At 46.6% G+C, this 72,089-nt stretch overlaps 3 protein-coding genes across 3 annotated transcripts in view; 2 read left to right on the top strand and 1 right to left on the bottom strand.

Annotated features, from left to right (window-relative positions):
- The window catches only part of LOC119173378 (26S proteasome non-ATPase regulatory subunit 6), a 36,912-nt gene extending 24,482 nt beyond the window's left edge, over positions 1-12,430 (bottom strand). Inside the window, exons 1-2 of the mRNA XM_037424220.2 lie at positions 12,187-12,430; positions 11,297-11,502 (exon numbers count right to left, since the gene is read on the bottom strand). Coding sequence (XP_037280117.2) covers positions 11,297-11,502; positions 12,187-12,328 — 348 coding nt within the window. The 5' untranslated portion in view covers positions 12,329-12,430. The remainder of the gene's footprint in view (positions 1-11,296; positions 11,503-12,186) is intronic.
- Positions 12,431-22,202: 9,772 nt separating this feature from the next.
- On the top strand, positions 22,203-57,362 carry LOC119173377 (uncharacterized). Its single transcript, XM_075883100.1, has 8 exons — positions 22,203-22,631; positions 25,990-26,078; positions 27,703-27,934; positions 30,259-30,378; positions 31,682-31,770; positions 33,400-33,616; positions 35,254-35,296; positions 57,273-57,362. Exons 1-7 carry the CDS (start codon positions 22,440-22,442, stop codon positions 35,263-35,265), a joined length of 951 nt encoding a protein of 316 aa, XP_075739215.1. The 5' UTR covers positions 22,203-22,439; the 3' UTR covers positions 35,266-35,296; positions 57,273-57,362.
- Positions 57,363-63,963: 6,601 nt separating this feature from the next.
- The window catches only part of LOC119187527 (protein Skeletor, isoforms B/C), a 45,045-nt gene continuing 36,919 nt past the window's right edge, over positions 63,964-72,089 (top strand). Inside the window, exon 1 of the mRNA XM_075883101.1 lies at positions 63,964-64,121. Coding sequence (XP_075739216.1) covers positions 64,022-64,121 — 100 coding nt within the window. The 5' untranslated portion in view covers positions 63,964-64,021. The remainder of the gene's footprint in view (positions 64,122-72,089) is intronic.

The following is a 72,089-nucleotide window of genomic DNA, read 5'->3' as shown; positions in this document are numbered from 1 at the left end:
AATCTTTTATTCCTCCAACATGTGTTAGACTGTTTGACTTGAGCCCCACCGCGGTGGTCTAGTGGCTAAGGTACTCGGCTGCTGACCCGCAGGTCGCGGGTTCAAATCCCGGCTGCGGCGGCTGCATTTCCGATGGAGGCGGAAATGTTGTAGGCCCGTGTGCTCAGATTTGGGTGCACGTTAAAGAACCCCAGGTGGTCTAAATTTCTGGAGCCCTGCACTACGGCGTCTCTCATAATCATATGGTGGTTTTGGGACGTTAAACCCGACAAATCAATCATCAATCACTGTTTGACTTGACATTTATATTGCCACGTTGTATTTCTCAAGTTTTGTTATCGCCCCAAAACACTACACAATGCTCAGTGCAAACCGCGCCTGCAGTTTTCGAGAAGCTTCCGGACTTTAGTAGATCATTTCGATAAGATCACGCCCACTCTGCGAGCTGTACAGATTATTCTGGAACCTACGCCACCGCCAGCGATAACGCTAGAACATTCGATGGCAAGAGCATAAATGCCGACGCACTTCGCCGCTTGTGAGTAGTTGATCGACGGCCGACGCTCCGTTCGCCGCTATCAAGTGTATGTATAGCGCCAGTCGAAGTATTGTAAATATGCCTACCCATGTTCACGATCTGTTGTAAATATATGTATTGTTAAGGCGTTTATTAGCCGGCAACGAGCGAGAATATCCAATGGCGACAGTCACAGCCAAGCACGGGCTCTCAGCGCGAGCGGCGTCCTTGTTGGGTAGCCCCACTAGGAGGTGCTCAAGAGTTCGACCCATTTCAGAGTTCGGAGGCTTCGCTACAATTACCCCGGGGTCGAAGAGGGAGCCGCCTGGCGACCTAACAGCTTGTTACTATGAGCGGGTCATAATAAGCCTTCAGGCGCTCCACGTTGACGATGTCTCGCCCACGGCGGCGCATGTCCGAAGATTGTTCAACGGGTTCGATCAGATGGTTGACGGGTGAGGTGCGCTCGATGACACGGTAGGGGCCTTCGTATTTGGGACATAGTTTGGAAGAGAGGCCAGCTACAGAGGTCGGGATCGAGAGCCATACAAGCGCACCGGGAAGGAACGTGGGCTCAGAAGTGATGGAGCCATCACGAATACTCTTCTGCTGCTCTTGCTCTTGCGTCGTAAAAGTCTTGGCAAGCTCGCGACACTCTTCAGCAAGCCTGGCTGTCTCGGAAATAGGTGTACACTCAGATGTATCCGGCGTGTACGGGAGTATCGTGTCCATGGTGTGCGACGGGTGCCTTCCGTACAGAAAGTAGAAAGGTGAAAAACCAGTCGTGCTCTGAGGGGCGGTGTTGTAGGCGTAGGTGACGAAGGGCAGTATATTATCCCAATTAGTGTGATTGGCAGCGACGTACATAGAAAGCATGTCGCCGAGGGTGCGGTTAAAACGTTCGGTGAGGCCATTCGTCTGTGGGTGGTAAGCAGTAGTTTTGCTGTGGACAGAATGGCACTCCGTCAGAATGGCTTCGACGACTTCCGACAAGAAGACACGGCCTCGATCGCAAAGAAGCTCTTGGGGTGGTCCGTGGCGCAGTATGAATCGATGCAGCAGGAAGGACGCAACATCGCGCGCAGTAGCCGCAGGGAGAGCGGCGGTTTCGGCGTATCGCGTTAAATGGTCAACGGCAACGATGGCCCAGCGGTTACCAGCCGATGTCAGAGGAAGTGGTCCATACAAATCGATACCTACGCGCCCAAAGGGACGGTCAGGGCAAGGTAACGGTTGCAGACCGGCGTGCGACATGTGGGCTGACGGTTTACGGCGTTGGCAAGTGAGGCAAGAGCGAACGAACTGCTGCACATAGCGGTACATCCCGCGCCAGAAGTAGCGTTGTCGAATGCGGTGGTAAGCTTTGGATACCCAAGAGTGCGAACATTGCGGATCAGAATGAAAAGATTCACATATCTCTGACCGCAGACTGCGGGGTATGACGAGTAACCACTGCTGGTCATTGGAGTCGTAATTGCGTCGGTGTAAGAGGCCGTCACGGATGGCGAAATGGTGAGCTCGACGACGCAAGGCACGCGTGGATGGTGTTGCGGACGGATCAGAAAGCAAGTCGATCAGCGGGGCGATCCAATTATCCTTTCGCTGTTCGATAGCAAGGATGTCAACATCGATGGCAGATACAGCAATTGAGGTTACTGAGCAGGGCACGCCGTCTTGAGGTAGAGGGGAGCGTGAGAGTGCATCAGCGTCAGCATGCTGGCGTCCGTTGCGGTACAGCACACGGATGTCGTAGTCTTGTAAGCGAAAAGCCCAACGGGCGAGACGGCCTGAGGGATCCTTCAATGATGAAAGCCAGCATAGTGCATGATGGTCGATGACGACATCGAATGGGCGACCATACAAATAAGGTCGAAACTTTGTAAGAGCCCAGACGATCGCTAGGCACTCTTTCTCCGTGACGGTGTAGTTTGTCTCGGCTCTCGTGAGCGTACGGCTTGCATATGCTACGACATATTCAGGGAATCCGGGTTTTCGCTGCGCCAGGACAGCGCCGAGGCCTACACCGCTGGCGTCCGTGTGCACCTCCGTTGGGGCTGTGGGGTCGTAGTGGCGTAGAATGGGATGCGACGTCAACAAATGACGGAGCTTCGCGAACGCGTCGTCGCACTCGGATGACCACGAATTGAGGGGCCCGTTACTTCCAAGGAGCTTCGTCAGCGGCGATATGATCGTGGCAAAGTTTCGTATGAAGCGTCGGAAGTATGAGCACAGGCCCACGAAACTACGCAGTTCTTTAACAGATGCAGGTTTGGGGAATTCGGCCAAGGCCTGAAGCTTGGCAGGATCGGGAAGAATGCAGTCTTTGGACACGACGTACCCCAGTATGGTGAGTTGCCGTGCTGCAAAGCGGCACTTTTTCAGATTTAGTTGCAAGCCGGCATTGCTCACACGTGAGAAAACTTCTTTCAGACGTTGGAGATGCGCGGAGAAATCCGGAGCAAAGACAATGACATCGTCGAGGTAACACAAGCACGTGTACCATTTCAAGTTGCGCAGAACGGTGTCCATCATGCGCTCAAAGGTCGCAGATGCATTACATAGACCAAACGGCATCACGTTGAACTCATACAAGCCGTCTGGCGTGACGAAGGCGGTCTTTGGTCGAGCGTCGTCAGCCATGGGTACTTGCCAGTAACCCGAGCGCAGATCGAGGGAAGAAAAAAAATCGGCTCCACGAAGGCTGTCAATCGCGTCATCGATGTGTGGCAGTGGATAAACATCCTTGCGAGTGATCTTATTGAGCCGTCTGTAGTCCACACAGAACCGCACAGAACCGTCTTTCTTCGCAACAAGAACAACAAGAGACACCCATGGACTGTCCGAGGGCCGAATAACGTCGCGTCGGAGCATATCGTCTACCTGATCATTAATTACTTGACGTTCAGCTGGCGACACGCGATATGGACGTTGCCGTAAAGGTGGATGGGTACCAGTGTCGATGCGATGCGTAACAACGGACGTGCGACCGAGAGAACTTCTACCGACATCGAAAGAAGAACGATAATCTTGCAACAGGTCCAGAAGTTGGGAACGCTGTACGGCCGTAAGGTTGTCAGCGATGGAGGGGCCAAATACATCAGCAGATGACGAATCAGAAGTGAAAACAGCATTGATGGTGCACGACCTGGGACCGCGCGTGTCATCGGGTACGTCCAGGACTTGTGCGTCGTCGACTGGTTCCACTCTGCCGAGACATTCCCCTCGAAGCAAGGTAACAGCGTACGGGGACGGTTTGGTTACAAAAATGGCAGCGTTGGCTTGGTTGACCTGCACGCTCGCGAAAGGTACTAGCAACCCTTTCCTGCTGCAAGCACGGTCAGATGGCGAAACAAGTGCAATGGTGTCGGAGAGACCAGCGCAGTAGACAGACACAGCCGTCGTCGAGTTTGGAGGCACTGTTGTATCGTCTTTCGTTAGAATCTTGCTCAGTGTCGAGGGACTGTCTTCTGGCGTCAAATGCGAGAAGGGTGAGAGCTCAATTTCGGCGGCGGCACAATGGATGACGGCGTCATGGCGGGAGAGAAAGTCCCATCCCAGGATGACGTCATGAGAGCATGCCGGAATGATGATGAACTGGGCGACATACAGAACGTCCTGGATGACAACGCGAGCTGTGCACCCTGCAGTAGGATGAATACGGTGCAAACTTGCAGTACGGAGGGATAACCCAGAAAGTGGCGTCGTCACTTTTCGAAGTAAGCGGCAGAGTTTTTCGTCCATAACTGATACGGCAGCTCCAGTGTCAATAAGAGCCGATGCACAAACACCGTCCACAAGCACGTCAATGACATTCAAGGGGCTGCTCTGAGGGTTTTCACATTGCGATAGCGTCGCAGTCCTTGCCTCGGGGACTGCGACGACTAATTTTCCCGCTCATGAGCAGCCGCACTTGGCCGCATGGGGGACAGGGAACGACGTCGTGGAGACGGCGATCTTCGAGATGGACCTGGGCGAGATCGAGGTGGCATAGACGGCGGTTCTTCGCGATAAGGACGGCTGAGTTGGCCAGCAACAGGTGAAGAAATCGGAGCCGGCTGTACGCGATGGCAATAACGGGCCACGTGACCGGCGTAACCACAGGCAAAGCAGATGGGCCGGTTGTCGGGTGTGCGCCATCTGTTCACCGGGGTAGGTCTCACCCATGTCGCAAGGGCCGATGGATGGAACGGTGGCTGCATGGTGGACTGAAGCAGAGGCTGAGGGGTTACGTCAACATACGTAGCGGGCATACCCGCTGCAAAGGACGGAGGTCGAGCGGCAGCTTCGGCGTAAGTCAGAGGGGCGGGTGCTGGAACGACTTGGGGCGGCCTGGCGACCACTTGCGCGTAACTCAGGGGCGCAGGAGCCGGAGGCTGTGGGGTGTGGTACGCAGGCATTACCTCCGCTATTTCCTGTTCAATCGCTCGACAGATGGGAGGGAGAAGGGTAGTAGGCGATTGTTGAATGGTCGGTTGGTGGGCAAAGGGCAGGAGCGAGAACTGACGCGCGATTTCCTCACGAATGAAGGACTTTAGGTCTGCCATCAACGCCACTTGGCCACAACTGGCCTCCAAGCCAGCAAGCGTTGCAGCTCGTGGTGGGGAGCGTCGGGTCATCGAACGCTTCCGGTGGAGCTCCTCGTGGCTCTGGCACAGTGTGATGACCTCAGCCACTGTGCCGGGGTTTTCGGCGAGCAGCATCGTGAAGGCATCATCGTCAATGCCTTTCTTGATGTTTCGGATCTTGTCAGACTCAGACATGGTGGGATTAAATTTGTTGCATAGGTCCTGGACGTCTTCAATATAGCTGGTGAATGACTCACCAGCCTCCTGAGCACGTTCACGCAAGCGCTGCTCGGCTTGCAGCTTGCGAACAACAGGGCGGCCAAAGACGTTGATAATTGCGGTCTTAAAATCGGACCAGGTGGCAAAATCGGACGCGTGGTTGTTGTACCACAAACTGGCAACACCCGTTAAGTAGAATACCAAGTTGGTCAGTTTGCCGTCCTCGTCCCATTTGTTGGGGACGCTCACGCGCTCGTAAATGGCGAGCCAGTCCTCCACGTCAGTGCCATCAGCGCCAGTGAAGATGGGTGGATCGCGGATTCGGGGGCACCGGGACAAGGGGGTGGCATTGGAGGCGGCGTTTGCTGAGAAGCGTCGTGGTACATAGTAGATGGCAGGGTACGTGATCGTAGCTCCAAAGGCATAGACGGGGATCGCAGCACTCTCCACCAAATTGTTAAGGCGTTTATTAGCCGGCAACGAGCGAGAATATCCAATGGCGACAGTCACAGCCAAGCACGGGCTCTTAGTGCGAGCGGCGTCCTTGTTGGGTAGCCCCACTAGGAGGTACTCAAGAGTTCGACCCATTTCAGGGTTCGGAGGCTTCGCTACAGTATATATGATTGTAAATACATATTTGTGTTTTTTATGAATGTATGCGTAGTTTAGCACAAACTTGTATATATATATATATATATATATATATATATATATATATATATATATAAATATATATATATATATATATATATATATTTATATATATATATATATATATATATATATATATATATATATATATATAATGAGGGAGACGGCGATGCTCGCATCGAACGCCTCATTCGAAGGTCGTAGGTTCGATTCCTGCTCATGGCTGGTTATTTTTTCATCCACTTTTCTTTCTTCTTTCTTCGTATTTACGTTCCATTGGTTCTAATAACTTCCCCTGTACATTCCTTGGCATTACTGTCTGTTAGATCGCATTATTATTGTGTTAAAACACGGAAAAACGAGCCCTTAGGTATACACTTCTTTCCCTTATATATATATATATATATATATATATATATATATATATATGTATGTGTGTGTGTGTGTGTGTGTGCCGCTATACTCGGCGACAGCTTTTCTTGACATTGGAGCGAAGGCTATGAGGCGGGGCCTCCGCACATTTGTGTTACTACGCAAGTTGTCCGGCAGCTTGCAGCCGATTTTGGTTCCAGTTTCGCTTTTCGTTTGCTCGCTGCGCTAGTGTGTTTATTATAGCAAAATTATAGCAAAATTATAGCAAAATGTTTATTATAGCACCCTCACATGCTCTTCGAGAGTAACCGAATTTGATGTGGAATTAGAACAACTTCGGGCTCTCCGACGGCGTGCGGAACGAAGGTACCGACGCACGAAAGCAATCGACAATTTACGAATCGCTAGACGTCTTCAGAAGAAGATACAACGCCGCATAGACAAGCTAGAGTCACAACGTTGGGCAGCCTTCTGCGCTTCGTTAGATCCTCGCAAGCCTTTATCACACTTGTGGAGGACAATAAGAGGGCTCCGGACATCTCCCATTCAGCGGTCTTCATTCAAGGCTCTAGCCCTCTCTCAACAGAGATCGGAGGTCGACGTGGCAGAAGAGTTCTGTGCCAAATTATCTGGTCAACTCGCAGATCCCAACATCTCCACGCTCTCACGTGGTGGCACGACATCACACGATCACCACATGGACCAATTTTTTTCTATTCATGAGCTTAAAGCAGCGCTGGCTTTGTGTAGACGGACATCAGCACCCGGGCCTGATGGAATATCATACAGAGCACTGTGTCACCTTGGTGAGTGTGCGAGGAGTGCCCTCCTCGAGATATACAACGACTCGTGGCGAGAGGGCACCCTCCCAGTTAACTGGAAGACCAGCCGTTTGGTTCCATTACTGAAGCCTGGCAAGTCACCATTGGTGCTCACATCATACCGCCCGATCGCACTGGCTAGTTGCTTGGGCAAAGTGATGGAGAGGATGGTACTTGGACGGCTAGAATGGTTCCTGGAGCATCACAACATCTACCCGGACGCTATGACGGGATTTCGCCGTGGCCGGTCATCAATTGATAGCGTCATAGACCTGGTCAGCTACGTGCAACACGAAAAAGGCCGTAAGCGTCTCTGCGCTTCTTTATTTCTTGATGTTAAAGGGGCGTACGATAACGTCACACATGAAGCTGTCCTCACCGCTCTCAAGGAGGTAGGAGTGGGTGGTCGGATGTTTCAGTGGCTACGCAGCTATCTCTCTGAGCGATCCTTTTTCGTGAGGACCGAGGATGGTGACACTTCGCTACATTACCGCCACCGTGGTGTTCCCCAGGGTGGCATACTTAGCCCTGTACTATTCAACCTGACGCTAATAGCTCTCAATGAGCATCTGCCAAGTACTGTCAGATTGTCAATGTACGCGGACGACATCTGCGTTTGGACGTCTGCAGTAACACGTCTACAGCTGCGAGCGCGAATTCAGAGAGCTGCCACTCAAGTTGCTATTTACCTCCGTCAACGAGATCTGGAAATTTCCTCTGAGAAATGTGCACTAGTGGCATTTACGCGCAAACCAATGCATAACTACAGCGTTCTGATAAACAGCGAAAGAATACGTCACCTCCGATCATACAAGTTCCTAGGTGTTATAATTGACAGAGACCTCTCATGGAGCTCACATGTATCATGCATGAAAAGGCGATTGACAGGCATCTGTCATTTGTTCAAGTTCTTCGCTGGAAAGAACTGGGGAATGTCCACAACTGCTATGTTGCGACTATACAGGTTTCTTTTCCTTGGATTCCTTCGGTACAGCCTACCTGTGTTAACCAACGTAAGTAAAACAAGCCTACGAATGCTTCAAAGTGTCCAGGCTGAAGCACTCCGGATATGTTTAGGCTTGCCCCAAAGTGCGTCAACAGCGGCAACTATCGCCATCACAAGGGACAACCTCATCAAAACCCACATTATTGTGGAAGGGCTGAGGACACATATACGACACCTAGCTCGAACCCCTCGACATCACCTAGCTTCTCTACCAGTGGTCCGACCATGCACATCTTACTGCAAAACAGTGACCGCACATGGTGAGTCGATCCCAACTTCGTTCTCTCCTGCCGCTAGACCTGTGACTCCGCCATGGTGCCTCGCTCAACCAATGATTATTATTAACATACCTGGCGTCGAGAAAAAGGCCAATTTGTCGTCACCGGCTCTAAAACAGCTCACACTACTTCTCTTGTATGAGAAACATCAAGACTCCACACATATCTACACTGACGGATCGGTTCAGCCGGACAGCTCTACAGGAGCAGTAGTGATACCAAGGTTGGCCACGACAATTAAATTCAAGACATCTCACGCAACAACATCAACGGCAGCAGAATTGGCAGCACTTCGTGCCGCGTTGCAATTTGTAGTTTATCAACCTACACGCAAGTGGACTATTTTCTGCGACTCGAAGGCGGCACTGCAGTCTCTACTATCAGCCTTACGCCGTGGACCACACGAGCAGCTGGTACTAGAGATAGCAGAGATTATACACCACCTGACTGAGAAAGTGCACCAAATTACATTGCAGCGGTTGCCCAGTCACTGCGGAATCATCGACAATGAACGGGCCGATCAAGCTGCCAAATCAGCCCACACAGAAGATCATAAACTGCGACTACCACTTTCTAGGACGGATGCTGCACGAGAGCTCCGCAGACTTGCTCGCCGGCAAACCACATCACAATGGAATCAGCCACACTTCAAGCATGCCCGACAGTACTCGCTTGACCCTACGCTAAGTCTTCAAGTCCCGTCGAGGCTCCGCCGAACAGACCAGACCCTGTTATGTAGGCTGTGGTTGGGCGTTGCATTTACCAACGCCTACGCTTTCCGCATTGGGATGGCCGACACCGCAGCCTGTGGCCACTGTGGCAAGGAGGAAACCATTGAACATGTTCTTTGTGAGTGCATAGCGTATAGTAGGCAGCGACTATGCCTTCGCAGGGAACTCAACAAATTAGATGATCAGCCTCTGTCGGAGCAGGAAATTCTGCAGTATCGTCAGGATGCGACTTCACAGAAGAGGACCCTGAAAGCGCTGCTGCACTTTTTGCGATTGACCGGCCTTGCTGAACGGTTGTAGCTGGGACGCCCTTCCTGTGTGTGTTTTCGTTTTTTTTTTTTATGAGTGCGCATGCGTTTTTTTCCCTCTATCTAACCCCTCTTTCTTGCCCCTACTTCCCCACCCCCAGCGCTGGGTAGCAAACCAGATGCCAATATCTGGTGAACCTCCCGGCCTTTCCTTTCTCACTCTCTCTCTCTCTTTCTCTATAGCAAAATGTATGCATGCAAAATGGGAACGTCAGAGTTAAACTTTGATGAGAGTGCATACATGCAGCTAGTTACTGTGCTGTTTATATACTGGTACACATAAAATTTTCCGTTGTTCAGAACGTTTTCCCAGCCTTATTCAGCCTTTATAACAGTGAAGTTTAGGTTCCGTGTTCAGCCCAGTATATACGGGTAAGCGCCACACGTGATCGAATGTTAACGTTTACGGTATTGAGCCCTGGTACAGGCGAAATGGAAGGCCGGTTGCGGCACGATCCGGCCACGGGCCTGTCTTATTTCAGTTTTGCTGTATTCGGTTTACGCCCTCAAAAGCTGTCAGCAATGATTGGCGCAGACTGTGCCTCAGTGTTCGAGAAGCCTCACAATTGTTGTAGATCGTTGTTAAGATTGCGCGCAAGACGCGAATAGTGAAGCTTATTTCAGAGCTTGCGTGGTCACCAGTGATAAGGCTGGAAAGTTCGATGCGTGATGTATAAAAGACGGCGCGTCCCAACGATGAGCAGCTTTTCCACGGCCGATGCGGTGCTCGCCGCTGCAAGAGCAAGCAGCAGACGCAGCCGGCGTGCGGAAAACGTGGTGCCGTCCAAGAAATAAAAAAGAAAAAAAAACTAGGGCGCACGATAACTTCTTTTCCATGAACAGCGTCCCATACTTGTTCTATCCTTATAATGAAGAAAGTTTTATTTATTCGGGCCAGGTAGCTATTAGAATCAGAAAATAAAATAGGTACTGTTTCCTGGCGCGCGCGCATGCAGGCGGTTCGGCTCTATAGCTTCCACAGTGCTGTCAAGAAAAGCTGTCGCCGAGTATAGTTTCCTCTATGGATAATGGAGTTTGTATGCCACATAGTGCACAAGAGGGGTGTCTAAACGAGCACTGTATGTATAAAATGATGTAAAGAGTTTTTTTTTTGAGTTTAAAGTTAATAAACTTCTCTTTGTATCAGTCCAAGACTGCTACTGTAATCAGAGTTTCCGTTTACTGGGCACAGGTTCGCCCAAATAAACAGTTAAATTCCAACACAAAGTCTCCTGTCTTCGGCCACATGACGACCCCGTGACAATATACTAAAAGCCATTGACAAACATTCCAATACTGAATGGCAAATGCGCTATTGGAGAACGTGGTCACCACTAAGATATTTGCTGGGAAAATTCAAATGAGCCCCAAACGCGACAAGCGACTGTAAAATTCTACAAGCGACTTGGTAAAAAGAGAAGCCCAAAAACCGCTTATTAAAAGTGGAACTGGCCACCCTGGTTGAAACCACAAAATGGGGTGTGGCAAGGGGGCTCTTCTTTTTTTCCAGGTGGGGGGGGGGGGGGGTTATAGTTACGGAACCAGGGGAGATTTTGGCGGCAGACGACGAACGTTAGTGGAACAAATGCGTAGAAGAGAGACCTTTCAGCGCGTCGTATAATTCGAGTGTCTCTCTTTTTTTTTCCGTTTCCTTCGCAGCTGATGCCGACGGTATGCTGTGAGCGATAAGTAAGAGCTACTTGGCGTCCTTTGGTCAGTGACCGATGCTGACTGGTTGAGTCACCTGTGTAAGTGTGTATACAGTCACAGCCGCCTCTTACGCTATTTTTTTCTTTTCTTTGACCGAGCTTATTGGCTTGCTTCGTACCTTGTCACCGATGCGGCTCAAGTACTCCGCCTTGCGCAGGTAGCCATCGCGAACCTCCGTCTCGCTCAAGTTCTTCTCGGCGTCCTCGATGGCCGCGTCGAGGCGCGCCAACTCGGCCACGTTGGCAGCCCTCATCTTGGCCGCCAACTCTTGATCGATGGCCCAGTTGAGATCAGCGCAAGTCTCCTCGTAGAAAGGTGCCATGTCTACAACAAAGCGTGCATCACAGAAAGCGAAGAAAGCAACAAATTGTTCAGCTTGAATACATGACTCAAATGTTTTGAGGTTATATTGAAAGAATGATGGTGCAATGTTTGCGCCATCAATTCAAGTTCAGCTATGCACCAACTAGCCCGATAGCAAACATTACGAAGCGACAAATCGTTTTCGACTTGAGTGCAAATGACGGTGCATCCAACTCTTCATTAAAAGAACAACAGTTATCGCCAAACATCAAACAATTGTGTATACGTTCTAAAAGACAGCGTCAAAACGTACTCAAGATAAAAATCGAGGCAACAAAAACACCCAATAGCGATTGAAGAGGCACCTGTGGCGGAAAAAAAAAAGAAGGCACAAAAACTTTTCCGCGCAGTTTTTTTTTTTTTACAGTGAATGCTTACCAACCATCTCTTTTTTCTATTTTTTTAACCTTCGAAGTACACGAAAAGGTTATGTAGTACTCTTTCGTAGCGAGGCGTAACAGATTCAGTGTAACTGCATGTAATGAGCTCCTTGGCTTTTTTGTGCCCTAAAGTGTTAAAACACCATGCTACAACAGCTTAGCTGAATAATTATTCTTCTCACGCTAGCAATAGTCAAACAGAATAGCACGGTCACGCGGAGGCCGAAAGACGCCAAGGTTAGGCGGGCCTATGAAGTGTACTCACCATGATCGGTGATGGCGGTCATGAGATCCTGCTTGAGTTTGTCGTTGTGGGGCTCGTGTCGGGCTAGCAGGAACTTCATCTGTGCCAACTCAAGGTCGGGATTCTTCGCCAGGCTGTCTTCTTCCAAATTTTCTAGGGGCATGGTCAACAGGGGCCGACTCCTAGCGTGACGAATAAACAATGCACCTCGGGCGCTTCGGACTCCTCGTCGTTGTCTTCTTCTCACCCTGCTACACCCTGCTAAGGAAACATGATTATGATGATGATGATGATGATGATGATGATGATGATGACCTCTTATGGATGGCCCCACCCACAGAGGGGGATGGGCCAAGAACCGGGCGGCAGGATACTTAAATGAAACTAAAATGAAAATGAAGCCAATCTGAAAAAGTAGTTGAAAAATAATACTACCAAAAAAAACAAAAATGTTTGCTGAGCAAGTGGTCAAACCATTTCTTGTTTTTGATAGACATGACTGCCAAACGTCCGCGAGCCGGCTGCACGAGCCCAAGGAGGTATCAAAACGATCACGAGCAAGGAAGACTCAAGCCGGTAGGTGCGTTACGAATTAGACGCTGAAAAGAAAATTGAGTCGTGTCTCGCTGTGTTGGAGTCAACTGAGCGAGACGCTCAAAGGGAGCTAAGGGATTCCTCTTTAATCATGGATGCATGGACTCGTTGACGTACTTATGGTGTTGTACTGCTCAGCGGTGAAACCATACTCATTTCAGCCGCGTGGTCAACTGCGGAAAGATCATTTATTGTCTTTGAAAACTCCCATTCTGGCAAAAAATGACCGTGAAGATGGTTTTAATGTTAAGTAGGCGATGTACACTATGGTTTAACGTACGTCAGTCGGCCGGTTTTCCGCCGGTTTTCCGCCGGTAGCGATATACTATCATAACAGAGAATGCCTACGTTCGGTTTCCGAACGCACTCAGTTAAAGTACAAGACCTGAGCATATATTTACACATACAAATTCAAATTTCATTATGAGGGCAGTATATGATGCTCTCCAGCATTAAAAAAAATTAAAAATTAAAAAAAATTTGCCGATACCACGTACCTTGGGAATCGATGTTGCGCGAAGCATGTTGATGCAAGGTGAATATGTTTAATTTTTTCTATTGGAGTGAGACGTTATAAAGGTGCACTCAATATATTGTCACGTACTAAAAATGTCTTCAACTTGGAAGAACTAAGCCGGTGGGGAGACGCACCGAAAACTGGCAAGATGGCTGCTTCAATAATCAACAACTACTAGCCAGAGCACGCGCTGCCCCAGAACATTGTCTTCCATTCTCGCGGGCAGCCATGGCTTGCGCTCACTGTAACTAGCGGCCAAGTGGAATTATTCTCCCTGTGAAAAAAAAAGCATCGCTCTGAGGCTCGGAAATTACAAAGGCAAAGTCGGGGCGAACCAATAGAAAATATGCACATACCAAACAGCGATAAGGTCCATGCACAGTCACACCACCGCGTGAAGTACGGCTTCAGTCGCACTACGTGCAGAATCTCTGAGGAGTGCCTTCGCCGCCGTGGCGAGAAGGCGCCGTCAGGGACTATTTCATAGTTCACATGACTCACGCGTCGCAACAGTTTGTATGGTCCAAAGTAGCGACTGAGCAGTTTTTCTGACAATCCCTGGTGTTGGACTGACCTCCACACCCAAACTTGATCGCCTGGATGGTATTCAACTAGTCGATGGCAAGCGTTGTAGCGGCATGCGTCTGTACACTGCTGGTGCGTAGTGTGTAGGCATGCTCACTCGCGTGCTTCGTCGGCGTACTGGGTAAGCTGCATAGCATCAGGAGTGATCAAAGCGTCGCAATTGCGTGGAAGCATCACATCCAGCATGGTCTGGACCTCACGTTCATAGACAAGACGGTGTGATGTGTGGTGCGCGTTCAAAGTGCGCGCCTTCGAAAAGTGCGCGTCACGGAAAAAAAAAAAACAAAAGGAGAAATACCAGAGTGCACGTGCGGTGCTGCTTAAACAAGAATGACGACGTTAAAGAGCGTCAAGCACGAGGATGCGTGGCAGGACGTGAAGTAAACAAAAGGTAAAACATCCAATGGGCAGCGAACACGGAGATTTCAAGGCCCAATGGCTTGACACCACGAAACAGCAGTATCTCCAATGAGAACGAGACAAGTGGGCCAGAGCTGAAGCAGGAGCCTGAGCAGACCAGAGCAAGGGGAATTCGAGGCAGGCAGTGCAAGCGGAAGGTCGTCACCGGACCGGGCGCTGAAGATGGGCCGTTGGGTTCCGGACCCGAGCCTACAGGACTTCCACCGGCCGGGGCCTCCTGCTGTCGGGTTCCCGCTCCAAAGGACCGTGGCCATCCGGTCCTGAACTCCTTTCCAGGGCCTGCGGACTTTGGTTCCGGCAGGCGAGCTACAGCCGTCGGGCTCCGGGCCCGAGCTGTGCGCCCAGCTGCTTGACTAGGTCGACCCTAGTTCCCGGACGCGTCGCCACCAGCCTGCGTTCTCCCGTCTCCGACGTGTCCACGCTCCTCAAGCCGAAACCATCACGATTTGGTAGGGCTTTTCGACGTGTCGCCAGCAGCCAGCGTTCCCTCGTCCTCGTCCAGCCCACGCACTGACGCAGGAGTCACGGCGTTCCGGTTTCTCATCACCGCCGAAAACCAACTTGTGGGTGAGACTGCACCGATACTCTTGCGCTACTCCCATCACTCAGCCCCTTTCGAACGTTAGGTTTAGTTACTGACTTTGAACGTTCTTGTTGGGTGTTTACAGATGTGTTTCGTCATGTCCAGTCAACTGTTTATTAAGTGTTTTGTTTTGTGAGGAATCTTTGCCTTTTTACTTTTCAATTAAACTTTTTGTGTGTTTCTTGGAAACCGAACGGCTTTGTCCTTATTAACAAAACTCTCTGAGGCTCAGCCCGGGAGAAAAACAAATCAGCAACAAGAACCCGCATCACAAATTGGCGCCCAACGTGGGGCAGGACAAAGTCGTTTGTTTTTCCAGTAGATTTTTTGACGCGGTTAACACGATGACGAACACGTGGGAGTTAATTGAGTTGGCGGATAAAATGGGACTGACGGGAGCGGAGTTTAGAGTATGGTACGAGGAGCGGATGGAGAGGGAGCGTGAGCAACGGGCTGCAGAACGAAAGGCGGCGAAGGAAAAGCTTGAATTGGTGCTTAGAGCTAAGAAGGAGGAGCTAGAGCGCGTAACGCGTGAAAATAAAGTGTTGCTAGAGCGTCAGACACGCATACTGAAGCAGCAGCTCCAATTAGAGAGGGTGGACTTCGAGCGGCGACTCGAGCTTGCGATGGCGAAAAGGGGGCAGCTGGCGATGCAGAAGGTCGAGCAAGCGGTGAATGTTTGTTCCGATAGCAGCGTTTGCTGGAGGGAAGTCGATTCCTGCAAGGTTGGCCTCGAACCTCGCGACAGCCTTACTTCGGAGCGAGAAGCTCAGATAGAGGAAGGCAGAGAGGTGGACAGCCAAGAAGGCAGGAGTCATGAGGAGTTTGTTGAAGCGACGGAAAGCTTCTCTGGCTGGGAACATATTACTTCCGTTAGCTGCTTGGGGACCTCTGAGAGGCCAAGCACCTATGAAGAAGAGCGCCTGGATATGGGCGACCTAGAAGCTGTGGAAAATGTTGTGGAGCAAAGCTTCGATAGCAGGGAACAAAGAAGTTCCATTCAGAATGAGGTGTGTATCAGAACGTCTCAAAGGCCGAGCACATTTCGGGAAGAGGTAGGGCTACCTCTCAATAGCTCCATGGAAGGAGCGCTAGAACGTCATTGGGAAGATGGCAGCGAATGCCATGAAGGCTCTGATATAGTGGCCACTGATTGTTTTGTACCGACAGAGGTAGCAGCAGGCACCACGTCAATGGTCCTAGACCATACGTATATCTCACTCAGAGAGAGAGGGGATTCTAGTTCACAGGATAGCGTAACTGCTATTTGTCCGAGAAAACACGATGGGAGTGCTGAAGCACTCTTCAAAATAAACAGTATCGAATCGGAGGTGGGCTCGATAGTAGGTATGGAGAATGCCAGACAGGGTCTTGAACCTGAGAACGTGATTGGTTTTGAACCTATAATTAAGTCCACTCAAGATGAGCTGTATAATGACCGAGCACAACGGCATCCCTTCTCAAGAATCCAGGAACCTCACACGCTTGTCGGAGCGTTTGGGCTTGCTGAGGGCACCCCGAGCTTGTGTTCATTAGATGGTGAACTAAAAGAAAGCATTTGTGTGAGAGATTGTGGCATTTGGACATTCGTGTCTCAGTGCGTTTCGTGTCGACGCCGACGGCTCGAGACCGCGCCCTGTTCCTCTGTGACCGGTAAGCGTTCATGTGGCCGGCGGGGGCGCAGACACGCGTTTCAGCGAAAGTGCATAAAAGCATGTTTGCCACAGTTACTTTCGAAACGTGCGAGAAGGGCAGTGCGTCTGGTTTGGGACGACGCGATAACCTGAGTGTAGGGTTAGAAAACCGGTAGCTCTTTCTGGACTTCGACTTTTAGATGCGGACACAAGTAGCTTTGTCCATAGTCGATTTTGTAGTAAAAAGGTTTATTCCGGGTTTCAGAACTTTTAAATGCAATTGGGTGAATCTAAAGTTTAAGTGTGGACATTTGGACGATGTAGCGAACTGTAGCCCGGTGATGTGTTGAACTGCGTGGTGCAAATATGTGGTTTAATTGTGACGTAGTGCAGAACGCGCACTCATCGGCAGTTTTTTTTTTCTAAAAAAAAAACTTGAATAAAAGGGGGGCGTATGTGATGTGTGGTGCGCGTTCAAAGTGCGCGCCTTCGAAAAGTGCGCGTCACGGAAAAAAAAAAACAAAAGGAGAAATACCAGAGTGCACGTGCGGTGCTGCTTAAACAAGAATGACGACGTTAAAGAGCGTCAAGCACGAGGATGCGTGGCAGGACGTGAAGTAAACAAAAGGTAAAACATCCAATGGGCAGCGAACACGGAGATTTCAAGGCCCAATGGCTTGACACCACGAAACAGCAGTATCTCCAATGAGAACGAGACAAGTGGGCCAGAGCTGAAGCAGGAGCCTGAGCAGACCAGAGCAAGGGGAATTCGAGGCAGGCAGTGCAAGCGGAAGGTCGTCACCGGACCGGGCGCTGAAGATGGGCCGTTGGGTTCCGGACCCGAGCCTACAGGACTTCCACCGGCCGGGGCCTCCTGCTGTCGGGTTCCCGCTCCAAAGGACCGTGGCCATCCGGTCCTGAACTCCTTTCCAGGGCCTGCGGACTTTGGTTCCGGCAGGCGAGCTACAGCCGTCGGGCTCCGGGCCCGAGCTGTGCGCCCAGCTGCTTGACTAGGTCGACCCTAGTTCCCGGACGCGTCGCCACCAGCCTGCGTTCTCCCGTCTCCGACGTGTCCACGCTCCTCAAGCCGAAACCATCACGATTTGGTAGGGCTTTTCGACGTGTCGCCAGCAGCCAGCGTTCCCTCGTCCTCGTCCAGCCCACGCACTGACGCAGGAGTCACGGCGTTCCGGTTTCTCATCACCGCCGAAAACCAACTTGTGGGTGAGACTGCACCGATACTCTTGCGCTACTCCCATCACTCAGCCCCTTTCGAACGTTAGGTTTAGTTACTGACTTTGAACGTTCTTGTTGGGTGTTTACAGATGTGTTTCGTCATGTCCAGTCAACTGTTTATTAAGTGTTTTGTTTTGTGAGGAATCTTTGCCTTTTTACTTTTCAATTAAACTTTTTGTGTGTTTCTTGGAAACCGAACGGCTTTGTCCTTATTAACAAAACTCTCTGAGGCTCAGCCCGGGAGAAAAACAAATCAGCAACAAGAACCCGCATCACAGACGGAAAGGCGTGAATCGCGTAGTTTTCTGGACGGCAGTATTGTACGCGAATGTGACGTACGGTAGCACCTGGTCCCAGGTCTTATGCTGGAAATCTACGTACAAGGATAACATGTCAGCGATGATCTTGTTGAGTCACTTTGTCAGCCCGTTGCTCTGCGGATGATATACCGTGGTCTTGCGATGGCTCGTGTAGCTGAGCTTGAACACGTCATGAATGAGCTGGGTCCTGGGTGCTGTTCTGTCTGCGATTACGCACGGCGGGGCGCCATATCGAAGAACGATCTGGTCCATAAAGAATTGGGTGACGTCGGAATCCGTAGCGCGTCGTAGTGCCTTTGTTTCGGCGTACTTCGCCAAATAGTTTGTGGCTACTACGATCCACTCGTTGCCGGCAGATTACAGCGGAAAGGGTCCCAGTAAATCCATTCCTCTTTGATCAAATGGCGCTCTGGGTGATCCTATTGGTTGAAAAAGCCCCGCGGGCTTCAGTGGCTGGGATTTGCGGCGTTGACATTCCCGGCAACTTTTAACGTATCGCTTAACGGATGCAGAAAGCTTAGGCCAGCAGTACGCTTGTCGAACTCGAGTGATAGGTCGAGAGGAACTTAAGTGACCAGATGTCGGCTCATCGCGGCAGGCAAGAAGAATGTGGTCACGCATGTCAGTTGGCACAATTAGAAGATAGGTTATCTCATTGCTGTTGGCGTTTTTCTTACACAGGACCCCATCTCGCGTACAGAACGATGACAGACTACGAGAAATACATCCAGGTATGGAAGCGTTGCGTCCTTCAAGGTTTTCGATAACTGTGCGAATTTCATCGTCTGCGCGCTGTCGTGTAATCAGATATGTTCTAGTAAGGGCCCCAAGGAAACCACCGTCATCCTCGCTGTCATGGCCACAAACTTTGACAGGTGCACGGGATAATAAATTAGCATCTTCGTGCTTGCGGCCCGATTTGTGAGCGATCGGGAAATTGTATTCCTGCAGACGAAGACACCATTGTGCCAGTCGCCCACACGGGTCCCGTTGGTTGGCTAACCAGCACAACGAATGATGGTGGGTCACTGCCTTGAGTGGCGTCCATAAAGATAAGGCCTAAATTTCATCTTGGCCCATACAACAGCGAGGCACTCTTTCTCTGACGTGGAGTAGTTGACCTCAGCACGGGAAAGAGTGTGGCTAGCGTACGCTATCCCTCACTCTGCGCCATCTTGTTGTTATACGAAGACAGCACCAAGACCCACATTGCTGGCGTCAGTATGAATGTCAGTATTAGCGTCTTGGTCAAAGTGAGTGAGGACTGGTGGTGTCTGCAAATGCTCCCGTAGCTCAAAGAAAGCTGCGTCCTGTTCTTCCTCTCAGACGAATGAAACATCTTCACGAGTGAGTCGTGTGAGCGGTTCAGCAATCCTAGAAAAATAGGCTATAATGTGGCGATAGTATGCGCAGAGCCCTAGAAAGCGATGTACTGCCTTCTTATCACGTGACAATATGCACAAATTCACGCACATATATACGTTAAATAGTCGCATATGTTTTATATTAGCAGTTGTTTTCAGTTGCGTGACTATGCTGAGTGCAACATGGTTACTAGCAACACCAGAAGGGGTAAGTTGACAAAGTGTTGGTGTTTGTGCTAGTGCTCACAAGGATGGTAGCGCTCAACGCCGCTGCACAAATCAAATTCAGCGGGTGGCACCTAACTACAATCGACGTTAACCCGACATGACGGCTGTGTCATAGGAGTACATATGTAGTGTTCATAAAGTTTGATAACCAGGACGACGACCACATTGGACGTTTCACGAACAGTACGGTCAATTTGCATAGTGTTTCCGAGACCTGGCGTTGCTCTGTGGTAGGATAGTTGAATGTCAAGCAGAATGCTGGGCTTCGATTCCTGCTGGGACACTGACATTTAATCATTGAATTCGTCTCGTCAGCCCTGCCTGGCAGCTTTTTCTTAATGGTAGATAGCTAAATTTACCTATGTGTGCTCTCAGCATTCCTGGGTGGATAAAAATGTATCACCTGTGGCACATACCCGCCCGGGTATGTTCCACCAATTTTCGGAAAGTGTTGGACGACATACGCGACGACATTGTGACATTATTGTGACATTACCAGCTGATCATATTCATCAAATCATCTTACCGTCCCATACTAATTTTGGTTTACCTCAAGTTAAGGGGGTGATCACGAGAGCAACCAACCGTCGATAGATAGATAGATAGATAGATAGATAGATAGATAGATAGATAGATAGATAGATAGATGAAAATTTGTTCTGGTGTTTGGGAAACATTGAATGTGTACCACAGTGCGGGTCAATCATGGGCATGTGCAGCTTGGGTATGTGCCACTACTAGACATGCATAACTGTAAATGCTTTGATTCTTGCATTCGTTTGTATTGCGATATTTTTGCACGCTCCCACCAGCGAACGCGTCGCTCGCCCGTTGCTTCGTTCCTGTTTTAACATGGTGGCTACTTTCGTTTAATGTAAATGTGCTTCGTTTCTTTTATAAATAACCGTATATTTTTATAAATAACCGTACACGTCCGCCACAGTAGAGCAGTGGTCAAGGTTTAGCTTGGCTGTTAACCCGAAGGTCGCGGATTCGATTCCGACCATGGAGGTCGCATTTCGATTGAGGTGAAGTGATAGGGGCCCCGTATACTGCGCAATGTCAGTGCACGTTAAATAGCACCAGATAGTACAAATTTCCCGAGCTCTTCATTACCATGTCTTTCATAACTATACCGTGGTTTTGGCACGTAAAACTCGATATATTACAATATTAGGTCCTGAACACACAGCTTTGCTTTGTGCACGGAATTCCCAGTGTCCTGGCCGTACTTGTTCTCGACACATATGCACAATGTGATGGCACCAAGAGCCCCAATTTTTTATACAGCGTGTCTCATAATTCGATCATGGTTTTTGCACGGAGAACCCTAGAACAAACATTTAGACTCAGTTGGAGGTATCCAACATTGGCTCGCGTCTGTTTAATGGGGGAACTATAAAGAGCATTGATGTGTTAGTAATATGTTTAAATTCCAAGGTCTGCAGACGATGTTTCTTAGATGCATGCCAAGCGACTAAGGAACATTTTAGCCACGAATAGTTAAGTGAAGCTTTTGGATACATCGACCACTTTTGGTGTGCTACGGCCATGTAGCTGCGCTAGAGGTAAAGATAATCAGCCCTGATTATCACGTTTCTCAGGTTTACATGTCTACATAGACCCACACACGCATACAAACGCCTACAAAAGATTTCTGGCTATGCTCCTGACTACAATATGCTGAAATGATTCAGAAACTTTGTGTATTTGGCGGGAAAATAATAATGCTTGGCATTGCACTAAAGTGCTTGCAGTGCTTGCACATTGCTTTAAGGTTTATTGACGTTCCAGAACTGTCCTGGGCATTTTAAAAATTCATTAGGCTCCAAATTTCACGACAACTCATTGAAAATGCACTGCGTGCCATATGACCTCGCACTATATCACTGCTACGGATATTGCGGGGGGGGGGGCAAAATAATAAATCTGTCCACTGGAAGCAGCGTTAGAATCAGGCCACTAGTGCATCTCTCACTACCATCTTTCACTATGACACGCGAATGGATACAGAGGTATCATTTATTAGTAGCCCACGAATAAACAATGATTTTGTTATACGTTCCTTCGTATATCCGAATAGAATCGTGGGCGCCGCTGTCAAAGGCGCGCCTGATGTATGGACGCCCGGATTGAAGTCGATGGCAGGCAGGAATAAATCTGTAAGAATGACAAAGGTAAGGCCGCGTGGCCTGTATACTTCCATCACGTGTTGCGCTTTGCGGCTTCGGTCTTTGGCAACGTGTTCTACGAGCAGAGAAATTCAAGCGTTCTGGGCGCCACCCTCCGGGCAAATACAACGACAGAAATTGGAACAACTGGATGATTGAGTGATAGCTTCTAATAAACACTCGACAAGCTTCTTTTGTGGCCGCGTGGTGTCGCTGAAAACCCAGAGGGGCTTTCAAATCGCGAGAAACAGATCGGCTGGGCCACCACCGGTGTGGGTGGCACTGGGAGCATGTTTGGTGTAATTGTTTCAGAATTCAATCCACTCATCTTTACGACCTTGATGGTGACGTGCTGGTTGTATCGCAGCGCACCGGCGCAATCTCTCGCTCGCTGTCTTAGGAAGAGGTTGTTGCTGTCGGCAGCCCAAGACCGGTGCATCTACAGCCAACGGGTCTCCGGCAGTGGCTGCCGTGCAGGTCGGCGACGGGAGGACCCGCGAAAAGACTGAAAACGAGGCCAGTCATCCAGAATACCGGGTTTCTCCACGACACCAGCGATCAGCGCGCTTGCGTTTCTTTCAACTGTCCTTGATTCGTAAGCGTAAGGTCCACAGGCGCCATCATGAGCGAAGATTGCGAGTCTGTCGACCGCGTGGAGAGTTTGGAGGCGCTGAGCTCCAAAGACGATGAAGACGACGCGCCAGAACCCATAGTTTTGAGGCCGGACGATGAGCAGGAACACTCCGCCTACACCAAGGGCATCATAGCGGTCGTGGGTTCACAGGCGAAGCCGCACATATGCTACCGCTATCCGGTAAGCAGGCCTATAAGTGCCAATGAATAATCCTTTTGTCTCAGACTCGTGGTAGCAATCAGGTAGTATTTGCCCTGTGAGTGCCAGAAAGAGCAGCACAATTAAAAAAATGAGGTGCAGATTCGTGGTTCCCTCGGTTCTTTATGTTTGGTTGGTTGTGAGTGCATAAATAGGCACAAACTATACAATAATTCAGTAGTGACAAAAAAAACTATATTTACTACTGCAGGTACGTTTAACGGTGCCTCCTCAGGGATATTGTTTATGCCTGGCTAGAAAAAACAATAAAAAAATGAATGGGAGTGTGTCAGCCCGCGCACAATGCCTGCGAAGGGAGACGCGATTACTTCCCTTTGAAGACTACGTTAAGAGAATGTCCTTCTCGCCATAACTATTTTTACTAGCACCATACGGATGGTAGCATGGCGGGCACTAGAACTCACCACCTTCTTCTTGATACCAAACACAATATGGTACGAACGCGTCATTGTTACCACGCCTGCACGGGAGTTTACTGCATGATACAGTATAGGGGTAAGTATCACTCGACACATACTTCGGTAATGTAACGCGAAATTTTTCGTTAGATACGCTGCATAATCACACGTAGTTTTCCATTCTGGAAATGAGAGTTGAGACTTTAATCAGCTCCATACACCAAGGCCTGCTTCTAAGCAGCAATGCGAAGCTCCGCGTGATGGTGCTTGGTCGATGGCAGCGCATCGCTGTGTGGAAGTTAGAATGCGTAAATGGGCATTTCTTAGGAGTTACACGGAGCGATTCAGTTGGTATGTCACCTGTAATGACATCTCTATAGAGATCAGCAAGAGACGTTTACAGTAATAGAGGGAAAACGCTATCATATATCACACTTCATTTTTGAGTTGAAAATGTTTTCCGGGCCCACGCATAATGTCGCAAAAGGAGAGCAGAGAAATGGTTTACACATGGCTTTAATTGGTAGCAACAATTCAAAAACCTTTATACAAAAAAATCTGGCAGAGAAGTTCAAATATGTAAAATACTAATTATATTACAAACAGGCAAGAAAAAGTAAATAATTATTCTAAAATGACATACAGAGTAATGGAAATTATGAAAGAACAAGAACATCGTTAAAATTATACATTACAAATGAAGCGTATACTTGTATTCATACGCCACGAAACCGCCGTATTGCAGTGTAACACGGAATCACGGATAGCGAAATGCATAAATGCGATACATTAAACGAAACGCCCCAGCTGCAAAGTGTGCAGCCATTTTTTTCCTTCTCTGCGATGCGTCTGTCGACTTTAAGCGCCCCAAGGCTTCCTAGACTCTGCGCGCGAGCAAACGACAGAGAGACGCCGAGTAGATGACGGGTTATGGATGAATGAATGGCTAATCACATTCCCAATCTCACATGAAACCCTGTATCCTTCACAGTGCTGAAGGGAGCTTCAGAGATGAAGTATAGTGTGAAAATTCTTCATAAGGAGGAACTGGTTCCGATGATAGCTTATCCTAATGATTAGTAGTTAAAGCAAATAAGTACATACAATGGATTGAGATAGAATGATACAATCTACGGGGAACCATAAGACCTATAACAAACGAAGAAATATTTTTTCATCCTCGAGTCACCTTGAGTGAAAGCATGGAGGACCTTGCGACTTTTGTTAGTTGTGACCTAACATCGTCATAATCACTAACGTCGGCTGCTCTATTCTACATGTCGAAAAAAAAAATCGCAGCATATCCACGGAGTGAATGATGATGAGTGCGACGAAGCCTCAGAGGGTTTTATTGGTAAATCGTGAAATGTCCGTTCGTCCGTCCATCCATAGCCTGCCTGCCTGCCTGCCTGCCTGCCTGCCTGCCTGCCTGCCTGCCTGCCTGCCTGTCTGCACTGTCCCGTCCTGTCCTTTCCTTTCCTGTCCTGTCTGTCTGTCTGTCTGTCTGTCTGTCTGTCTGTCTGTCTGTCTGTCTGTCTGTCTGCGTGTCTGTCTGTCTGTGTGTCTGTCTGCCCGTCTGTCTGTCTGCCCGTCTGTCCGTCTATCTATCTATCTATCTATCTATCTATCTATCTATCTATCTATCTATCTATCTATCTATCTATCTATCTATCTATCTATCTATCTATCTATCTATCTATCTATCTATCTATCTATCTATCTATCTATCTATCTATCTATCTATCTATCTATCTATCTGTCCGTCTGTGTGTTGGTCTATCTATCTATCTATCTATCTATCTATCTATCTATCTATCTATCTATCTATCTATCTATCTATCTATCTATCTATCTATCTATCTATCTATCTATCTATCTATCTATCTATCTATCTATCTATCTATCTATCTATCTATCTATCTATCTATCGATCTATCTATCTATCTATCTATCTATCTATCTATCTATCTATCTATCTATCTATCTATCTATCTATCTATCTATCTATCTATCTATCTATCTATCTATCTATCTATCTATCTATCTATCTGTCTGTCTGTCTGTCTGTCTGTCTGTCTGTCTGTCTGTCTGTCTGTCTGTCTGTCTGTCTGTCTGTCTGTCTGTCTGTCTGTCTGTCTATCTATCTATCTATCTATCTATCTATCTATCTATCTATCTATCTATCTATCTATCTATCTATCTATCTATCTATCTATCTATCTATCTATCTATCTATCTATCTATCTATCTATCTATCTATCTATCTATCTATCTATCTATCTATCTGTCTGTCTGTCTGTCTGTCTGTCTGTCTGTCTGTCTGTCTGTCTGTCTGTCTGTCTGTCTGTCTGTCTGTCTATCTATCTATCTATCTATCTATCTATCTATCTATCTATCTATCTATCTATCTATCTATCTATCTATCTATCTATCTATCTATCTATCTATCTATCTATCTATCTATCTATCTATCTATCTATCTATCTATCTATCTATCTATCTGTCTGTCTGTCTGTCTGTCTGTCTGTCTGTCTGTCTGTCTGTCTGTCTGTCTGTCTGTCTGTCTGTCTGTCTGTCTGTCTGTCTGTCTGTCTGTCTGTCTGTCTGTCTGTCTGTCTGTCTGTCTGTCTGTCTGTCTGTCTGTCTGTCTGTCTGTTCGCACTTGCTGAGTGAGTCATCGAACTAGGCAGTCACGTACGAGCGAGGAAGGACAGACCCACACTCTCGGCGCTTTGCTCCTAAAAAAACACATGTGCAGGTCATTTTCCTCTATTTGCACACTGCTACATGTAAGTATAGCTCGAGTGAATTTATTTAGGCAACGAAAAAAAGAATTTTTGGCTGACCGTTTGCACGCGCGCTCGCTGACGACCTCGTGCCAACAGTAATGCTGGTTCCCTCTCTCTCCCTGTCGTCTTCAGGTCACGCCGGTCTACATCAGGCTCCCCAAGTCAATCAAGGAGCTTGGGGACATCTACATGCAGATGGTGATGCCCGTCGACTTTAAGAGGTGAACCATGGCTTATGGGTTTCAGCCGTGTACAGATTAATAACGATAGAATCATAGCTAACTTAAACACGCTGATATATTTATTTTTATTTTTGTCGGGATGTGCAATGCGAGCGTCATTTCAGCTTGTGAAATGTTATTGTGGAGCTGAAGCGTGCTACGGTGACAGCCCAGCTATGTATTGGCACGAGATTGTGAGCACTTTTATGAAAACTGTACCGTGTTGTAATTACATATCTGCGTTGCCCTTGTGCAACAATGTTTGTAGAGAGTAGGAGAGATGGAATCACATTGACTCCTCACTTTCTGCTTAATATTATGAGTTATGATCAACTAAGGCGGTGCGTGTCTTACACGAGCCCACATTTTTGCGGCAGCATTGCATCTTCGCATCCAGCCTGTTAAGGGCATATATAGGTCGTCTTTCACTCCTCATTTGGTATTGCAACAAACTGACGTGCAGAAAACCTTTCTCTGAGGAGGATTTTAGGAGGCTAGGAGACGCAGGCGTTTGCTGTAATGGCTGAGCTCTGTATCGCAACGAGGCAGGTAAATGTCCGCGCTGAAAAATCATGTAATATGACGATGAAAACGTTGCATTGACATTAAGTGGGAAAAGTGTAATGGTGCCCTAGTTTGGCATTCGTGTTACGTCATGAGCAATATCCTGTGCTCGCTGAATTGGCGCAAGAGGAGCTCCATAACGACGGAAGGGTGAGCTATTGGTAAGTGTTCAATATGAAAGCAGGTAAGGCGTGACAATGTCACTACCCTACCTGAGCATGGAATCATAGGTCACGCGTTTACTTTTTTCTAAATGCGAATGCATTTCTCAGTCGGGCTATGTCAGGCTTCCGGCGTTGTCCGCGGTGGTGTCCGCATGCCGGCAGGTGTTACCTCTCCACTCTCACTACCTCTCCCATAGTAACAGCTGCGGGCGTGCGTGCTTATCCTCGCCCATAGCAACTGGAGCATGTGGTGCGAGAGGGTGTAGGAGAAGGAAGGTGCAGTGCTTCGCCACTCCTTCTCTAGCCGTTCGCTCTCGCTCATCTCTGTGCCCCACTCTCACGGCCGCTTGCACCTCAATCTCAACCGTTAGCTGGCTGGGCTGAATCTCAACCGTTGGCACCATCCTTATCGAGGATCTGGGTTTTCTTTATAGTAGTGCACTGTATTGGCTGATAATTATTGTTTGTGTGGTCTTAGTGTATTGTCACCAAAACTAGAGGGGCAGGCGTAATAGGAGCCTCCCCCCCCCTCCGATAACTAAAACTCGTATTTGCACTGCGTTTCTGGTCAGAAAGTTCCTAAGGGTTCCAGCGGTATACCGAGGTCCTCACGAACTTCCGAACCCCCATCCCTTCTTGCCAACTTCTCCAGCAGTGTGGGGGCACTGGGGAAACTTGAAGCTTGCACCCCCTCTTCCTACATAAAGAAACCAGCGCACGCCTATGCTTATGGTCATATCTGCACACCTTGCCTTCTCTCACAAGAACACATGTAGTAGCTCCGAAATTGGACGCAGGCAGCAGTTCATACGTTTGCGAGAACACATGTTTCGTTCAAAGAACTTCAGGGTTGATAAGGGACCCTGAGCGACGCGTAACTTTGTGCCTGCCTGCAGGGTGCACTGGGAGTTCACGCACTCGTCGGACAGGCACCACGTGTGGAACTCGACGGAGATCACAAGCGTCGGCCACCACAAGGTGCGCGTCACCTTCCAGGACCTGGTGGACGGGAAGGAGGATAAGTACGAGTGGCACAACTCGGACATCGGCTCGGTGGCGCCTGTCTTCAAACCGCACAGCGAGCACTTCATGCAGCTGCACTACGACGACAAGGAAAAGCAGCTTGTGGTGGGTGGCGAAGATGCGGTTTCACAGTCAGAGCCACACTTGTCTAGAGCGGTGGAGCATGTGACTCCGGACGCTTGCGTCGTCTTCAGCCGCTAGCCTCCCCCCCCTCCCCAAATCATTGCATACACGTTTCCTGTCACGCCTGTGTGTGTAGCTTAATCTTGTCCCGTCTATCTGCGCTAAGCGACTTTAGTAGTCCATTTAGGCTTGAGTTATACCACAAGGACCTTGCATGTGGTCCGACGATGTTTGGTATCATTACGATGTATATTTTTGGATATTTTATAAAACACAATGGCTTGAGTAGTCACGTGATTGTTCTACACTAGGGTGATTTAGATTGTATAAGGCCACACCTTGATTAATATGTCGGGTCGCGCTTTGCAGCTGGAGGACGCGGGCGATGTGCGAGAACGCCGGTGTAATTATATTTAGACTCATGTTTAAAAAAAACATCAGTTGGGCAGAATCTATCAATAGTCCCCCACTACGGCGTGGCGTGTTTCTGTAACCTCATTAACCCTATACCAGTAATGTCGACCGATGTATCGTGCCAAATATCATGGGACCTGTGCAGGAATGTCACGTATGGCGTCACTTGTAGAGCGGCACCTCACTGTCTACTTTGGGTTTGGCTGTAGTGATACTCGCGAAATAGAACCACGAAAAGTTTGCAGGCATTTATTTCCAAAAAATTAAGATAAACCTCATCGGGCTGATTACATAAGTGAAGGTAGTGTCGCATACGTATATCAATGGTAGGCTGGGAGGGCGGAACGTATTGATATTGTACATGTTCTATCACACTTTAAATTTCACTATTGCTAAACGGTATTGAACCCAAGTCATGCAATATATGGTCAGCACCCATTCACTTTATGTTTTCATGCAGCTTCGTGGTAGCAACGCTAGATGGCGCATTCTGTGCGTAGGAATGGGCAAGATAAAGTAACGACAGAGTATGTTCTGACTCCAGGTCACGTTTTGGCATAATCCTACATGAAGCCTTGGGTTTTAAGGACGACAATGGAAAACTGAACACGGGCGCGAAAGAAATAAGTAAGATACGGTTAGAGTATTGGTGGCAGAAAACTATATAGAGAAGAGGCAAAAATAAATAGCGGGAAAAATAAGGAAATTCTGCCGTAAAGGGCAGAAAACTTGTTTATGAATTCGCGTTGATTTTTCATAAAGTAAGGTAGAGTTGATCGAAAAGACAACTACGGCATTAGGCCAACTTTAAAAAAAATACAGATAAAGACGAAAAAGCTTATTTATTGAGTCTTGTGGCACGCCTGTCACCACCCTGTTATAAAGGGTATCTCAGAGCATCCACCCATCCTATGCATACAATAATGCGCAAGAGAAGGTCCTCGTTGCATGCACTATTTTACTGTGCGTGACGAGTTATCACGATAACATATGATTTTACTGAAGATTGTTTCAATTCCAGCTATGTGATGACAAAATTTACCGCAATTTTTTCGTACGAACGAGTACTTCAGAGGCACTATCGTGAAACAATGAATCAAAATAAACTGATAAACTACTCATCCATAACTTCACTGTCATTGATTTCGTAGCATGCGCGTACCAGAAGAGAGAATGGAGGTCAAATTTTTATGCTTAATATTTCGCTCTAAAATCTCCGCACATAGACGTCAGCGTGACATAGAGACTGCAAAGTGCCTTTTTTATCATACTTTTACCTGATTGCATCAACAAAATTCTTCGTAGCTTGGTACGATAAGTACTTGGTTCTATCAAAAGACATATTACTTCACATCTACGGACTAAGAACTGGGTAGGCCCGGGTAACACCGTCGAAACATATGAAGTGGGGGCGTCGCCACCTACATTTTCTTTTAGGCGCCTTTTTTCGCTAGCGAAACATCGTGTTATAGCATGAGTAGTGGCTTTGGTACTTTGAAAGGCTAATTAGCTTAAACTAAAAAAAAAACTGCTTTCTTGTGAATGTCTTTTTAAGAGTTGCTGCTCTTAAGATGAGCGCATGAGGGAGCCTACCATAGATTAATTTACATAAAGCTGAAATCAAACGCCTTCAAGTTATCCTTCACGTAAACCCCCGCGCCGGCCAGATTTATGATGTTCGCCTGTTGCATGGGCATGAGCAGATACGTTTTTGGGCCTCTCTTTTTCGCCGTGGAGCTTTTATTGGGTTGTTAGTAGGCGTTCCTGATGTGTCGACTTTTTTTCTGTGTACGTGTTTGCACGCCATATATATTTCACAGGGTCTTTGAGCCCACGTTATCCTGCTGTTCATTTATTGCTTGATTCACACTTTTTTTTTACTTTTTCGACAGACCTACGTCAACGGTCGCGAGTACAATAGGCACGACATGGATGAAGGAGGCATCGCCAACGAGTTCACCCTATATGGCAGTGTATTCATTCCGGAACTGGTTATACCGTGTGAATTTAAGGTAAGAAAGGTTTTTATCGTTTAATATAACATAATTACTCGGAAAAACATCCATGGTCCTTCCGAACATTAAAAGGGTCCTAATACATTTTCCCACGCAATCTTTAATTTACCTCAGTGCCGGAGTTTATCGGCTTGTCATGAGATCGCTGAAGTTACAGACGGAGATGACACGAGTGAAAGAAGCCAGGTCACGTGAGCGTCATAACTTTGATCACATGTTGCCAAACGCGATCGCTACCTCTCGATGTGCTTCTGGAGTGCACTAGTGCTGCTAGTGCTGCTAGTGTGTGTGACTAAAGGCGGAGCACTACACTAGCACCTGCTCTCTCCTTTGGGTCATGAGCGCATCTGATCACAACTGTGATCTCGGTCTAGGCAGCTGTCGGCCAATGAGAACAATTCGCTGTATGACGACACACAGCTGGCGCTCGCCCATCATAAAGTGGTAACCTCGCTGTAAGATTTTATGACTTAGAACAAAAAGAGCGTATCAGATGTGACACAAGAAACAGAACACGTGGTGAAGTTCCTGCCAACTTTTTATGTGATGTTAATCGTGATGTGTCGTTTCTGCATCGGAAGAGATCTTACAAGGCAGGTTCACTAACCTCAGGTGATCAAAATTATGACTCAATTCTCCACTGTAGAGTGCCTCATAACCGCATCGTTGTGTAATTTCCGTAAAAGCCCATAACGGCATTGCAGCAAGAGAACGACTTGAGATTCCTGTTAGAGCACTTCATGAACGGTGGACTACCACAGATGTCAAAAACAATATACGCGCATGTCATCGAGGTTAAAGGCTTGGTTGACATACTGGTGTGATAACCAAAGTTAAGCTCGATGCATCAAGGTGCAAGTTCATCGACGCCTACTTTGGAGCTGGCTATTTCCACAAATTGAATATAGCGCGGCTATGAGCTATACTGCACTAAGAAGCGAAGCTCTTATCTTCAGGACAAGCCTAAATCTTTTTCTTTTCTCATGCCTTTGTAACGAAGGCGTACAGACACATGAAAAGTTGAAAGTGGATGGTTGATAAACTAACAATCCACTTTGCGGCTGTCTGATGTTATATTGAATTGTTGTTTGGGTGCCATGAACGCAGTAGCAGTCAAGTTTAGGCCAGAAGTGGAACTCTCTCCATTCTAGATATAGAGATTCGGGAAATGCATAACAATGAAGCAGGGCTAGATGTTAGTTTACAGCCAAGACGACGCCTTGATTGGTGGGGAATAGAAGACGATGGTTGTGTGGCGCGCGTATATAACATCTATTTCATTGCTTTCTCTCCTATATAGCAACTGCCGCTCACGGTTAACCTAAACGGGGCGGTGGCGTACAACGACACCTACACCATACGATTCCACGTGAAACCACCTGGCAAGAAGTGAGTTTCGCATGAGGAATTTTGTTTGTAGCAACATGCGTAAGGGTGCGAAATTTCCTGGCGGCTGCCACTACATCTCGCGCTTACGCATTAAGCCAGTTTAGAGATATGTTTACAAGGTCCAGTGAACATACATACATACATACATACATACATACATACATACATACATACATACATACATACATACATACATACATACATACATACATACATACATACATACATACATACATACATACATACATACATACATACATACATACATACATACATACATTTATTCATTCATACATACATACATACATTTATTCATTCATACATACATACATGCTGTCTCTTTCTTGATTCATACTTTTTTACAGGGTGCCTCTGTAAATATTGTCGAAAATAATTCCCTGAGGTAAAGTGGTAGTCACAAAATTGAGTTTCTTTTAATTTATAATACTGACAATGACGGACATTACGAAACCGACTTGTGGCTCTTCCTTGTTCAATTAGTTTGGTAACCTACGCTATATACCTAATTTATTGCTGTAGTTTCATGGCTACTTATAAGCAAAATTTCTCTTTTTCGCCGCCATGACAACATGTCAAATCGCGCGAGAGATCTCTCGCCAAGTCCCTCTACTGTGAGAATTTTTCGCACTTTTTGGCTGGTAAGCTGAAACTGATCTAGTGTTTGAGAAACACAGAAAACCACGCGTTCAATAAACGCAAGTCGATGACCCCAGTTTAGAAAGTTTCGGCAGTCTTTGTGAGGAAGAGGAGGAAGGTAGGAAAGGTTACCATGGGCGCATCTCGTTTTCTACCGTACGCTGGGGGGAAGGGGATTCAGGGTTGAGGAGACAGGTACGTAGACGGCGTGCTCGAGCAATTTAGATTGGCCTATAAGTTTACATGTAAAGACGCGCTAACAAGATACGTCAGCAGATCTCAGTGGGACATTGTCATGGTTTTTTTTTCATTTATTGACATCACTTATCCAGGCAATTTTTGGGTTGGAATAACTAAAAACGTCAATCAAGCAACTCTGCGTTTTTAAGGCCCATCCACTCATACAAACTGACCATTTTACGCATGCATAAAAGTTTCTTCCTGAACATGACTGAAAATCCAGTAAAAGGTATTTTGCTACAAAGGCCGAGCTACACTTACATCGTTGCCACAACTGCTGACAAAACCAAGAAATTTGCAGGCATAAACTGGAACGAGGTTGCACAGGACAGAGTGGGTTGGAAGAGGCCTTTGTTTTGCAGCAGCTGTAAGATAGGCTTATAATAAGGGTGATAATGATGACTATGACGACGACGACGACGACGACGACGACGATGATGATGATGATGATGATGATAATGGTGGTGGAGGTGATGGTGATCATGATGATGATGAACTTGCACAAGTTGCCGTGTAAATTACAATATCACGTTCGAAGGTCATTTTCTCACTGCTAGCTCCATCTTTCCTGATTTATTTGCCCTTTTGTCAAGTTGACTTGTCCCGAGTTTGATGGTAGGTAGTCGCTGCATAACATACTTGTATGCATGAGCCGTTCACTCGTATAGCGGCCTTGTTATACAATAAACGTGGCGAGGGTGTATATCCTTATCGTCGTATGCTTGTTCGCAGACTGTCACTTAACTTCGGCGAGATATCGTTCGACATCGACCTGGAGGAACACAAGGAGCAGCTTCACCGCGCCACGCACGAGGAACTGCAGGTGTCGTCGCACTCGAGCTGCGCCTTCCTCAGCCTGAACCGCAAGATGGTGGCCAACTCGATGCGCCGCCTCGTCACGCCCGTCATGATCATCGACGGCGACATCGAGATCACCAACCTCCACATCGTGAGTGTGCTCACATGTCTCTTCTTTTTTTTTCTTTTCTCAGTGTTGTTTGTCAGCGAGGTGGCATACGAGATGGCGCAGTGCAGCGAACCTGTTTCCATATACACTCTGACAAAAAAAGAAAAAAAAGAAGAAAAAGCACATTCGTGGTGTCGTTCTGCCGCATAGAAAAATAAACTCAGAGAGTGAGTTATGCAGTCAATGCTAAAGTGACATGAAGGCAAAGGCCTCCATATTTTTCTTTCCAGTATAAGTATTGATCATTTACCGCACCCATTCGCAAGCTTTAAACACCTGGCGTTCTTTTCCGCTACCTCCGGGATCGGTTCCCTTTCCCGAAGGGACGGTGTCAGGCCCGTGTGACGTCACGTAATGTGAAGTAATATGCTACAGCAACGTCATAAAAGCGTCCAAAGTATTGAAACTTTCAACATAATGATGGCATCATATGGTAATATCATCATGGGCGTTATGATTTTTTCGTCACATTGTGTTGATGCCATTGCTGTGTGACGGCGACAGTCTAGTTTTCGCGTTCGATGAGGCATCTTGGACTTCCGCTATTCATAATCCCTCATCCCACGTTTTCGTTATATCATTGAACGCTTGGCCGGTATTTGTTGATCACAGATAACATGCTATGACAAGCCTATCAGAGTGGCGTAGCACTATTGATAGGAAGGCGACTACCGTGCTGTTTTCGATAAACAATATGAAAGTCGGCCAAAAGACTATATTTGCAATGCTGCAGAAGGACGCACAAAGTACTACCAATCTCCTTAGCGCGTAGGGTGCCTGCCTACATTATGACGGCTTTCGAACAACGTTGATTATAGTGTTCGCTGGAAATGGGCTCACAATTGCTAATGATGGCTGTGCTGTTTCTGCTATAGCATGAATGTTGAGTTGATTTCCCTTCTAAATCCAGTAATTGAGTTGTCAGCTAATTTCTGAAGCATTCTGCTGGATCCCAAACGCAAGTTAATAATGTTTGGGCTTTCGCGCAGCAAGACCACCGTATGATCATGAGAGATGCCATAGTGGAGGGCTCCGGAAATTTTAACTATCCGGTGTTCTTTAACGAGCACTGACATCGCACAATACACGGGCCTCTACCATTTTGCCTCCATCGAAACGCGACTGCCACGGCCAGGATCGAACTCGCGATCTCCGGGCCACCAGGCAAGCCACTGTTTAGTAGCCTAGCTACTGTTCCACCTTGCGTTGGGCGGACGGCCCAACGCAAGTTCTAGGTTTAACCCCCCCCCCCCCCCCCACCGCCCACGTTGGTTTAGTGGATAAAGTACTCGGCTGCTGACCCGCAGGTCGCGGGATCAAGTCCCGGCTGCGGACGCTGCATTTGCGATGGAGGCGAAGATGCTGTAGGCCCGTGTGTTCAGATTTAAGTGCATGTTAAAGAACCCTAGGCGGTCGAAATTTCCGGAGCCCTTCACTACAGCGTCTCTCATAATCATATGGTGGTTTTGGGACGTTAAACCCCGCATATCAGTAAAGTTCAATCATCAATCGATCTTGTAATTGCTTTTTTATAAACCATGCTATATATCGCCCTAATAGGGTCCTTTTTTGCGCCTTTTGACATTTATTGACTCTAAAGCTCTGCGTTCTCGTTTCAGGGCAAGGGCTAAAAGTCGGCCGGCAACAACGTCGCAATACTGCGTAAGCACTACCGTATCTACCCTTCTACACACCTTCTTGCAGGTGACATGCGTGCTGAATACCGGCTTTATAATAATTTCCACCAAGCATAAGTGCCCCCCCCGCATAGTTTCTACCCCATAACTGATTGAACTTATCGCCCAAGTCATCCGCTTTTTGATAGGCGAAAGAAGTTGTGAAAAAAACAGGAAAAAATCACGGCATACCCACGAAGTGAATGATGAGTGGGGTGAAGCGTCCGTCGTCTATACATCTGTGTCCATCCGTCCATACATGCGTCCGATCGCGTTCGAGAATGCAGACGGCGTGCGGGTAACACCGACGAGACGTGAGCTAAGGAAGCCAAGCTCAAACGTCTTCAACGCGCTCGTCGCACTGCTTCGTTTATGCCCCACCAAGGATTCTCCACGTACGGCGACTATCCAAAATACTGAGAGAGGTACTCGTTATCCGCTTACTCAGGCAAAGCGTGTGCAGAGGCCAATCGGAACATAGTGCCACTACGGAGAGTAGTGGTGGAGTAACGACATCTAGGAAATGAGGCGAGAAACGGTCATCCATTTCTTTTGCCTTGTTTTCTTTCTCGTCTCTTCTTTTCTCGGTTACGCGTGACAAGTGACAAAGTTAGATTAAAAGGAGCTTCGCCCCTAAAATGCACGTGGCTTCCGAGTGAAAGACGTGCGCAGACGGAACGAATACTCTTGACGTAAAAGTTTGAGAAACTTTGCTACGTCATCATGACGACACGAAATGACGTCACGTGGGCACGTCATAAGGGGACGTCGTCGTTTGGTCAATGGTGGGCTGCTAATATTGAAAGTGCAACATCACGTGAGGTTCGAAATGCTATAAGGGAGAGGGAGGAACCAGTAATATTGCCATTTTTTTTCGGGCTGGTTAAACTGTAGTTAATGCTTGCTTGTGCTTGCGCTTGTATATGTGCATTTATATAAGCGCAAGCAAAATTTAGAAATTATGAAAGGGAGAGGGGCGGTGAATAATGCCTTTGTTCGTCCCCCTCTTCTTGCATCTCTTAAGAAACAGTACATAAGAACTTATTGTTGGGTGAGTTGGTGAGTGCATTACATCTCGATTTTCTGCGCTAAAAAGGATGTAGACATGTGGCAAGACAGGACAGGTGCTATACTGACAACTGGTTTACTCCAAAGATGGCAGTTAAATATATACTACAGTGGTGCGCAGACATGCCACGCGCATATCACGGCAATGTTACTTATACAGCTAAAGACATGTGACATCGTAAAACTTCTTCTCGCTCTTATACAGCGTGGGGTCTCGAGATGAGGCACGCTCTCGGAACACACGGAGACAGCTGACGCAGCCGCACCGAACCAAACGCTTGTACATTTTTTGAACTACTTTTATAAAATACATAATCACCAGCCGAATCAATTACGTCTCTAGTAACATGTCAAAACAATGTTATACAACTTTCCAACACACGCAATCAACATAATAACAAAAACAAGGTAACGCGAAGGCGGCGTCACCAAAGCTCGACTCACCCCGAAGGGACTAACGGGACATGACCCTCAGTAGCCGTATCTCGCGGAGCCCCGCGGCGGGCTACCATTCACCCCACTTACCAAACGCCTTCTGACCGGCCACCTAGCCTACTCGCTAGACGTCACTACTGGCGCTGGCTCGCTAAACACAATGATAATGATGGTGAACACATGTGAGCACTCCGCCAGCCACCGCTCGACGGCTGTTAAACCTAAAAGCGGCCTATTCGTGATACATGTGTGCCACGAGGCGCAAACAACTTTACAGAAGGTGATAACCCAGTCACATTAGGCGGATTTGCTAACACAGTTAGTCCATTTTGTTTATATCATACGCTTCCCAGAGTTCATGGGCTCACTTGTTTCAGCTTCTTCCTAGAATCTCGGCCTCACAAAATATAGGCCCACACGTGCACTTACGGCAGTGGGACGAAAGATGCGCACCGTCTACTTTCTTGAGATTGTGCGCCTGTTTTCTTAACAATTGTATCTCACGTGATCTTCTTTCTTAGCGCAAAAATCAAAACGTTAGGAACATTACGGTTGAATGAAAACGCCAAGGGGATTGTGTACGAGTCTCTTGCACTGCCGCTTGTTCTGTCTTTCTGGAAGTTGGGTCTCCGATCAGGATGCGTATTACAATTCACACATTACCAATCTTATAGGAGGCTTTCGCCTTCAGGCTTCTGTCTTGAAGGCAATACATGCTGCCGAACTTGTTTTCTTACGAAGCGTGTGCCGTCCAGGAAACGCCTATGTGACAGTGGTGCCGAGACAATGCGTGACCTACTAGTCAACTGTGCTTCGCACACATTTCATGCTTTGAGCATGCGTTGACGGCATGCATTGAAAAAGAACGGCATTTAATGGAGTAGCGTAGGGTATTTTCAATAACCAAAGCGCTAGGCTCCGGGCTATCACAGTACACATCAAGTAGCATCGCAAATCAATGAAGCACGCTCAGCGCTTCCTCACGGACTTAGCATTTGGTACATTGTTGAATCTACTGTAGCAGATAAGTCTCATTTATGCATTCAAAAGCCAACGCTTGTTTACCACAGAATTGTTTGAAAGAACATTTTACTCCTAGTCTTGAGTGTCATTCTGTTTAACTTTTATCTAGATCAATAGTTCAAAACTTTCGATACATAGTTAATCAAACGGAGGGGGGATATATCTGAGTCTGAGAAAATGACATATTGGCTGTTTATGTACTTAACTCAAATGGCAATTAATCAAGTCCACGCAACACAAATTGGGCTTTATGGATGCCTCGGAAATCCCCGATGTCTCGCCAACAGTCGCGGCAAGATAAGACAAACATTAGTCACTCGAACGAAGTGCAGTAAAAGAAACGTGTCGGTTCTCACTTACCAGCTAAGTTAACGTTACCCACCACGTGGAATATCATTGAAAAGGCGTAAGTTATCTGAGAAAATGGCTATTATAAATACGATGATTATCAGGCAAATAGCAATTTAACGCTAATGCGTGTTTTCATTCCCGACATGCGAGCGCGTTAGTCATTACACAACGCGCCTATTCACAGCTTTTGGGCAACGCGTCTGTGAAGTGTGTGCATGGGCGCCGTGCTTTCGCTGTTAAATTACACCGGCATTAAATCTTTCGCAACTTCGTGGTACAGGCACCAATCCTGAGGTGTCCGAAGAAAGCGTAAAGAGGTTTTTTCTCGAAGCAGCGTTTTGCGGCGCTGTAAACAACTGCGTACGCCGAGCTCCAGGGCGACGGTTCGCGTTTCACATAGCGACGCGCCTTCGTTCAGCGACGTCGACTATTAGGTATACTTTATACGTCTGCCGGGAACGCGGAAACGAAAAAATAACAGAAAATAAAACCGGTCTATGCCGACGAGTATGCGGCACGTCATCACCTTGGACAACTCCTTTGGCCGATGGATTTTGACTTTGACTCATAATATTAAGGGTGTGTCAACTAAAAAAACAGCCGCTCGCGTATTTCGCTGCATAAAAAAATTGGTGCGAATATTGTCTGAGAATATACGGCTCTGGGTGATGCAGTCACCAGGTTGCGTTCGTGGTGAAGCTTGCGCAAACAAAAAAAAAAGGACAGAACAAAAAAAAATTCATGCCACTTCCACTGCAGGGGATTGCTGTATGAATTCCAGAGAATTGATTTGGTGTTTATATTGAATTTATGTTGAGTTCATCTGCTTTTTCTTGCCATTTTATCTTACTTTCTCGTTTTGTCTATTTATTTATTTTTGTTTCTGTTCCTTTCGCATGATTACGCAGGCAGAAGAGAAGAAAGGACAAAGCGCTTCTTCTCTTGTGTCCGCGTAGTCGTGCGCTTTCTTGAAATCTGTTCAAGTATTTTTACCAACTGGCCCAGCTTTCTGTCCTGATTATATGGTATTTTTCTATGCTTTTCCTATCGTTTCTTGTAATCACCTAATTTCTTCTGTGACATTTTTTTTAAGTTCTATGGTCTCCTCTTTACTGTCTTCCTGCCCTATGCTGCTCTGAAGCGCTGGCTTTTCGCCTCCATCTCTTCCTTCTGTACGTCTTTGTATAGACCGGTTCACGGAGAGGTTTCGGGGCCGCCGTGTTGGGCTGTTAACCTTTGTGTTTTGCATCTTTAACAACTAAACAAGCAGTGCTACGGTAGATGCATACACATGAAAATTGTTGAATGTGTGCATACAATCTTTAATTACCTTATTAATTCATAACGCAATATACAAAAACAAGAAAACATGGACTTCATAGCCCAAAATAGTAGCGCCCACATGTAATAGGTAAGACAGTCTATAGACCTTTTCAACGGAGCGAAGGACCCACTGTTTTCTGGGTTGTTACACGGGAGTACAAAACCTGACGTCAGAGCTTCGGCAGTGCTTTTTAGCGGTCACGCATGTTAACAACAGGCCAGAGAGTATTATGGGCACGCCCAGGGGCCGTCGTTGACAAGGTGCATGACTTCCGATGTGGCGTTTCCCTGTCGCTTCACTGGCTCGGATTCCCGAATTACCCCTTCGGCGACACTGGTGTTCGCAGGAAAGCAAGCGCTGGCGCTCAAGCTTGTAGTCTGTACAGCTTATTGTGAATCATAAGCGTGGCGCCAATGCGAGACGTGAAGCGATGACAGGGTGTGGTCTCTTAAACTGCTTCGCAGTTCAGAGAAAAACGTAACAAAAAATTTGTACTCACTATATAACCGTCATGGTGTTTATCACATTTGCATAGCTGCCGTCGGTTCCGACAGAGTTTGTAAAATTATCAACTGAACAGCGAGAAAGAACGCACAGTTCCCATTCAGGGTAGGCGAAGGTTCACTGTAGCATCCCCTTTCCTTGTGAAGTCAATGTACGAGGCAGATTGTTCCCCACTCTATTCTATTTGCCCCACTCTATTCGTGCGCATGTGTGCTAAACAGGGTAGAGACTGTTACTGATGCTTCAAATATATCGATTCCAAATGCCTCCCCGTATACAGTGTTTCCGGTCTATTACGCATATCTCAGGCATAGTATATATGCCGTACGATTGGGGCTATACGAACATCGTAACTGGTGGTGCTAACTACACTTACAATCGGGGCTGACACCCTTAAGGAGCAGTGGCTGTCTTTCTTCGTCCGTAATGTCACTAACTCTGCCGTTAACGCCTACCGATATAGCCAGATATACAATGAATGTGCCAGGTGATGCAACTATAGTAACTTAAGTTAATAGAGAACGCAGCGCAAAGTGTCCTCTGTCACTCATGCTTATATCCTACGTCCACAAACGCAGATAGGTCAGCGATGCGTTGTGTGGGTTTGAAGTGTAGCATGGTGATTGCGCATCCTTCGATCTTTTTGTAACTGTATTTGTAACACTGTCTTTAATTACGCGAATCCATATTTCCACTTGTAATGGTTACCCAGTGTCCTTAAGGCGCGGCGGATGCTAACGACACCGTCAGGCTCAGCAACATGCTACGTCATGCCCACCACGAATGGCCTCAGAGCTTCGTGACACGTGCGAAAGGGGGAGGGAGGGTGGATCTCGACTTGTTGCGCACGAATGCAACCTGTAGCAGCTAAGACAATGGAAGTGGAGGAGAGAAAGGTACTGACGCTGTGTGATGCGCCACATGTGCAAATCCACGCATCGTTGTGCTTCAGGCGCTACGCCGTGCTCCTTTTCAGGCTGCAGAAATTAGGCGCTTTCTTCTGCTAACCACCCCGGCTGCGGTCGCTGCATTTTTGATGGAGCCGAAAATGCTGTAGCCCCATGTGCTCACAGTAGAGTGCACTTTAAAGAACACCAGGTGGTCGAAACTTCCGGAGCCCTCCACTACGGCGTCTCTCATATGGTGGTTTTAGGATGCTAAACCCCACATATAAATCAATTCTTCTACTAAGCATCACTGTTGTGTTTCGAGACGCACTGGCATCTTTCCGTCCTTTGTTGTTTCTTTTTGTTGGCTTTTATGGGTCACATCCTGTGTCAGCATGTGTTTTCCTGGGGCCCACAGCCGACTGAGCTAGAAGAACTGGTCCGTTTGTCTGCTTATTTCTTTCGTTTATCGCGAAGTGCGTCTGCCAGTTTCCTAGAAATAATTGCCGAGCTGCTTAAGCGTTCCGGTTCCGATAGGTAGACACGATAAAGAGTCCATTTCGTGATGAACAAAAAAAGTAAATAAAATATTAAGATAAGTTCACTGTGGACAGGTTCTACGAATGTCCGAACGTTTGCTAGCTTCTCCGAAGTAATTGTTTTCAATTCTTTTTTTTTTTTTGCATCGAGCCGCCGAAACATGTTTACGAAGCCTCAGCCTCTCAGCCTTTAGCGGCTTGTAAAAGTACGAATATATCAAACAATAATTGGCGGATCCCACGGAAAGTGGGAATCGATGATATGCGAAGCACGAATGAGGAGGATAGATACGTCACTTTAAATTCAGCGCAACGTTACGAGGCGGATGTAAGTTATCCCGCATACTTCCACGTCATGATTATTATGTTTCGCCTGACATTTGTGTTCACCGTTGATTCATGTCACGTAACAATAAATTTGGTATATGTGAAGCTGGCCAGACGGCCGCGAGAGCGCTATGAGCGTAGCATGTAGTCATGTTTTACATGACACGCATTCCATGATTATGATGCTTGAACGTGTCATTTACCTATTTCGTTCGTTCGCGTCACGTAATACCGAATCTTATACACGTGAAGCTAGCGAAACGGTCGCGAGTGCATCATGAGCGTGGCATGTAGTCATGATGTTACATGACATGCATCTCATGATTATTATGTTTGCACAAATCACATACCTTCGTCATCCATTCAAGTCTCTTGATACCAAACTTGGTGTATGTGACGCTAGCGAGATGGCGGCGAGCGCATAATAAGCGTGGCATGTGGTCATGTTGTTACATGGCACACACCTGATGATTATCACGTTTGCACCAGTCACATACCTTCGTCATTCATTCACGTCCAGAAATACCAAATTCACTAGATGCGAAGTTACCGAAGCGACCAAGAGAGCATCATGAGTGTGGCATGTAGTTATTTTGTTACATGATACGCATGTTATGATTTTCAAGTTAGGGTCTGTTGCTTGTGTTCGCCAAGTAGTCATGTCATACCATACCAGTTTTGCAAGATATTTATTTATTTATTTATTTATTTATTCCAAATACCTTTAAGGGCCCTCTCACAGGAGGGTATTACATAGGGGGGGGGGGGCTATAACACATACAGGTACATGAAATGATTAATAGGGCCAGAAAACACGCCAACTATACACTATACAGCTGCTAAATAGATTAGAGTAAATATAAGGTCAATATTCGTACCGCATATTTTAAATAGTCAGAATAAATAATATGAGTCAAACAATAATGAAACATTAAAAATATTTTGAAATCGATCTAAACAAAGAAAGAAATAAAGTTACCAGAGTACAATAAAACGCAATCTAGCTTACTACAAGCACACGTGCCATTAAAGCATAAAAGAATGACATCACCAATAGCACATGTGAATTACTGAATTAGGCAAACACAGTAAAAATTAACACGAACCATGAACATACGCATTTTATACAGAAAACACGGTTTGCAGAAGAAAGAGGGGGGAATACCAGAAAAGGTTCACACATTTGCACTCATGTTTAGTAAATTCTGAAATACAGGGATATCGGTGACGGTTACAATGTTTGATGGTAAGTCATTCCACTCGGTTATTGTGCGCGGTATTAAGAATCTAGCATAATGAAATGTGCGACACGGGAAGCATTCGATTTTAAAGGGATTATCGCGGCGCGGAAAGATGGCAGGGGGTAGCCTAAAGAAGTCCTCGTGAAGTGATGTGGGATGGTAGAGCTCATGAAGTAGAAGTTATGTGAATGAAAGCACCGCAAGAACAGCAAGACCATCAACTGTAAACAATGATTCATGACATACATGTCATGATTTTCATGTTATGACTAGTCACTTATGCTCATCATAGAGTTATGTTGTGTCAAACCAATTTTGGTATCGATGATACCATTATCGAAACGGCCAGGAGAGCTGAAAGTCGTAGGCGGCTAGACAGACAGACAGAGAGAGAGACAGACAGACAGACGGACAGACAGACAGACAGACAGACAGACAGACAGACAGACAGACAGACAGACAGACAGACAGACAGACAGACAGACAGACAGTTAGATAGATAGAGATAGATAGATAGATAGATAGATAGATAGATAGATAGATAGATAGATAGATAGATAGATAGATAGATAGATAGATAGATAGATAGATAGATACGCTTAAGTCGCCGACGTTCACTAATAAATGCTTCGCATTTAAAAGGTATTGAGTTACACAGCCCAGTGAATTGCACCCAGGCATTCTGCATAGCCCTAAAGTAATACACTGAGAGAGAAACTACGGCTGGAAACATCACCAAAAAAAAAAAGAATGCAAGATGTATAAAGCATCAAGTTGGAAGAAGTATCCGTACTACTTTGTTGAGGCACGTCTCACATTGGTGTTAAGAACAGTTCTTATGAAAGTGGAATTTAGATTCATAGTTTGTTTATTCAGGGAGTCCAAAATATCACACAGCACTGCTTATAAAACGAGAAACGTTGTTACACAGAGCACAACTAATTTGTATGGTGTCCTGTATACTGTGGTAGCCAGGACCATTTTTGGCAATGAGATTTAGCAATTAGTCCTAATTCAGTTTCTAACTCGACAAATACTCACCTAATGGTTACAATGTCACTGAGGCATATGTCGGCTTGTTCATGGGAAATCTAACTGCACTATTTTCAACAACGCACTGATTGCGCATTCTTCACTTCACTTCACTTTATTTCCTTAAAGACCCCCGAGGGGGTATTACATAAGGGGTGGGTTAACAAATAAAGTTCTGTTATTTTTTTTTATTGACCCGGGTTTTCATTGCGAAAGACGTGCAGACAGTTGGTCGAAAAATGTTGATGGACAGGAAATGGCCACGACGTCGTGGGGAACATCATTCCAGTCGTTTGCAGTCCGTACAAAAAAGGACATAGAAAAAGTGGTCGTTCTAATGCGTGGACGGGCAACTTGAAGTGCATGTCTAGTGCGGTGAGATATGCGGGCTGGTGGAACAATGTAGGGATGACGGAATGGGCTGTGAAAAATTTTCTGAAACAGGCAGAGGCTGGAAATGCGACGGCGAACGTCAAGGTTTAAAAGAGCAGATTATTTTTTGGGGGATGATACACTAATATTATACGAATACGAAGAATGAATGAACCTAGTAGCATGGTTTTGAACTGCCTCAAGTGAGTCGATGAGATATGCTTGGTGTGGGTTCCAGATTTCAGAGGCATATTCCAATTTAGAGCGAATAGGGGATTTGTAGGCCTGTAACTTGACGTCCTGCGGGGCGTGCCGAAGGTGACGTTTCAGAAAGCCTAGGGATTTGTTTGCAGATGATATAATGTTCGTAACATGCAGGCGCCAGTTAAGATCATTGCACAGGGTGACACCGAGATACTTATATGATTGCACGTGTTCGAGGGCGACGTTAGCGATTGAGTAAGGGAACAAAGAGGGCTTGCTACGGCGGTGGAAAGAGACTGTTTTACATTTGTTAGGGTTAAGTTTCATAAGCCAGCTTTCACACCAGTCTTGCACGTGGTTAAGGTCATCTTGAATAGCGGTTTGATCTGTCGGGTTAGTGATTGAGTGATAGATTACACAGTCGTCAGCAAACAAACGGATACTGGAGGAGACATGCGAAGCTAAATCATTAATATAAATTAAGAAGAGAAGGGGACCCAGAGCGGAGCCTTGGGGGACACCTGATGTTACTGGAAGGGGGTTAGAGGGCACGTCATCAATTGAAACAAACTGGAAGCGGTTAGTTATAAATTCCTCAATCCAAGCTAAAACATCGGGATGCATATTTAGAGATCTAAGTTTCATTAGCAGTCGCTTATGAGGTACCTTGTCGAACGGTTTCGAGAAATCCAGAAATATTACGTCAGTCGGCAGGTTAGTATCTAGAGTTGTGTGCAGATCCTGGACAAAAAGGGCTAATTGGGTTTCGCAAGAGTAACCCTTGCGGAACCCGTGATGAACAGGATGGAAGAAGTTATCGGCATCAAGAAAGTGAATGATTTGGGTGTAGATGACGTGTTCCATGATTTTACAGGGTACGCTTGTTAGAGAGATTGGGCGATAATTTAGGGGGCTGTCTTTGTTACCTGATTTGAAGACCGGAGTGACCTTCCCCACCTTCCAGTCGTCTGTTAAGATGCCTGTGCGAAGTGACTGTGAGAATAATAATGACAAAATCACTGAAGAAATAGATTTCGTGTTTTTAAGAATTTTAGTATTGATTTCGTCCACACCTTCTGAGGAAGACAGTTTCAATTTTTCGATAACAGACAAAACACCCGATGGAATAAATGTGATAGGCGACATAAAAGACTGGATACATTTCGGTAAAGCAGGAAATGGTATGTGGGTTTCGTTGGTAAAAACAGAGGAAAAGGCAGCATTGAAAAGTTCAACGACGTCAGTGGTACTCATATCATCGCCAGCTTCATTTTTCAATGTAACCGTATGGGATTCCTGGGGGTTAATGATTTTCCAAAATTTCCTGGGATTATTGGTTAGAATCTTGGGTAAATGTGTGTGAAAAAACGAGTGTTTTGTGCTGCGTATGGCGGGGAAATACGCTTTTTCGGCCGTGCAGTATTTATCCCAGTTCTGAGCTATAGGTTTTATCTTGGCAGCCCGAAATAATTGTTTCTTCTTATTACATCGCTTTTTCAGGGTTTTTGTGAACCATGGTTTCTGACAAGATGCGCGAAATGTGGTTTTCGGTATGTACTTTGTTGCTAGTTCCCATATTTTGTTTTTGAAAATCGTCCAGTTGTCCTTTACTGATCTGTTCCAAAAGTCTGCTTCGAAGTCCGGGAAAAAATTTTGAAGTTTGTTATTTATTGCCTCGTAGTTTCCTTTATCATACAGACTTGGTAGTTTTAGGATGAGGCTTGCGGGACAAGTGGTCGAAATTCAAGACTGAGTGTATTACCTTGTGATCGCTGATTTCACGAAGGTATGTAAGTGACGTTAAACTTTCGGGGTGCGTTGTTAGAATCAAGTCTAGTATATTGGCTGAGTTGTTTGTCACGCGGGTTGGCTCCGATACCAGCTGGGTAAGATTAAAGTTTAAGCAGATGTTTACAAATTCTTTTGTTTCAACACTGCTCCCTGCCAAAGCGACTTGGTCTTTCCAGTCAATATCGGGATTGTTAAAATCGCCAAAAAGTAGGACATGCGCGTTGGGTTGTTTAACAGTGAGTTAGTTCAGTGTATTGTTGAATTTCTCAGGAAAGTCTGGACTGCTTTGTGGGGAACGATAGCACACTCCAAGCAGCAGAGTTACTGGCGTAGAACGCATACGAAGCTATAATATTTCAATGTCAGATGTAATGTCGACAACTGAGCACGATAGCGACTTGCTAGTGGCGATTAAAACACCTCCCCCTGCCCCGCCGCGGTGGTCTAGTGGCTAAGGTACTCGGCTGCTGACCCGCAGGTCGCGGGTTCGATTCCCGGCTGCGGCGGCTGTATTTCCAATGGAGGCGGAAATGTTGTAGGCCCGTGTGCTCAGATTTGGGTGCACGTTAAAGAACCCCAGGTGGTCGAAATTTCCGGAGCCCTCCACTACGGCGTCTCTCATAATCATATGGTGGTTTTGGGACGTTAAACCCCACAAATCAATCAACACCTCCCCCTCGAGCCCCTTTGTGGTCGTTCCGAAAAACGTCAAAATTCGGGAGATCAGCCAGGATTTCATTGTCCGTAACGTCACTTGACAGCCACGTTTCGGTGAGGACGAGTATATTGCTGTCGGATGACAAAACAAGATTAGATAATTGCTCGCGCTTATAAAGAAAACTACGGGCGTTAGTGTAGATTACGGAGGTGGAAATATTTGGTCGTAATTGATTGCATGGGCGGTGTGACGGTTGGCGTTGCTTTTGGGATTGCTACGCCATTTCTTTGATGGATTGTGACATTTCATCGAAGACGTACCGCTTGGAGCCAAAAAACAACGTTTTGTAGGGGCATGAAAAAGCGATGAATTTGCTCTTAGCGAAGGCAATGAGGTGTTTCCGTGCATTTTGGACGGAACGAGAGAAATCCTGACCTATTGCGTAAGTTGTGCCTTTCAGTTTTTTGCCGTTAGAAAGAATCGTTTCTTTAGTTTTAAACGATGTGAATTTTACAATGATCGGGCGGTGCTGGCCACGCTTGTGACGACCGAGCCGGTGTGCCCTTTCACCTTCTTTCGCGTCGATTTCAACGTTTAAGTGTTCGCTGCAGAGGCTCACAATTAGTTCTTCGGACTCAGAGAAAGTTTCAGAGTGGTTAGTACCTGGGAGACCATAGAATATTAGGTTGTTCCGTCGCGAGCGGTTTTCCGCATCGTCAAACCTGGCCTCCAAGGTTTGAATGTGACGAGCTGTAGTGCCTGCACTGGTCTCTAGCGCCGTTATTTGTGTTTGAACGGTTGAGAGGCTTTGGTAGTGTTTTTCCAGCTGCGTTATTCTATTACTTAGGTCACTGATAGTGTTTTCTGTAGTATTCAATTGTGTTTTTAGGTCTTGCACCTCGGAAAGAAGCTTAGCCTGCCCAGAAGATATACTTTTTAGTTCAGCGAGAATGACAGCACTATCGTTAGGGGGCCCTGGATTGCTCTCAATGTCCCCAGACAGTAACAGCAATAAACAATGTATGACATCAATGCATTCGAAGGCCATGCATACACAACACTGCGGGCTCGGCAGCTGTACCAGACAGTAATTGCTTGATTTTTTGGAGAATAGCGAGCTTTGTCTACTAACCTGCATGGCGAACAGGAGCGGGTTACAGGACTGTTTCGTGGCGCAGCCACCGAGCCCACCCATTCGCCCACCCATTCGAGCCCACCCATTCGCAAAAGAGCATTCGCTCTTTTGGCTGATAAAGGCCGCTAAATCTGAAAAATAGCATGTGACTAGACGGCACTGTGTATCAGAAAGCAGGGTTCTCAGACAGGATCATTGTAAGGTAACAAATCAAAACTAAGTTCCCATGTATTGCGGCTGGGGGCGTTGTCGCTTGTTATTGTTTAAATATTTCACATGTTGCTGAAATATCAGCCACAAAAATTGAGCACGTAATTAGTACGTTGCTGAATATTGCACCACTCTATGTTATTTGAACACACCTACGTATGCATCTTTGATATGTTAATGTTTTCTTGAGTACTTCCTGAATTAGAAACCTAATTATGACTAATAAGCTAAATCTCATTAACTGAAAAATAGTAGTGCTGGGAAGAATACGAACTAGGTGTGCTTCGCATGAAAATGTCTTTAAAATTGTGCTGCCTGATATTTGGGACAGCCATTATATTTAATAGCAGATGTTGGTGTCTTCATTGGCGCTCGCTATGTCCTCTTAGCATGAAAAGAAAATCGTACAATTTACACTTTGGGCGTAAGCCCGGAACCAACTGGCAAGCTAATGTTTGACCTAGCAAAATTGTGCTAGTAGTGCCAAGGTTTTTTTAGAGAATCCGACTTTTTGCTGGTAGTACTAAATATGGCTAGATTTCACTGTTCTCCGGTTTTGGTCGGTTTCCCACCGCACGAACGTGTCACGCGGTTTTGGCAGGAACATGTCGTGTGACTATAGTTCCATGATTTCGATTACGTCACTACTTGTCACTTCATGTTACGTGACTTTTAGTCATGTGGCAAGTTCTTACATGGTGTTGCATGGTTTTAGTCACGTGAGCAACTTTTGGCGTTTTTTGACGGGGTCTTGTCCCGTGATTAGCTGTTCTGTGTTGTTACGCGATTTCAGTCTCGTTACTTGCTGTTACGTGATGTTGCATGATTTCAGTCACGGCATGCCACGGTGGTCTAGTGGCTAAGGTATTCGGCTGCTGACCCGCAGGTGGCCGTAATAAATCACGGCTGCGGCAGCCGCATTTTCGATGGAGGCGACAATGCTGCGAGTCCATGTGCTCAGATTTGGGTGCACGTTAAAGAACCCCAGGTGGTCTATATTTCCGTAACACTCCACTACGGTGTTTCTTATAATCATTTGGCGTTTTGGAACGTTAACACCACATATTAAATCATTTCATTCATGCAGCTAGATGTTACATTATTTTTATTGCGGGTGGGAAATAGTAGTTGAAGAGAGTAAAGCGAGGGCACACCCGTTCATGATGATGATTATTCTTGTTCGCACTAGCCGCTCCCACAAAAGCTCAAGGAGCTCAGATTTTAAATAGCGACAAAAAAAAACAGAAACTAGAAGTGCAATAAATGTGTAATATGATAAGAAAGCGCAGGCGACAGGCAATTATAAGAAGCATTAGCCGAGAAGAGAGAGAAAGGTTTCGTGCGGTTGAGAAGCTGAGATATTGATTCATTGACTTGTGGGGTTTAACGTCCCAAAACCACCATATGATTATGAGAGACGCCCCGGTAGAGGACTCCGGAGATTTCGACCACCGGGGGTTCTTTCACGCGCACCCAAATCTGAGCACACGGGCCTACAGCATTTCCGCCTCCATCGGAAATGCAGCCGCCACAGCTGGGATCAGATCCCGCGACCTGCGGGTCAGTAGCCGAGTACCTTAGCCACTAGACCACCGTGCGAGGCAGAAAAACTGAGAGGTCAGCCTGAATCCATTTTCTGGCCTGCTACTCATCTTCAGGAGAGGGAGGCAAAAAAAGGAGAATGAAAATGTTGATGATGGGGAAAAGGAAATTGGCGAGGAAGTAAAACCATGGAAGTTCAAGAAGAATTCAGTTTTTTGTCGAGTTCTGCCTCGCGTAAGAACTCAGCGTATAGCGCAGATGCCGAGGTGGTGGCCCCAACAGAACTGTTCGAGAACCATACCAGAGAATTCCGAGAAAGAGGGCTGTATAAATCTGCAACATTAAGTGCACTGATGGGCCCCATGATTTTCCGGCGACGAACTTCAATACATTCTCAATGCCAATGAGCTTTTTCTTCAGGTATGTGACATGCGGGCTTCAGGTTAGGTCACGCTATGATCACACCTAAGAATCAATGACTGCTCTTATATGCGATTCATCTGCCATCGATGCACAATGGGTATAAAGATATTGGTTTGCGTGTAAACGCCAGCACTGCGCGTTTTTCTGTGGCGATAGTCAAACCTTGCATGCGAAGGTATGCCGATGTCATTGTTGCCGCTTTCTGTATACTTGCGTGCACTTGAGGCCGTGTCACGCCGGACGCCCCAATGCAGATATCATCAGCGTAGAGAGATATGTAAGCCGTCTGTGGCAGCATTTTGGTGAGCCCCACGAGAACCAGGTTGAAAAGAGTCGCACTCAAAACACCGCCTTGTGGCACCCCACGACTTGTAAAATGCTTATTCGTAGGCCCATCTTCAGTTAGAACGAACATGGATCTCTTTTCTTTCTCGGAATTTTCTGGTACAGCCTTCCGGTCCTGTCCAACGCATGCAAGACTAACATCCGTGCACTGCAGAGCGTACAAGCCCAAGCACTTCGGACATGTCTTGGCCTTCCAAGATGCTCATCGACAGAGGCAACTATAGTTATCGCACCAGAACAGCCGGTCAGAACGCATATCATTGTCGAGACGCGGAGAGCGCACATTCGGCATTTATCACGCCTACCGTCACATCATTTAGCGTGTTTGACAGCGCGGAGGCCCCATTCTTCGTTCTGCGGTATTGTGACAAAACATCAGGATATATTACCGCCTGGCTTTAAACTTGCTATGCATCCAGCAGCTGCGTTATGGAGTCTCCGCCAACCTGACATGGGCTTATCAGTTCCTGGAATCGTTAACAAGGCACGCATGTCACCGCTAGCCCAGAAGCAATGGACTTTGCGTCTGTTGGACGAAAGGTACTTCGACCGCATACAAGTCTACACCGATGACTCCACTAATTCCAACAGCTCTACAGGAGCAGTGTTTGTTCCATCTGTTAATGTGTTGCTTTCATGCAAGTTTTCTCACACCACGACGTCGATAGCAGCAGAGCTCGCAGCGCTTCAAGGTGCAGTACATTCTTCGGCAGCAACCTAACCAATGGGTTATCTTTTGCGACTCGAGGCCAGCCTTACAGACACTACGGTTTGTTATGCAGCATTGGTTACCCGAACAATCAGTATATCAGATAAGGCACGACTACCACGAAGCGCTCAAGGAAGGTCACGATATTGTATTTCAGTGGTTGCCGTCATTGCGAAATTGTCAGCAATGACCGCGCTGATGAAGCGGCTCGATCGGCTCATGACCAAGACCTGCGTACGCCCATACCGCTCTTGAGAGTGGACGCTTCAAGGCGACTACAATCAGTTGCTCGCCGTATAACTCTCCTACAATGGAATACGCCGGGTTTCTCCAACACGCCCCTGCATTTGATCGACCCAAACTTGCAACCTCGTTTGCCACCCAGGCTCCCACGATGCGCTGAAAGTTTACTGAGTCGCATGAGGCGGGGCGTGACATTTAAGAATGCGTACTTTCGTCTCCTTGGAATGGCGAGCACTTCGTCATGCAACATCTGCGCCTGCGAGGAAACGCTTGAGCACATTCTATGCAGTTACCCAGCATACCAGTTTGAACGACGTATTATGGAAGCGAAGCTCTGTCAGCTGGATTCACGGCCGCTTACAGAAGAGAAGATCCTGGGACCTTAGCCGACGGCTTCCCATACGCGCAAAGCCACGAAAGCCCTCTTGTACTTTTAGGAGCGAAGCTCCTTAAGGCGTGGGCTGTGCGTCCCCTGTATGTAGCCACCTCTCGTTCAGTTCTTGCAGTGTTCACTAGATGGCGGTACTTGTAGCTGACGGCATTAAGTATTACGCTAGCCACCACCCGATCTAAAGGGTACAGCCATATCCATCCGTCCGTCCGTCCGTCCATCCGTCCGTCCGTCCGTCCGTCCGTCCGTCCGTCCGTCCGTCCGTCCGTCCGTCCGTCCGTCCGTCCGTCCATCCATCCATCCATCCATCCATCCAAAAGATGCAAGATGTTATAAACTAGACGGCGGTACGTGTAGTTGATTATGAAAGATGCGAGGTGTTATAAAATAGGAATGATGCCACATATGGCGTGTGTCATCGTTTGATATAGTGCGGCGACGTACGCTAGGGGGAGCGTTGCAATAAAATCGAGTGGGCAAAATGTACGGAGGATTCATGGTTTACCAGGTTTACCTCCGGAGCTTCGCCCACTCATCATCATTCACTTCGTGGATGTGGCGGCACTTTTTAAGGACCGCCAGACTTCAGGACCACTTGTGAAAAAACAGTGAGACCGTACTGTGTAGTCTTGAGCTGACTATTCATCTTTCTCTTTCTTACTCCTCCTCGTTTCTATCTATTTCCTTTCTATTATTCTCCCTTTCCCCCACACCAAGTGTAGGGTAGCCAACTGAGCCAAGCTTGGTTAACCTCCCGGCCTTTCCTCTCTATTTATCTCTCTGTCTCTTCTTCAGAACTATGTTGCTTCGTAGACTTCCACAAGACCTTGGCCGTCGAAATTCTTTGCGCGATATATCGCGGGCAGAAAAGTACGGTGCACAAGTTACCGTTGAATGAAGGATTGGTTGCAGGGATAAGAACAAAGATGTATTCGTGTATTAGGCATTGTGTTCACTCCAAAAAGGAGTTCGGCGGGCCTCACTCCGACTATACTTCGTCTCATGCGTATTCGTTTTCGTGACTCTCCAGTTCTCAGTGGAGTCCATAACGTTTATACATACATACTGCTTGCGTGCATCCACAGCCCATACAAAGTATACGTGACTGCTACGGACTTTCGATTCTCCGAAGAAAAGGAAGTACTTCTGCCGATGTGCCATTCGTCCTACTTAGGCGCAGAGCGGGGGAGTTTGTGTATGCGAAAACTCATTAAGGCCGGCGATGCGTGCACGCAGCCCGCAGCTTTGCAAGCCACAGCCTGCCGCGAAATCGCTTCAGAAGCCGGTGTGTATGGAACATCGAAACAAAATCGCGCTCGGAAGCACTTAGCGCGTCAATGAAGCACGATGCGCGAGAACGAAGAGTCGGCACAACAACTGGCGTTTACGTAACTGCCCGGCTGTCACAGACGCAACGGCCTTCGTTGTACGCAGAGGCGTCAGAGCGTATGATCCACCGGTTTCCGATGTGACGCCAGATGATGGCGAGGACGCAGGGTTCATGCTGACGTCAATATATCGATGAAGTGTCAAGAAATAGGCATGCTTCGCCCATTTGCTTGTTTGTGTACATCCAAAGAGAAATAGAGAGAGAGAAAATGTTAAGAAGAAATCTCCATTTGGCTATCTTGTACTTGGTAAGATGAAAAGGGGTGTGAGTGAGTGACAGTGAACAAGAAAGTCTAACAATATTACAGGGTGGTCACAGAAGACATGCCCAAGGAGTATCAAGCCAAAACTACTGAACAGTCTCATCGCGGCGTTCAGTATCGTTTTTCTAAGTAACCGCGGCAGCGCTCTCGTCGCATGGAGGTGCTGGTAAGTCGGTTCCCGAAAGATTTAGCTCCTGTTGGATGTTGGTTGTCCGTCTGATTTATTACTTCTAAGAGGGCTGCTTTTTGATACAGTTTGGTTTCTTACATGGGTCGTACATGTACATTCAAAACAAAAAACACGAAGAAGGAGATGATAACAAACGTTCCTGCGGTGGCTGCATTTAGCAGCACATTATTGTTTAGTCATAAGAGATCAGTTTTGGACATAGTTACAATCCTCTGTTAGAACAATCGACGGGGCGCTAACACAAGCTTCATCCTTAGATTTTATAAGGCTCCCGAAAGCGTGACATGTAGACAGCCACACTTAGCACAGTGGATGACCAAATTGCTGCCACGCTTGCCTTGAGGTTATAACGACGTGCCTTTCAGAGGCGACGTTCCTTAAGACCTAGCCTTGTCTTCCATTGAGGTCAGTGTCAGGGTATAGAAGAGTTGCTGTAGTCGAAACGTATGTCAGATACAAAAGAATGCTTTTACAGTAGACTAATATTCATCGATTGAGACAGAGCAATACAAAACGCTACAAGCACAAACACTTTATACTAGTCGGTGACTTACACGAAGACATTACGGTCTTCAGAACCTAGCTTTAACGTCGACTTTTACTGTTATACAATCAACCTTGCGGCACGCACCATACGAACAGCCGCTCTCTGACACGGCGTTTGAAGAGGTCACCACGTCAAATTTCAGTGACTGCCAAATTATTGCGGCGTGATAGGCAATGAACATGCTGACAATGCTGCTCAATCAGCGCTTCAAGGCAACAGGCTTGGGGCAATACCGTTATCAAAGACCGACGCTGCTAGCCCATTTCGAGTGGCTGCAAGGTAAATGACTCTCTCCACTTGGAATACAAGTGGATTGCGCAATCACCTCCACTACAGCCCGAACTCCTTACGCTGACAACCCCTTTTGTGACAACTGTGCTAGCGAGGAGACACTACAGCACATCTTCTGTGGGTGTCCTCACTACATTGCGTGGGGAGAATCACTTACACTCACACAGATCGCAGACCGGTGACGGCGAAACCATTCTGGAATGTTATTCAGGAAGGTCGTCGCGGATGAAGGCGACAAGAGCAGTTCTCAGCTTCTTGAAGGCAACAGACTTAGACTGGTGGTTATAGACTAATGGGGTTAGGATGACCGTGAAGTGCGGCTGCGTATTCATGCTCTCTCCCCTATTTTTTCTCCATCTTTAGGTTTCGCCATTCGTTTCTTGTATGTAGTGTAGCATACCAGTCTTTCCAGACGGGTTAACATCCCTGCCTTTCCTTTCCCTCCTGTTCCCTCCCTCCTTCCTCCCTTCGCTGTGCGCTGTCACAGTATAAAGAAAACCATGACTATAGTTTAATTATATGTGTGTATAGAAATAAAAAAAAGTTTAGAGTAGACAAATGTCAATCAGAATGGTTACAGATTAATATAAAACAGCTACAACCACAAACTCTTTATTCTAGTCGGACACTTTAACGCAGACATTATAGACGGCCACTTGAATATCATTAAAAGGCAGACATAAATATACGTTTCTATATGCACTTTATGTCAATTTACATTATATGGGGCAACGTTCGGGTAACGTTCGATTACTCACCGATACTATACCCAGAGCCTCAATGCATCATTCACTTCGTGAAGATACGTGCATTCTTTTTTTCTGACGCTCGCTCAAGATCACCTTATGTTACGAGATTTTTCGTTCGATTCGATTGCAGATGTTACGTCTCTGAGCCACTAATACAGTGTTTACTGTCTACATTTTAACGCTGTTAACATTTTAACACTAAAATATTAACGATAATTCAGATACGGTCAGTTGTCATCACACTAAATATACAAGAAGAGTCGTTGCACTTCAATTTCGAATATAGGACGGTACTCATAATGTTAAAAAGTATGAATCTCAATTGTTGATGAAATCATATTACAATAGAGTGTTTTATCGTAATATATTACATAAGTACGGCGGTTGTGCAGCCATATATAACGGATAAAGTTTAACAGATGAGCGACCCATTGCGACAATAGGTTGTAAAGAATAGACGAGAGAGGCGGCCGCAGGGAAAAATTTTTTAGAATGAAAGTATTCTGCAGTTGGGTTCCCAAATAATTGAAACACCCCATTTCCGTCACGGATGTGACGGGAATCAGAGGGCACAAGGAAGCCACAACGGGCTACTGGGGATCGCGAAGCAGCACTTTCGGTTACCGTCACGTGACTGCCGCCAAAATTCGAATGACAGGAAAAAGTACGTTCATATTTGCGTTGCAAAAATGTGACTACTTTTTCAGTATCACTGATTGTTCTGGCTCAATATTCGGGGGGGGGGGGGGGGGGAGGAGTTGTGGTTAGTAACCGGGACTGTGCTGTTTCGGGGTTCCTACAATTTCGCCAGCGTCACAAGTGCTGCAACGGCAGTGAAAGGTGACCTTTCACTGCCGTTGCGGCAGTTTTGACGCTGGAGAAATTGTAGGAACTGTGAAACGGCACAGTTCTCTCTCGTGACGTCACTATAGAGACGTCACCTGACACAGAAATCACGCAGCTACGCTTTTTAGGGTATGGAAACACCTTGCTGTGGCAACGCGTCTAATCACGAATTTCACTTCCGTCGACATGTGAATGACTATGAGACGACGTCCGGTATACCCATTGTAATAAAATGCCTTCTTACTTTGTGTATCTCTCCGAACTGCATACCTCGCTCTCATCGAGTCGTAGTTGCAATTGTCATTCCGTTCGACAATAGTGCGTATGTCCACTTCGTACCATGTACACATAACAGGCATACCTTCGCAGCGTTCATCGAACTCCGTCAAGGCAGCTACACCATCTCCGGCGTCCTCCCCGATATACGACTCACTGAAGGTCGCGTCGGTGCTTTCCCGCCCGGAAGTGACGCATTGTTTGACGCCTATAGGTAGCTTCTACAAAGAAAGGGCTGGCGCATATTTGAGTCCCCCATACAAATGTATAGAGATATACATAGTAGTAAGGACAATTCAGAAATAAGTAAATACGTGAATAAGTAAGCACAAAAATAGAAAGCATTGCAGACTTTTCTTTTTTTTTTATCTTGAAGTCACTTTCTGATTGTCGTATAAGGGCTGTGACGTGCGTGGGACAGGTGTAAGTGCGATTTGATGACGATATTTTTGTCGTGAAAAGCTTCCCACTCTTCGAAAGAATAAAACACACTTCTTCCTCACGTGCTCATGTCGTGATTTTTACCCGGAGTCATTTCATATGAGCTTTAACAAAAAAAAAAAAACATGTTGCCACGTAGCAAAACCCCCATTGATTGTTGATTCTGTGCAGATGTTAATGCTAATGCAGCTAACCTATGTTTTTTTGTTATTTCAGTTACTCCTCGGTCCATATTTCTTTAACACTCAATTGCTGCTCCATGCACGGTGGTGGGTCAATAAAGTCTTTCTTTTTCTTCCGCATAAATTTGACTTGGTGTTTTTCTAAAACGTCTCTAATTTTTTAATACTATGCTCAAACAGTTGTACTTTGCATCGAATAAACGTTCTTTATGGACGAAATTACGAAAAAAGTAAACTGTTATGTAAGTATCGTATTTTACGCAAAGATATTTTCGCCACGTTAATAGCTGTGGGCCCGTGCGATTGCGGAAGATTCGCAGCGTGGATGCACAGCGGACCACAGTTTTCAAAAAAGAAAAATTAGAAAGGAAATCTTTTTCATATCGTTTCCAACTCGCTGGAGAGCCTTTGCAGCCTTTTTTTGTGATTTAAATTCAATTATGTCATTATGATATCACGTGACTACGCTCCAACCAACACATTAGGGCAGTGCCCCGAAACGAGCTTACTTCAAACAATGAAACATTAAATTTTCCTCTTTTTCCGTTAAACTATAGCATTATATACTTTAGCAATGGTACTAATCGGGGGCCAACATGTGGTGCCATTTTGCCGAGATGCCGAGACTTTCATAAGGTATGCCGAGACTTATGAAAGGGTGGTGCTGGGCCTCTTTTCTTTGTTCTCTTTTCTCTTCTCTATCTATCTCTCTCTGTTGATTGTGTCTATTGCCACGACGGTTACATGGCCTTTATGCATGCTCTCAAGATATTGCTTTATGGCTGCGCATTTGACAAGAGATAGCGTGTACTTATATACCGTCCATAGTATTCTGTTATTGTGTTTAGAGAAATTTATTCTCACTAATAGTGAGCATCAATTACAATCCAACAGAACATCGCGACGGAACACAACATTCACAGACATGCCAAAAATGTTTACAAAAAGATATGTTTACATATGTGCACGCAACACAACATCCACAGACACACCAAAAATTGCTACAAAAAGATATGTTTACATATGCACATTACATGGTAAACGAAGAACACACTTTTCTGTATTTCTTCTATTGAGGCTGCCAGTGCAGGCCTCGAGAATAAAAGCGTTCCACGATGTTCCACGATGTTTCAAGGTTTTTTTCTTTTCTCAGTCCCTCTCTATTTATCGCTTCCTCCTCCTTTGTATCTATTCCTTTCTCTTTTTCTTGTTCCTGGTTTGCATTTTTTCTCTCTCTTCCTATATTTGTGTTTTTCTGTAGTTCGATCTTGTTGTGTATTGATTTTTGTTATTTTCATAATTTTATTATCTTCTTTCTTGATATTCCTTTCTTTCTTTTTATGTATTTTCTGTCTTTCTTTCTCTTCCATTTTCTTGCTATCACTTTTTCTCTCTCTCCCTTCTTCACGTGTTTCCTTTAGTTTGACCCTCGTGTCTACTGTACACAGAAGTGGGGCCTGCCAAAATTCTATGACGCCTTCGCCCCAGATGAGTTATGCACGATGGAGCACAGGCTACCTGGAGCTTAAACAGCTTTACTCGTAGAGAATGAAGAGAGTGCGCACCGGTTCATGATGGCGACACTTTTTTTAAGGACGATAGTCTTTCTTGAGGACCTTCGGCGGAAAACTTTTGGTCTGTCTGTCTGTCTGTCTGTCTGTTTGTACCTCTGTCTGTCTGTCTGTCTGTCTGTCTGTCTGTCTGTCTGTCTGTCTGTCTGTCTGTCTGTCTGTCCGTCTGTCTGTCTGTCTGTACACTTGTCTGTTTGTTCTCTTTTAACGGCACTGGGTACTTGAAACGGCCGACCCCATCAGTAGCGCCCACCAATGTTGCTCAAGATTTAGCGTTCATACTTGTGCGATTGTCAATTAAAAAGCAATTATTGCGCATGTCTGGGGCACTATAGCAACACATGTATTCTGCATGTGCGTCTTTTACTTGAAAAGGCATACATAATATAATTGTAAGGACCGTAGCGCTTATCACGCTGCGCTGACTATGCAACGCTTGCACGAAAAGGCGAGTGTTTCCAACGCTTTGCTAAGATGAGACGGTGGTGGCACCTACCCGTCGCCTTGCGTTCTACACCTTATCACCTCTGAGACGGGCGCGCACACCCGTCACAGAACCACGCGTTTTGTTTTCCAACAAAACTTCCAGATGGCGCTCATGTCTCACGTGTGACGTGGCTTGATGCGCTCGTTCGCCTCCGCTGCATGCTCGAGGCACTCTAACGCAGCATCTCCAGAATACCAGTCACCTATTTTCTTGCGCAGAACATCACATAAATGTTTTGTTCACTCTCTCCACACACGACTCTCGTCTTTCGACGAAATTTGCAGATTACATGCAGATACGGGGCCAGCTTTTTTACTACCGAGCAGGAGTTCTTAACAGCTTAAAGAGCTTTGCTACTAAAAGCAACTAGCGGCATACTGCACTTTACCAGTTACAATGCGCACTAGGTTTTCACCGCGTGGCGCAGTTCCCCTGTTTTGAAATCTTGGTGCTATACCTAAACTAGAGGGGTGGAAAGCAATGAAGTTTTCAGCGGCCGTGACCCTGCTGAACGCTTCGTATATTAAGGGAAATCATCCGTGCACGACTGCAACAATTCAAATAAACAAACATCGAAAAAGATAGTTGTGAAACAGCCTTTACATTTTTTTTTCTTTGTGTATACGAGCTGCTTCGACGAGTTGGGCAACCATGGCTTCATATAACTGCCAATTACCCGCAAATCTTTCGATAAGGCAACTTCTCTGCCGGTACAGTTCTTTAAGTGACTTCGTCAACGCCAGGCGTCCAGTCGCAACAATTACGCCGTAAGTACATCATCCGCCATCCTCGAATTACAGATTACGGTAACATTCTGAAAGAGTGTATAAGATTAGACTCGGTAACAAGTAATTTCAAGGAAACAGCACAATGGATCGGCTGCAGTAAAGGTTGTTTAATATGTTATCGAAAGGCGAACTCGTCAGTCACACACACACACACAAAAAAACGCTGCTTGTTTTGACTACATAGCAGGAGCTGCAGCTATAGGATGGTGCTGTATGCTCACTGAGGAAATGTTCAACATAACTAAATGTAGATAGAATTTTTGGCAAGCATTTAGTGATAGGCGTAACTTCTCAGTAAAGGAGCGGACTGCAGCAATTACGCCATGACATGTATATGTAGAAAAACGTAACAAGAATTGTTACACCATATAACTAACAGCTGGGCTGTGTAGGTATGCTAAGCCAACGGAATAATTTCCAGACATTTTGTTTGCTAAAATTGTTCTAAGCCACTCGTACAATCATTCGACGCCTCAGCATCCGGAAGAAAGTCTCACAAGTGATGAAAACTTATTAAAGAGTCAATGTTAGTCAAATTAGTCAAATTAATAATAGTCATCATTATTGTCAATAGTCGAATTAGTAAGGTGTGCTACTATCCTCTTGGTGTTCATGGAGGCCTCAGGTGGACACTCTAATAGCGAAAGCTGGTAAGGCCTTAAATTTTATTCAAAGAAACCTGCAATGTTCGCATGTGAAATTAAAACGCATCGCATACAGTACTTGTATTATAACTATCTTGGGATACGGTTGTGTCGTGTGGGAGCCTGCCGAGGTAACGTTTATTGTTGCTCTTAAACAAATTTTGAATCGCGCTGCTAGGTTCATCTTGGGACGGTACGGAAGTTGGGAGAGCTGCACTGCAATAAAGGCTGAGTTAGAATAGGAGTGTCTTGCTGACCACCGCCATAACCAGATTGAAGTTTACTTATTTGATTTACAATAGTAAAACTGAAATGAATAGAGACATTTACCCACACAAACCTCATTACATATCGAAACGTTTTGATCATAGTTGCAAGATCCTGGAATAACAAGCTACAATGAACATGTATGCAAATTAATTTTTCCGAGAACAATTAAACAGTGGAATGAGCTAACTGAAAAGCAAGTACATAGTGCGAACGAAGATGTACTTTATTCACTGCTGTAATCTCATGCTGCAAGCTGAACGAAGATGTATTTATGTGTGAAAATGACTGTATTATGTGTGCGAACAAAAGTGTACTTCAGTTATTGATGCATTTTGTGTGTACGTCATTATTTGATGTAACCCCCCCCCCCCCCCCACTATAACGCCCTCAGTGCTGTGAGGTATTTCATGAATAAAGAATAAAGAATAGTGCTACCTTAGTTCTATTTAGAGAAACAAAAAGAAGCTTCGATATTTACTCCCCTGTTTAATCACTGATTACTGCCGTTGGTTGCTTTATAATTTAATACCGGCCACACTGCTGTGGATCTTCGTTACACTGTGTGGTGAAATAGCGTATGGTCCACTAGCCCAGCAGTCGACCTTATGAAACTTCATCGCTATATGTATCTGCTTTGACATCGCTGCAATTCCATCTCTTTTTATTTTTTTCCATATCGCTCAATAGTTATCATTCATTCTGTGCCTGATCCCTATGTACTGGAGACGTGCAGGGATACTAGCACTAATTTACCTAATTACTGAAACATTTCATAACCTGAATGTGCCCTACTTACTCATTAAATTTGGCGCACTGTTCTTTTGTTGCTGTGCAAACTTGTTCGAAATAAACGACATTATTAGAACGACAAAAACAATGTAGTGACAAAATGACAACATTGCGACGGGACCGTTTCAAGTTCCGATTGACGAGGAGCTTTCCAGAAGCTGTTTCAGGAAGTGGTGTAGCTGTATGATAAAACACGTGCTTGCGTCACTGCAAGCCTGGCCTGCCTGATTTCTATTCTCACTATTACCGCAGATTTTTATTGCTTACTTTATTTGCACGTTTCCCGATTTTTCTCGTCATCAAAGACGCTGGATTTTCGCTCACAACCTACGACACCTACACTAGAATTTCTGCGAAACGTGCCCACTGACGCTATCGCGATAATGCATTATTGGAAACACCGCAGGTAAATGTTATTGAGATTTATACTGTGCTTCACAGAGCCTTAGATTACAGCTGCTTAACCGCCTCTTTAATGTAGCACTTAACGCATGTATACGCCCCTTCAGTGACCTCAAACTGTCCGTCGCAATGAATGTGGTATTAATACTGCGCAGATGTGCAGTAAGACGGCACGTGGCTGAACACTTGTCTATGGGCACTTCTCGTTTAACATGCACCACGGCGATCTTGTTTTTCTGCGTATAGCTCTTTCCAACGGGACCCGTTGGCAGAAGCCACGTGTCTTCACGGAAAAATCGAAAAACATGCTTGTATGAACTCGCAGAAAGACGGCGATGTCGAGCTGATTACGGTGTTTCGGTGTTGACCATGTGACTCGGTTCTTTCCGTATGCGGTCCTTTCTAGACGGCGCGCCGTTGCACAACCGCGCGACATTTGGAAAATCCGACGACAGCGGGGGCTATTTGCTGCATCCACTCATTCTCAGAGGGCCTGCACACATTTATAGGCAAGTGCGCTCCTAATGTTGTGCTTCTTGGGGTGACATTTCCCGGTTCCTATAACATGCGGAGCGCCACGGGCGCAGTCTTTGGGTGCAACACGGGAATTCCCCTTACTTTTCAACGCCCGGTGGTAAGATACATGTAAAAAAACATGTGCGGTTTTCTGAAGGGACCTATTGTAGTGAATCCTGACGTATACGCTTCATTACTTCCAACATACGCGTGCGCAAGTTTCCCCTTCATGGAAAGGGGCGAATGTTGGCCTCGATGCTCTCCTTCTGTAATGTCAATGTATGGGGTTGACTTTGCCCCCAACTTCGCCGTTAATTCTGTTTATTTGTGCCACAGGAATTTAGGGTGTTACACCAAAAAACTAGAACAAATACATTAGCTACGTCTGCTGGGACACCCCCATATTGAGAGAAAACAGCTCGCAATCGAAGTCATAATTTTTGTATATTTGGTGTAAATGGGCCTCTTGCCTCTCAGAAAGAAACCTGCCATCATGCACGCAACCATCAATAGCAGCCCAACAGAGGGCTGACGGTGTCACCAAGCTATTGGCAACGGAGATCATCGTGAACCGATCGGTCATAGAAGACAGCGGAAGATGAATTGCTTCGAGAGCGTGTGACTTGTCAAACTATTCTATTGGGGTAGTTGTTAATGATTCATTATTGTCGGTTGCGCGAAATTATCTTAAGTATAAAGGTGACATAAGACAGACCTCTTTGTTTGTGTCCTTGTTAAAGTTTCTTGCTACCTACAATCATGAAAGAAACTGTGTAACTGTTATTAGGGTGGTATCTGTTAAGATTATATAACATTTAATGCGAAATACATGAACACAGCATTTTAACAATGGAGCCCTGGCGACAGTTTCGCGATAGGGCATACTTTGCTAAGACATGCAGGCTTCTTGTGCTCAAAACGGAAGCAGCGCGTTCCTTGAAGCGAACACGCCCGGACACATGCTTGCTGGATCGAGAGGGTCAAGCCGGTTCGCGGCCGTAGACTCTTCTGCAGTGCTCGACAGAGCCGCCGGCTGGTCTGCATAGGCCAGCCAACTCTTTCAGCGCAGTGGCTCAGCGGCACACCGAAGGAGCGTGACCGGCTCGTTCAAGCAGGGCAGCAGCAGCCGTGCTTTCGCCAGCACCACTCTCTCAGCCGGCGCCCCAGGGCCTGACGACCTTGCCGGACCGGCGGTGCTCTCAGCTGGGAGAGAATGCTTGCTCTACGGGTGAGGTCGCAGAGAGGAACTTTTATAAAGGCTCGGCGACGGTGCGACGCGAACTCTTCGCCCTCAGTCGGTACTTGTGGAGTGCGCGATGAGTTGGGGAGCAGCCATGTCTTCTTCGAGGGCGAACGTCATCGTCGGGCTACTGCTAGTCGGTGCCGTAGCGCTTCTGCTGCCCAAGACAGAAGCAGGTGAGAGTGGCCGCATCTCGAGATGACACTAGACGGTCACGCCGGTACACACGCGAACGTGGTTTTATTATTTCGCCTATAGAAGACCGTGCAATTTCCTTCTTCCTGCTATAAGATCCATCCGGGCCCTATTATCTTCATCATCTCAGAGGCTTGCACTTTTTTTTTTCTCCCTTGTTCCGCGAGAGTGCAGAAGCGACTAAATGACAAAATGCTAAAGGGATTACAGCAATTAGAAAAGCTCCATTTGTATGCTGACTTTTTGCGTTAATTACGAATACCTCATAATTTTGTCAATCTCATGGGAGATTAGATGTGTCATTGAGCCAAATTAGCAGTGGTTAGTCGCTGTACTAATCGGAAGGACGAACTACGGTTGCCACGGTATTGACGACGGGACTGTCGCCCGTAACAGCGCGCCTTAAGTCTCCGTATCCAGGAAACCATGTTGGTCCCTTTGGAGACGCTTGCGAACTTAGCTGCTGTGGATGAGAGTTAAGATTTGGCTGCGCACTATGCCGGACATGTTCAACGCTCGATGACACATGGGAGTGTGATTCTAAAGCCTCGGTTCGATTTGAATTGATATAGGCTGATATAATAAAATATTCGTGCACTTCAGATGGCGTTTGACAGCTTGCCTTAACTTAAGCACAAAGCAAGGAGGAGGAGGAGGAGGAATAAATGAGGAAGGACAGGGAGGTTAGCCAGAAAGAGCAAGGTATTTTGATAAAACTGCTGGTGTGGTATCAGCACCACAGTTTTACCCTGCCCGCCGAAGTTTTTGGAAGTAGCGTACAGCACCTTCGCTGGAACACCAAAAGAGAAGTTGGCGCAGAGTCACAAATTTTTTTGTTCATTAACGCTCTCTGCCGTCGGTTGACATTTTCCACTAAGGCTATGAGATGAATCAGGCTTTTTGGAATTTTTATTTTTCCTAGCAATATTCCTCGCGTAACTAGCTATTGTGACTGCGTGCCTTGTCTAAATGGGCGACGCGTTACAGCCCGTATTTTTTTTTTTCGAACATGTTTTAGTAAAGTGAAAACCTTTTACAGTGTAATCTGGAGAGGCTTAGGTTTTAGAGTAGCACGGAAAAGTGTTAAACACATCTTTTTTTTTTCGATTGCACATGAATACGCTACAAACTTAGGATACTAATTCACAGTGCATCTTAGGGCGCATATCAAGTGGTGAATCATGATTTGTCCTATCTAGAGGCGTTGCATATGCGCACATGATATATGGCGTAGCATGGCAATAACGAAACAAGCATACAAGTTACTTTTATCTTTCTTTATCTGAATAAGTATTCGTTGAAAAGCACATGTATGCAACCGGAAGATACCCGCAATATGAATATTCCACGTGGTGCCAGTCACCTGCTGACTACTGTAATTATTTTGCTTGTAAAAAAAAAAGTGACATTGAGCTTGTATGTCTCGTGGCTCTCCCCGGTAGTGGCCTTCAGAAGGCGGCCTTGCACTGTTGAGTACGCGGTGACGCGGCGAAAGATATATTCTGAGAGAAAGAGGAACCTGATAAAGTGCAAATTGAGGGGTGTGACATATCGAATGGACATGAATCATTCATCGTTTCTCTGTACTCCGAACAAAAAAAAACATTGGCGCCGTATCCTGCGACAACGATCAGCAACAACGTCACGCTGCTATGGCGAAGCCTGGTCGTTAGTGGGAAGGCCCTCGTTACACGTGGCATCACATTAAGCGGGTAGAGTTCGTATGCTTCCATCTTGAAAACAAACACGCCATCGAAGCGTCGTCCTGTTCTTTTCTTCTGTGTAACTGCGCATTGGTTTTCTTGGTGCTCCCACTGAGCAGCAGTGTTCACACAAAAGTCGAACATCACGCGTTGTTGACTTTTCTGATACTTGACTTGTGAAATGTGAATATATCAGTTGCCACGTTTTCCGCTGCGTTCAATTACACCTCACTTTGCCTTGTCGACCCTGTCTACGAATGTCCTTGCCTCTATTTTTTGTTGTTGTTGTTGTTGTCGAATGAGAATGGCAATGACACTGCTTGTTGTGTCGACGGTGGCGAAAAGACACTAGAACATAGTTTTTGGTTGTCATTGTTATACCATATAGATGTGAATGCTTGTGATATCATTAGTTCGTTCCGAGGGCGGGCAATTGTCATAACAAATATTTTCAGAACACTGGCGTCATACGCCGTCACACCGGAAAGCTAGCAAATATTTGTGGCATTCCGTAAGGGGCTATTCTGCCTGCTAATATTTTCCAGCAACTGTTAGAAATCCTAATTGTAATACAATCAAAGGTGCCTGTAACGCAATCGGTCTCTTTATAAAACTGTCATTCCAAGCTAGGCCCCTCGCTATAATATAGGTATGTATAAGCACAGAACAGGGTTGGCGCAACAAGTGCGTGCCCCCCCCCCCCCCCTCCGCATAGGCGTACGCAGGGTTCTACTTCAGGGAGGGTGGAAAGGTTCGTCGCAGCACCCCCGTCCATATTAGGTCACCGTATGTAACAGCCTTTGCGTCCTCTCTCCATCTCAAGTGATTTAAGATAAGGGATGCCCCCACCCCCCCTCCCACGTGCACACTCCTGTGCCCCTCCACACTCCCACCCCCTCGAAACGCTTGTGCACAATAGACTACATATGAATTACCTGGCCTAAAACAACGTGAGAGCACGAGACGTCCCCCCCCCCCTCCACGTCACCCGCTCCCGCTTACTGGATGCGCGTTTTCTCAGTGGAATACTTAACTAGTGTCAAATTAGGCAAAGCAATTATTATATCACATGCTGGCCCAGCTTCTACCACGCCCTCTAAATAAAATCTTGGCTGCACAGTCAGGTTGAGCACAACTCTTGCGCTGTGGGTACGTGCACTCATTATTCGTTACACCAATTCTATGTCTTAAGACATTTAGAGCTAACTATAAAACGCCCTTCAATGAATACCACCCACAAAAGCCTATCTGCCACTGGGGCAGTGACACATACGAAAGACAGAATGTTCGACGTTACTTTTTTTTGTTCAGTATGTGACATATACATTGAAACACGTGCAACGCGCAGACTTTTTCAGCGTCACTGCTGTTTAGCACAACGTGTCCAGAATGAAGGGTGATGTAGGAGCCAGGATACAGGGCACGCGGAACGCACGACACGCTTCAGAACAACGAATTGCCACATTCCCTTACTACTAATCTATTTAACGTCATGTGAAATCTCGGCGTTGTTATCAGCAGAATGTAGGTTTCTCAAGTTAGCGTCACCCCCCCCCCCCCCCCGTTTTGTTGTTGCCTTCATATTTCTTCACGCTTTTTGATCATTTTATTCTGGACAGTTATGGTATTCTGGGCAGTTGTTGCATTGCCGGGTGCCTATGTGCTAATGGGGAATGAGAGACAGGAGCATTCGGCTTTTAGTTAACGCGCACGCTGCGATCCCCATTAGCAGCCACTGGCATGTACAATGAGCACTATCTGACAAGAAAGGGTTGCTACGTTATACTCGCTGGGTGTAATCTCCTTAGTTTTAGAAAGGTTTAGCGAGCGTTGAGCCGTAGTGCCATGAATACAATGGGCTAGTAACTCGGGGTGGTTAAAGGTGGGAAGTAGATACGAAGTGCAAGCCGTAAGAAAGTAAAAGCCGAATTCTCCTGTCTCTCATTTTCCATTAGCAGCCATTGACATGTAAATTGAGCACTATCTAACAGGAAAAGGTTGCTACGTTATACTCGCTGGGCGTAACCTCCTTGGTTTTACAAAGGTTTAGCGAGCGTTGGGCCGCAGTGCCATGAATACAGTGAACTAGTATGTAGTGCCATCATCACCATCATCATTTCTCAATCACCGCGCCGCGCCTCTCGCGCAGCTGATGCTAGCTCGAGCTGCGCGAGGATTAGAACGAGCTCACGCACCTGGGGCGTCGGACGGGGACAGCTACCGCGGCTCGGCTTCGGGCGTGGAATAAAGTGGCGCGATCGGCACGGCCCCGTCGGCTGCCTACGACGCCGTCTCACGTCTCTCTTCTCTCGCCGCTACAAGTATATACCAAGAACTCGAGGTGGTTAAAGGTGGGAAGTAGACCCGAAGCGCAAGCCGTATGAAAGTGTGCGTGTGCCACCTCTCGTTTAGTCCTTGGAATGTCCGCTGGATGGCGGTGCTTCTATATGGGGAATATATGATGAAAAGATGCGAGATGGTGGTACTTGGAGTGTTGAATAGATGGACGAACAGACACACAGACAGATGCATGGATGGACGCATGAACAGACGCAGGGGCGGATGCATGGACGAATGCAGGGACGGACGCACGAACAGACGCACGCAGGGACGGGCGGATGAATGCATGGACGGTCACACAGACGGACGCATGGATGTACGGAAGCAACACGAATGGACGGACGAATGCTTCGCCCCGCTCTCCATCATTCACTCCGTGGATATGCTGCCATTTTTTTTAGTTTGTGAGCAAGAGGGTCACGGCTGATTATGTAAGTGCCCAGGAAGCGTTTTAGGGGCGAAGCTCCTTATGGCGTGGCTTGGGCGTCCCTCGTACGTAACCACCAGTGGCACATATCCGAAATAGGTATAACATTTGACCTCCAAGGTGGTGCCGGTGAGACTTTTCTTCTGTGCGTTGTTTAACAATAAAAAATAGTGCTCAATGTACATGCCAATGGCTGCTAATGGGGAATGAGAGACAGGAGCATTCGGCTTTCAGTCAACGCGCACGGTGTGATCCCCATTAGCGGCCATTGGCATATACATTGAGCACTATCGGACAAGAAAGGGTTGCTACATCATACTCGCTGGGTGTAACCTCCTTAGGTTTAGAAAGGTTTAGCGAGCGTTGAGCCGCATGGCCATGAATACAATGAACTAGGATATACCATGAATGAATTCGAGGTGGTTAAAGGGGGGAAGCAGATACGAAGCGCAAGCCGTAAGAAATTAAAAGCTGAATCCTCCTGTCTCTCATTTCACATTAGCAGCCACTGGCATGTACATTGAGCACTATCTGACAGGAAATGGTTGCTACGTTATACTCGGTGGGCGTAACCCCCTTGGTTTTAGAAAGGTTTAGCGAGCATTGGGCTGCAGTGCCATGAATACAGTGAACTAGTTTATACCATGAACACAAGGTGGTTGAAGGTGGGAAGTAGATCCGAAGCGCAAGCCGTAAGAAAGTGTGCGTGTGGCACCTCTCGTTTAGTCCTTGGAATATCCACTGAATGGCGGTGCTTCTATATGGGGAATATATGATAAAAAGATGCGAGATGGCGGGACTTGCAGTAATGAATATATGGATGAACGGACACACAGACAGATGCATGGATGGACGCATGAACGGACGCAGGGGCGGATGCATGAACGAACGCAGGGACGGGCGCACGAACAGACGCATGGACGGTCACACAGACAGACGCATGGACAGACGAATGCTTCGCCCCACTCTCCATCATTCACTCCGTGGATATGCTGCCATTTTTTTTCAAAACGTGTCAAAAAGGGCACTGACACTTCAGCGAGTCACTGTGTGCAGCGAGCGTTCCATTTTCTTAGTAGCCCTGGCAGTCGATACCAACAATGCTGAGGCGGCCCAAAGAGCTTCGTCGCGCTCTCTGGTCCACTGTCGGGTGCCTATAAGTCTCACCAAACAACCGTTGTGTTTGCTGTGGCATCGCACGCGTGCGGGAGAGCGAAGGATAATAGGGGGAAAAGAATGGCAGAGAGGTTAACCAGCCTATAGGCAGCCGGTTTGCTACTCTGCGCATGGGAGAGGGATGGGGGAGATGAAAGATAGAGAGCAGAGAGGGAAGAGAGAAACACAGCACATTCGGCAGTAGATGCGCGCGCACTCAGTCATAGTCCAGTCTTGTCTTTCGCGGTGTGTGACAATGCTGTTACAGCTGCTTGTTCAAGTCCGTGTCGCGTAGGAATTTCAACAGAGCTTTCGTCGCCTTTTGTTGCAATGTCTTCTCTCGGGCACTTGACAGAATAGTGTCCACAGACATTTGGCTGTTGTCGATGCGCGCAAAAGCGGACGCCAGTAACTGTCTCTGGATTTCATACAACGGGCAGTCACGCAAGATGTGGTGTAGCGTCTCTTCGCAATGACAGGCATCGCATAGAGCGTTGTCGGCCATTCCTATGACAAAGGAATAAGATTTCGTAAATGCCACTCCTAGCCATAAGCGATAAAGAAGCGTGGCTTCTCTTCGGTCGAGTCCAGTGGGCATGCGGAGAGCCATCAAAGAGGACAGGTGGTGTTGACGATTCGTATCGATGCTTGGTGGGCACCATAGTGAAAACGTGATTTCACGCGCAAGTCATCGAAGATTACTGGCAGCATCGGTCCGCGAAAGTGGTATGGCTTCTTCTCGTGTTCCTTCAAGGGCTGCCCGCGCGGTAGTATCGGCATGTTCGTTCCCTATGATGCCGCAGTGACTTGGCAGCCATTGAAGCGTCACATGATGCTCTTTCTCGTGTGAAGTGTGGAAAAGGCATCGAATTTCGAAAACAAGCTGTTCGTATGGCCCGTGACGCAGTGCTGAGAGCACAAATTGTAGGGCAGCCCTTGAGTCGCTGAAAATCGACCATTGTTGCGGTGGTTCCCGATTGACCACACAAAGTGCAGCGCGCAAAGCAGCTAGTTCCGCTGCTGTAGATGCCGTGGAGTGGTCAGTTCTAAAGCTGATGGTAACACGTCTTGCTGGGACAACTACTGCCCCTGACGAACACTGGCGGTTCGTGGAACCATCGGTGTATACGTTTATGCTGTCTGAATATTTCTCGTGGAAAAGAAGAAGAGACAGTTGTTTCAGCACGGGTGACGAAAGCTCAGATTTCCTCCGGATCCCTGGTACACTAAGATGCACTGTGGGTCGAATAAGACACCAAGGCGGTATGGATGGTTTAGATGCAGGAGTGAAGCCCGAGGGAAGTTTATTGTTGTATTTCACAGTCATTTTGGCGAACGATGCTTGGCGCCTCTCTGAAGGCAACAGTGGAAGGTGATTACAGGGAGCACGTGCGAAGTGTCTGATGTGCGTTCTCAGGACTTCTACAACAATATGAGTTTTGTATCGGATAGTCACCAGCAATTGCAATTGTTGCTTCCGTTGACGTACATCTGGGCAGACCGAGGCACACTTCCAGCGCTTGGGCTTGTGCGTCCTGTAGAACACGAACATTGGTCCTGCAGGCATTGCTAAGCACGGGCAAACTATATCTGAGGAAACCGAGAAATAGCCACAACCTGAAGTGGCTATTTATTCAATGGGGCATTAGAGAAACGCTGTCAACGTCCATCGTTTCCTTTGCTTTGTTTTTTCTCACGACTTTGCTTGCGCTACGTGAGCGGCGATTGATACGCCAACGAAACGAGTTTGTGTCAGCGGAACGCCAGCCCAATTAGTCTCTAGCTTTCCGCATTTTGTGACTGAGATTCCATCTCGTGTGGACTGCTACAGGTCGCTGTCACCCGTTTCACTTCGGGAGTTTACAGGTTTCCGGTCCTCGCGCTTAATGACACCCGGAAAATCTGGTCTACGGCTCTTAACGAAGTTCGGTCGCAGGGACACCCGCGATACCGGCAGGCAGTGGCACTTGGCGGGAACAAACTAACAAAAACAAAACATGTGATAGATATCGACCGCGAATTACGCCTATTCCGCACAAAAGAAGTGATTTGCCAGCTGTAATGAAACGCCAATTCTACTGCGTTCTGTTGCAGTTTTGTTTGCACTTGCATCGGAAGTGGTTTACCTTTCGAATGAGTAGGGTATAGGGGGAAAACTGCTGTGATAATAACAATATATCTGGGGTTTTAAGTGTCGAAACTATGATATGATTATGAGTCACCTCGTTGTGAAGGACTCTGTAACTAAAGGCGCCATGCCATGTACACGCACGTGCACAGCACATTTCGCCTATATCGTAGGGGGCTGGTTCGAAAACGCGACC

This window comes from Rhipicephalus microplus, unplaced genomic scaffold, assembly GCF_043290135.1.
Source record: "Rhipicephalus microplus isolate Deutch F79 unplaced genomic scaffold, USDA_Rmic scaffold_15, whole genome shotgun sequence".
In the NCBI taxonomy this organism is placed as follows: Eukaryota; Metazoa; Arthropoda; class Arachnida; order Ixodida; family Ixodidae; genus Rhipicephalus; species Rhipicephalus microplus.
Note: the sequence above shows the minus strand (reverse complement) of the source record. Positions and strands in the feature narration are given on the sequence as shown.

What these genes read in the sequence shown, in the direction of transcription:
- LOC119173377 (XM_075883100.1), top strand. Translation starts at nt 22,440, where the DNA reads ATGAGCGAAGATTGCGAGTCTGTCGACCGCGTGGAGAGTTTGGAGGCG. An exon ending in ATGCCCGTCGACTTTAAGAG is followed by an intron (nt 26,079 to 27,702) that starts GTGAACCATGGC and finishes GCCTGCCTGCAG; the next exon opens with GGTGCACTGGGAGTTCACGC. An exon ending in GTGAAACCACCTGGCAAGAA is followed by an intron (nt 31,771 to 33,399) that starts GTGAGTTTCGCA and finishes GCTTGTTCGCAG; the next exon opens with ACTGTCACTTAACTTCGGCG.